Below are 72089 nucleotides of genomic sequence, written 5' to 3'. Positions count from 1 at the left end.
TTGTTTCGAGCCGTATTGCTTGTGAGTGCAAGGCTTTCTCAAGGCTGTAGATTAAAAAAAGAAGAAAAGTGTAAGTAACGGGGCACATGGCTCCCAGAAGAAGAAAGGGGACACCAGCCAAGTGTTGGAGTGAGGAAAGGTGTTGAGCAGTGTTTTTATACCATTGTCATTGTTTGTACTAAATACAGAAAGTGTCATAGGTGAGAGATTAGAAGAGTGGAGAGACAGTTGTTTTTAAACCAACACTAAGAAAAGGGAGGAAAGGTGCCAAAAAAAGCTAATTTAGTCCCATGTCCATTCCAATAGTTTTCAGTTAGTTATAACTGGTTTAAAAATAAATAATTACAAACAGCAAGAATAGTAGTGCTGGCATGCGGCATATGATACATGAGTATAGTTGAAATAGCGAGAAGACAGGCTAAACGTGTTATGGTGTTAGCCAGAGAACGGTGACATGCAGTATTAGAGGGTTCATGCAGGGTCAAAGCATGCTTGGTGGTAACGGAGTTAAGGTAAACAAGTATATAATACCTATTTATATTGTTCCAGTAAGACAAGGTATCAGCATCAGTTTCATACATTTTCAAAAATGATAGCATGAGATTGTTAAAACATCGAAATCTGCAAGCACAAGCAAATGTTATAGACAAGTTATAGGCATCATTCATTATGGTTAAAAAAGTACTCACAGATTATTCAGCTTTATATGCAAAATACAACAGCCAAAAGGTTTTTACACCTGTTCAAACTGTTTGGTATGTAAGCTGGGAAAATCTAAGACAAAAAACATAACTATCAATGGTAACATGTACAAAATGAATGATTTCATCAATTGTGAAAGTACCTACACAATTTACCTTATTTCCTGCCCTTGTAACCAACATTACATTGGTAGTACCATCAGTCCATTGAAAATCTGCATATAAGAGCACTACCGCAATATCCATAAATCAGACACTCAACAACCCTTGGTGGAACATTTTCTGACACACCATTACCACCAACTACATTTTCTGTTTGCCAAATTAAGAAAACTGAAACAACACAAACGAGGTGGAAACTTGGAACTACGCCTTCGTAAAGAAGAGAGCTCACTAATCATAGGCCTTGAAACAGTGGAAAAGGGTCTCAACATAGAACATGAGTGGCATCACTGGCTTTAAGAAAACATACGAACCATTAATCTGACATAGAGACCACTGAACCATTAGACTCACGTATCATGTCTGATAAGGCCCGAATCAACTGTACATGTTTTTTTTTTTGTCTTCATTTGCCACTTTGGTTTTATTTCCATTGTGAAGTCCAGAGGTATACAAGCGGGAAGCTGTCTCAGTTAATTAATAACTGGAAGGGCACAACTTGAGACTCGATACTCGTCCCTCAGCTCCTCCAGCCTCAACCATCTACAATCACCAGACAAAAACCAAAAAAAAGTGGAGAATATTTCCACTATGATGTCTCGCCCTGGGTTAGGTCTTGGTGGCTTAATCATTGGACCCTGGGAAAAAAACAATAACAAACCCCGGGCACTCAATGAGCCCACTTTTATAGTTCCCAGAATGCCCTTTTGTTTGAATTACCAGACCTACCCAGGTCTAATCTGGAGACCGTCAATGCGGAAGTGTACCAATCTTCGATTGTAGGGGGCAAAGAGTACTTCCACCTTCTACATATCTCCCTTATGGCAAGCAAAATAGAGTAGAAGACTAGCTCCTTCTCTAAACTTTGGAGACCGTCCAAAATACCGAAGATGACCAGAGGAAGATCAAGGACTATATTCAAGTTCAAGGATGATGACAAAGGTCTTCTTACAGCCTCCCAAAACGTTGACAAAATGGGGCATTCAAAGAACATGTGACAGTCTGAAGCAGCCACCAAACCACACTTAGGGCATGCCACAACACTTATGGAAGAAAGGGATGGTGTTTTTTTCACTACCGGATGAGCTTTGGTCGTCCTCTATAATGGATTGTAATCTGCAAGAGCTTTGGAGCCTATCCTGTGGAATGTTGTGGGATGTAGTGAAACCATCTTTGCTCCGTAGAAATCATATCTTTACTATCCATAGACCCTATTATTCCCCACTAAGGCTTTCGAAGTTTAATCAACTGTACATGTTAAGAAAATCTGTGCACTATTGCACAAGATGTTAAGTAAAATATGCAGTAAATATAACAAATATGTCACTTTAAAGTAGGAGTGGGCGGAAATTGCGAAGTTGCCTTTTGCAAAATTCAGCGAAACGGCAAGAAATCTCTGCGAGCATGTTGAAATTTCAAATTTCACAGAGATTTTGCTGTGCCCGCTGTGTCTTGCTCTATTTATTTATTTATTTGCCGCTTTGCGGCCAACGTGCCGTGCTTTATTTACTGGCCGGTGTAACACTTCGCACCAGCAGCATCTGGGGATTCCTCGTGCCCAGCACCGGAGCAGTACAGTGTGGAGCTTAAGAGCTGGAAGGGACCGGGTTCATTTCAGGCACAGACAGCGGGCCAGTATAAGTAGTCAGTGCTAAGAGCTGTGCGGGCGATCAGGAGCTGTGCAGTGTTCAAAAACATGGACATATGTGCAAAGACTGGCACCGGGTCCATGTAAGCATCCAGTGCTAGGATCTGTGCAGGGTACAGAGACGTCGAGACCTGATCAACGTTCAGCAACATCCAGGCATGCACAGCGCCCAGTGTCCAATGTACAGGTGCCTAGTGTGATAAAGGCGCTGGCTGCGGAATAGTGAAAGGGTCAGTACTAGGAGTTGTGTAGTGTACAGAGGTATGGGCCTGTGGAGTATTCTGCAACATGGGGCAGACTCAGCTCTCAGTACCAGCAGCTGGCCAGAGACCTTCTTTAGCGATGAAAGGTGCCTAGTGTAATAGAGGCGCTGGGTGCTGATGAACCGGGGTTTAACCCAGCGGCTTCAGGGGCACGACTAAGATCTTCGAGTTCACCTGTCTTGGTATACAGAGACACGGAATATTTCTGGATTGCATCAGAGACCAAGGTTATTAGCTGCAGCTAGTAACAGTGATCCTAGAAATACATCACAGTGTAAATTCTCAGGAGACTGCTCATTTTATTAAGGCGAGACGTCTCCTTTTATACCCAATATTCACATTATAAATGTACACCAACTGCACAAAATTCTATCCAATAACGTACATTTTCAAACAAAGTATCACATAACAAAAACTCAATTTACAGTATCCCAACCCAAAAGTTAATTATTAGGAATGTCCCAAATTCAATCTCCACAAGCCGGACAAACCTATAATTGAAAGCATAACCCATGTAATGAAGAAACATAAAAAAGAAACAGTAACAGATGCTGAACAAGATAAGGCATGTGCAAGGAAACTAAAAGTTAACGATGTCCTGATCATTAAATGGCAATCTCAGACAAAGATCGATCAGGGAAATTGGCTTTGCAAGGTCAGTTTCAGGTGAAGAGGTCAGTTTCTTACAGTTCATTTCAGAGTCAAAAAGAAACCTAGTTAATGTATACATGAACTAAGAAGGCCAGGCCACTTTGTTCGCCAGGCTACCTTCACAGGCCTACGTGAGGGCAACACAAAATGGTGGCACAGAACAAAATGGAGTCAGACTCGAGAATTACAAAACCTCAGACCCTCCATTTGCCATTACGTTGGCAATAACCTAAGACTCATGTTAATATGAACCTAGGTCTATGTTGATATTCATTAGGTCATCAAGGTGTTGCTGTAGCATAATCTTATTATTCCCTACTTCTCTCGGGACAGGTCTCCAAAACACACATAGTAGCACTAAGACTACAAATGGCGGGACCACACTGGATGCAAAGACAACAAGAGAAAAGGATGGTTAAAACAATACCAAGGAATGTCAGAATCTTCCATCCCCATTTGGACAGCGGTCCCCAAAACTATCCCGTCAATGACCAGATTTTATACAACCTAGAGATGGCTTGGTACACTGTAGGGGCATTATATGGTATGTAAACACAGCAACTGGATCCAATCAATTTACATACTCCTCCTCGATCTGCAAGTATGATGTCTGCAAAGTCATAAGGCAGTCCGCTTGAAGCTCAGCTGTAACATTACTAAGAGCACCTGCTGTCTAATTAATAGTAGCTTCAACAACGCGGACAAACTGTCAAAAATGCCTACTATTGATCATAGGACCCCAAAAGGGAAGGAAGCCCTTGAAGAAATCTCCTACTTCGTGTGCTGCAGTATCTTCCTGATTGAAGACACCTCTACCATATCTTGTTCTATGATAGTCTGAAGCAGTAGTGTATATAGGGGGAAGCAGAAACGACACATAACACGTTCCTGAAAAATCAGGTGGCAACCATGTGTAGGCTCTGTCATGACAAACAAAATATGTGCCTTTAGCAGGCACAAACGATGTAGAAGTCAGAGATGAATAGACATAGGTTTGAGCACACACACTCTTACCTAGCTGAGCTTTTGGATTCCGACCATTACCTTGCAAACAAAAATGGCCTCGGTGGGGTACAATCCAAATAGGGAGAGACCTTTTTCATCTCTCCTTCTCTGTCAAGCTGGTACTATATCCAGTCACGTTCCAACCAATCCAAGCCTGCACCTCATCCTTAGGGATAGCATTATATGCATCAATATCTCGGATCATAGCTACTATTCCCCTTATCAAGGCACTATTTCTTGAGTTATCTTTAAGGGAATGCAAGGGGCGTACCTCATTTGCATAGATGAAAAGCCCACACAGACCCATTAAAAGAAAAATGCAAAACCAAATATGGCATACCTTTATCTGTCGTATGAGGCATAAGACCACAAACCAAAACAATTAGTGGTATTTACTACTAACTGATGCAACAACTGTATGAACGAGTTGTTGACAAATTCTGATCTCCTAGTCTGTTCATGCAAAGCATAAAACTGGTGCAAAGAAACAGTAGTGAAAGAAGGCATAGGTTGGGAGGTGGGTGCAGATGTCTGTTGTGTAGCATAGACAGTCCAACCAACACAAGCTAACGTAATACTTAAAAACGTCAAAAAGAACAATATTATAAAACATTTTCTATGTATCAATGTACAAAATCTTGTCTTAAGATCTATTCTCTCAACATCTCTTTCAGTTACAACAGACTCCATCCTCGAACGTGCTGCTGTCGGCAATTTTCCTTCTTCACTCAAGTGTGCGTCCAGGCATCCTAGACGTCCCTAGAACCGCAGACCTTTCGTCAATACGCGGGCCACCCCTTAAGTCTTATACCGCGACCCTGCAGCTGAACCCGGATGGTGGTTCGAAAAAGGAAAAGAAAAATAGTCTCTTGTCTGAAAGAGTGTAATTCACAAAAAAAATCAGATTTTATTTGTCCTTTTTAGACCTTAAGTTGTAGCGTTCTTTACCAGGCACAGTTTGATCCTGAAAGAGTGTCTCTGGGTGCGTAGTATCAAGTCTCAAACACGGCGGCACAGCTTTTTGCAAGACTTCATCATCTGCACGTTCTGACTGAGTCCATTCCAGATGTGCATCGCTAAAAAGGAACACAAATCTCGGAACCCTTTCACTCTCAGAATCGGCAACACCTTCCCGGACCCACTTATCGTACGGTAAGGGCAAAAGTATCTTCTTGCAATGGGTACCATGTACCCAGTTTTTCTTGCCGAACACCTTAATAGCAGTCCGAGTTGATAACAGGACTTGGTATGGACCGGTCCATCTTGGTTTCCAAGTTCTTTGACCTCTGGAAATTCCTGATTAGAATCCAGTCGCCAGGTTGAATCGTGTGGCCTGCGTCAACAGAAACTGAAGGCAAAGTGTCATGGAGCTGTTGGTGAAGAACACACAATTTAGCAGTCAAATTTTGTAAGTAGTCAACCAACATAGGGTACTCGATATCACTGTACTTCTTAGGCCTCGGCACACCCCAGACATTCACCGGACGTCCAAAAAAAATCTCGAATGGGCTAAGTCCCATGCGAGAATGTACTGTCGTTCTCGTGGACAAAAGTGCCAATGGTAAGGCATCGGGCCATGTAAGACCAGAGCTTGCTTGCACCTTGGCCAACTTCAGCTTCAGCATGCCATTATAGCACTCAACCAGGACTGCTGACTGGGGGTGATTCGCAGCGTGAAATTTCTGTTTAATACCCAGACCCGCACATACTTTCTTCATAATCTGACCCACAAATTCACTTCCTTTATCACTCCATACCATCCTTGGCAAGCCGTACCTGGGAAAGAATTCTTTGAGCAAAACCTTGGCTGTAGACAAGGCAGTATTATCCTTTAGGGGGTAGGCCTCTATCCATCTGGAAAAGGCACAAACAACCACAAGGACATACTTCAAGTTATTGCATCTTTCCATATGAATGTAGTCTATCTGCAGCACCTCGAACGGATACGTTGGAGTAGCAAAATGACCCGCTGGAGTTGGGGTTCCCTTTCCCGGATTATGCATCAAGTAAATCATGCAGTGTTTAACCAAATTCTCAGCACACCTAGGAATTCCACCATTCTGCCATACCGGAGCCAACAACTTACATATCCCTTTTGAACTAATGTGAGCCAACCCATGAGCCATAGTAACAACCGGAAGCACATATGCATCCGGCAACAACAATCGCTGGTGCTCTGACAACTCATCCCAACAGCCTGTTGAATCCAACATTCCCGTACTCTCTCTCCACATACTCAATTCTTTCTCAGTAGCTTCTGCCTGAATCATCTTCACACTTTCTGTTAAATCTTCACACATTCCTCCTTCCACAACCCATCTGGCAGGACCTGCAACATACATCCGACTTGTCACATCTTTTGCCGTTTCTCTCTCTACTTCATCTGCAAACGCATTCCCTCGACCCACATCATCCGTAACCTTCTTATGCGCACTACACTTCACTATCGCAATTTGGGTCCGCAAAGTAAGTGATTCAAGAAGTTCACTCACTAATTGACCATGCTGAATTTTCTTACCATGGGAAGTAAGAAATCCTCTCTCTTTCCACGAGCGACCAAAACTGTGAGCCACGCCAAATGCGTATTGGCTATCAGTATAAACATTCACTCTCTTTCCTTTTGACAACACACACGCTCTAGTCAATGCTATCAACTCCGCTGCTTGCCCTGAATTCTGTGCAAGACGTGCTGTTTCAACAATCGTGTGCAAAGTTGTGACAGCATATGCTGCAATCGTCTCTCCATTCGGAAGCTTAAAGCACAAACCATCTACCCATAGGGATTCGGAAGAGGAGTATCTTTCAGATCAACTCTACCCTTTGTTTCCTCCTCTGTCCGGAGAAAACAGTGATGCTGTTCCTGAGCATCTATCTCTACAAAAATCGGCAACAATGTAGCTGGATTCAATATGTTGCAACGCTTGATGTGCACATGGCTAGCCAAAAGCGTCAACTCATAACCTGACAAACGTGCACTGGTAAGATGTTGAGTCTTCGTTCTATTCAATAGGGTACCCACTGCATGTGGGACCATCAAAATCAATGCATTATCCAATACCAAATCAGCAGACTGTCGGATAAAAAACAGCAAATGCCGCTGTAGCTCTTAGACAACTAGGCAACGCCGTAGCTACCGGATCTAAAGTAGCTGAAAAATACGCACATGGGCGCTGCATGTTTCCAAATTGTTGCGTCAACACCGACAATGCACAACCTTCTCTCTCGTGTACATAAAGTGTAAACGGGGGTACCCAACACCGGAGCAGAACACAATGCATCACGCAATTCAGAAAAACTCTTCTGACATTCGTCAGACCAAGGAAGAGGGTGTGGTGTGTCCTTAAGCGTAAGTGCCAACAAAGGTTTCGCTAGCAAAGAAGAATTCGGAATTCACTGTCTACAATACGAGGTGATACCTAAGAAGGCACGCACCTCTCTCTGTGTGCATGGCACACAGTCATTTGGGCAATCGCTTGAATACGCTCTGGGGTCAATCGTCTTCCCTCCTTCGACAAGAGATGACCCAAGTAGGTCACTTCTTGGTGGCAATACTGCAACTTCAAAGGTGACACTTTATTATGAAGGTCAGACAGGTGTCGCAACAAAGAAAGAGTAACTTCTTTACAAATCTCTTCATCATCAGCAGCAACCAACAGATCATCAACATACTGGATAAGAGTAGCACCAGAAGGCTATGCAAGAGTATCTTTTTTTAATTTATTTATTTTTTTATTATTGCAGGAAGAACATCTTCATGAAATTTCAATACAAAAAGAAAGAAAATACAATTTCTCCTTTAACAGCTAAAGCAGAGAATAGACATATATAATTCCCCCCAAAAAAATATATATACTTTTTAGCAAGACGTAATTATAACAACAGATTTACCACTTTAAACATATTTAAAATTCAAAAAAAGTTCCACAAATTTTTGTTTTCTTTTTCAAAGCATTAGGATCTCTGAGTCTTGCTAAAGAGAGTTCCATAACATTAGTTTCATTTATCAAACTCCACCATTCCATTATACTAGGAGGATCTTTTGAGATCCAAGATCTAGCTATGACTAACCTAGCACATGCATATACTATAGTTAATAGATCCCTATGCTGACTAAGGTTATCATGAGAATCAAGTAAAATTAACTGTGGCTATATTGGCGGAGTATTAATTTGTTTCCTTGACAGAACGTCAGTTATCCCATTCCAAAATATAGGTAACTTTGGGCATAGAACCAACATATGCTTGATACCTGCTGCTTCCATATCGCATTTCGGACACTTGGTATGATCATTAGTCTGGTTGCCACTTGTCCAACTAGATATTCTTTGTGGAGTGTAGTATAGCTGAGTAACTGTTCGATATAGCTGGAGCCTCAAGTTGGAAGATTGGACTACCCGGTTTATTTAGCATAATGAGGCCGAAATCTGTTTAGGGTCGATGTTAATACCTAGTCTGGTTGACCATTTAGCCGCTAGTTTCCCACTATCGTCCCTTTTATTTGCAATCAAATGGCCATAGCTTAAACTTATAAGTGATTTAATTTTGTCTGAGTAGAGACACGTTAGAAAGTCCGAGTGCGATACTTCTACAATCTTCATCTTGCGGAGTAGAAAATCCCTAATTTGGATATATTTAAAATACATATCATCATTTAATTCAAAAATATGTTTAAGTGAGCCAAAATCTAGCAAACCATTTGGGCCATAAAGGTCTCCCAAAGTGGTAATTCCATGCCTAGCCCATATCGTTGCCAAACCATCTGAAAAAATGCAAGGCAGCCCAGGATTATACCACAGTCTAAGCTCAGCATTATAATAAAGAATTTTTCCTATAGTCATGATTTGGTCCCAGATTTTTTTAATATGCCTAGCGGTCTTAAATTTAACTCTTTTGAAGTAATTAGGATCGTGTACACAAAATAAGAATTGATTGCAATCAGGTCCCAGCATGTAATGGTGATAAAATAAAGAATTCTCATTTTTCAGCAAGCTTTGTATACGTTGAAAAAAAGTAGCAAAATAATATATTCTAAAATCAGGAAACATCAAGCCTCCCTTTTCGATTGGTAACTCCAATAATTTATTAGATATTCGTGCTTTTTTATAGCCCCACACAAAGCTACTACAAATGCCTTCTAGTTTCGTGAAGAAAAAATTGTTAATTTGCAAGGGGATTGATCTAAATAAATATAATAGTTTGGGTAGGATCTTCATTTTGATTAAGTTGATACTCTCCACTAGGCTGAGAGGTATCTTGTGCCATTTTTTTAAGAGTAACATAATTTCCTTTAACATAGAGTCATAGTTCATAGTTATGACCTTATCTATATCAGCTGCCAACTTAATTCCAAGATAGGTCGCGCTTTGACATAAACCCAGAATTGGTACCAATGGTTTGTAATTAGCGACAGCTTGTGTCTTACTTACATTAAGTTTATAGCAGGACACATCTCCCAAATTTCTAGCCTCTTGTATTATTGCCGGAATTGCTGTAACCAAGTCAGTAGTATATATCGCTATATCATCTGCAAAAGCAGTTATCTTCAGATTTTTACCACCATGTTTTGCAGGTATAATGCAAGAGTATCAAGCTGAGTTTTCAAAGCCTGACTATAAATGGAGGGACTCTCACAATAACCTTGAGGAGCGCGCTTAAACCGGAAACTGCGGCCTCCTAAAGAGAAACCAAAAATATCCCTACTTTGCTCAGCAATCGGAATACTGAAGAAAGCGTTCTTCAGATCAATAACAGAAAACCAAGCAGCTGAGGCAGGGATCAAAGTCAATAAAGCAGTAATGTCCAGGACAACAGGAAATTGTGGCACAATGATCTTATTGACCTCTCGAAAGTCGATCACAAACCGATACACAGGTGGCTGAGAAGAGTCAGTACTCTTAAGGACAGGCAGAACAGGACTGTTACACACATTACCTCTCGTTTCTTCAACCACACCTTTCTCAACCAAATCATAGATAATCGCTAAAAGAGCTCTTTCGCCATCACTGGAAATTTTGTTCTGAGGAATGCGAGGTAATTTAGCATTCGACTTAAGGGTAACAACGTAGGGTGGAATCTACAAGAGACCAACATCATTGGGACCTGTAGCCCAAAGTGTATCAGGGAGAGAACGCAGTTCTAGTGGAAGGCGATCCTTAGACAGATACATTGGGGAAATCACTTTCTTACCCATCGTAAGATGTACTCCCGAAGGAGAACAATGTAATGTTGCATGCAATCTTTTCAACAAGTCCAAACCCAACAGATTCTAGCCACAGCCAGTCATTAGAATAAGGGGAGCCTCCAACTCACAGGGTCAATAGAAAGGGGCAAAGGACAAGAAACCGGGTTACAAACTGGGGCGCCGGAAAATCCTACTGAAATATTGGTCAAGCCAGACAAAGGTGCGCCAGGGAGTTTAGAGTGCATGATAGAACTCTTTGCTGCACCAGTATCCAAAAGAAAAGGTTCTGCCACACCTGATGTAATCACTTCAACATAAGGTCCACTCTGGTCTACTGTAACTGACACTACTCACTCCCTTTGTCCAGGGCTGTCCTAACTATCATTAAAACCAACACTCTCACTTCCAACATAATATTCATCAGTGTAGTACTGAGCGGACTGGACGGTCGGAACATTCTGTTGGTCAAAATAATTCATAGAATTCTGAGGGGAAAATGAATGTTCATTCTGGGGAAACGTACCACGTCCCCTACCCCTAGGTACTTGTTGGAAACCACCACGACCTCTCAGACCAGACATACCATTTGCACGCTGTAGCAAGATCAGACAACTATTCTTGAAGTGACCTTCTTCTTTACAATAACCACACTGATTAGGGCCTAGCGGGAGTCGCAAAGCAAAAAACTCAGACTTCTGCGACAGTTTCTGAAACTGTGGGGGTTGCTGAAACTGGGAAGGTTGCTGAAGCTGATGCTGATTAGGGCGAGGCGGATAAGCCTGCTGCAGAAGAACTTTCATTTTTAATTCTCTAGTCTTCTTCTCTACTTTATCCTTCTCATCTTTATCTCTATTCTCATAGTATTGTGTAGTAGCCAGTATCTGGGCCAAAGAAGAAACAGCCCATGAACTCTCAGAGTCCTTTAACTTATTAGAAAGTTCAGGAAGTAATTTAAAACAAACTTATCTACAAACAACCTCTGACCACCTTCTGTACTCATGTCCTGACCACTATGATCAATGAATGTTTCCTCAAATCTAGTGAAGAAATCAGACACACTCTCGTCTTTCTTTTGTTTGCATGCTGCTAACTTGTCCCAATTCACCCGCAGAGGAGGCATCATAGTTTTCATTAAATTAATAATCCTACCAGGTAGTTCTGCAACTAAGGGTTCAGGTTTGGCACCTCCTACCTGCCGACCATCTGCAGCAGTAATATTAACCCTTGTATCTCCTAACTCTGGCACGTGATACTTGTGACAGATCTTCGCCCACAAGGGTTGAGGAACTACATTACACATCAACATATCTATGTCAGCTAAATTCATAACACACGCATCAACTGTCTGCAACAACTCCTTGTAATAACTATAAGGATTTTTATGGGGGTCAGGCAAGGTCTGCTTAAGAGCCAGGACCTCAGCTCTCTTCCAATAGACATGCACCCACACTCGCTGAAAATGAGCCGGTGCAGCCTCAATACCATGAGCGGCATCAGCCACAACTGCCTCTCTCCATACAGGGGGAACATCTCGCACAGGATACTGCTTCATTTTTCTCCTAACAGAAGGGTCAGGTTCGAACAATGACTGAGGTGGAAGTCTAGACCTAAAAGTGAGTAGTGTCTCTACCGCTTCCTCAACATCGGAACCCCCTATCGTCCCTTTAGCAAATTCAGACTGAGCATTAAGCAATTCCAGTGGAATTTAACCCAACTCAATATCTTCCCACTCCTGACGAAGGAAGGTACACATGACATCAAAAACATACCTTTGTTTTGGTGCCTCCCATTGTAGGAAGATATCCATAACCTCTTGTGGACTGTTCTTGGAGGTATTCGAAACCCATCTACGAGCAAGGAGATCTAACACTGCCTACTCTTCGGGACCAGGGAGCTGACTACGTCTCTGCTTACGTTCAGAAACAGGGGTCATATTCAGTGACCCAAAGAAAGGAGATAAAAGACTAGTGACACTCTCAGTCATTCGTTGACGAGCAGAAGGAGAAGATGTTGACATGAGGACAGGAGACAAAGTAGGGACAGAAATAAGAGAAGTCGAAGATAAAGGAGTGTAAGGCAAAGGAGTTTGAGGCATGGCTGGTGGCAAAGCTGGCGGCCCTGGAGGGGGCTGCGCCGGTGGAAGAAGAACCACCTGTGAAGCAACGGGTGGCTGAACAACAACAGGGGGTTGAATGACAACAAGGGGTGCAACAACTGGAGGTAACGGAGGTGCAGAAGCACCCTGCACAAAAGGGGGTGGTAATCTCAGTTAATGTGACATCAAAGGATCCTTTTTAGGGTCTTCAGTCACATTTGAAAGGGGGGGTGACAAAGCCGGATAACATTTGTCAATGACCATGCAATGTTGTCTATCTAACACTTCAATCGCACGATCTTCTTCATCTTCCTTAAACTGCCTAGCAGCTTGCATTACTGATATGTTCCTTTCCTTACTATCTCTCTTAGCTTGATTAATTTCTCGCTGTTTGGCTTCCTTACACCTAAGGCGGAATGAGTCAAACATTGCCGGCCGGGCTTTCTTCTTAAATAGCGCAACTTGTAGGTTATCTAAAACATCTGATTCAAAACTACCATGTTGGGGCCATCTTAAAACACCATGTTTCCTTGTATAACGGACCCATACTTCATTAAAGGTAATGGGACCTACACCATGCTTTGAATAGAGCTCATAAGTTGGAGTTCCAACCGGAGGTATTGACACGAGTCCTCCAATCGGGAATCCCTATTACAACTACAACAAAACCATTTCCTAAATTAGCTAAAACCAGGCATCTTTTTGCTCACTAGTCTTGCTTCAAACTCCAAGGGGTTATCAAAAATGATACACTCGCAAATATACAAACCCCTCGGCTTCGACTATTGCAATGGCCGAATCAAAACCAAGAAACAAAACAAAGTTGTGGGAGCGACCCACTTATACTTAACCAAAATGTCTGTCACGCCACCAGAAGACCGTCTAACGGCTCGCCTTACAAATCATCACAAGAGGGTCCAAGACAGGGCGACAGTCAGGGCAGCAGTCCTTCGCAGCCGTCGGAAAGGGGAAGCCTCGCAGAAAAAAAACCTTCGGTCCACGTCGACATGCAGGGGTCGATGAAGTGGCGGCCATCCTCCAGAATTTCCCCACAAGGCTCCTCACAATCTTCGGGCTTGGACCAGTACCGCTGAAGTCGCCCCACGTTGGGCGCCAGTTGAAGAACCGGGGTTTAACCCAGCGGCGCCAGGAGCACTCCTAAGATCTTCGAGTTCACCTGTCTTGGTATACAGAGCAACGGAATACTTCTGGATGGCATCAGAGACCAAGTTTATTAGCTGCAGCTAGTAACAGTGATCCTAGAAATACATCACGGTGTAAATTCTCAGGAGACTGCTCATTTTACTAAGGCGAGACGTCTCCTTTTATACCCAATATTCACATCATAAATGTACACCCACTGCACAAAATTCTAGCCAATAAGGCACATTTTCAAACAAAGTATCACATAACAAAAACTCAATTTACTGTATCCCAACCCAAAAGTTAATTATTAGGAATGTCCCAAATTCAATCTCCACAAGCCGGACAAACCTATGATTGAAAGCATAACCCATGTAATGAAGAAACTTAAAAAAGAAACAGTAACAGATGCTGAACAAGATAAGGCACGTGCAAGGAAACTAAAAGTTAGCGATGTCCTGAACATTGATTGGCAATCTCAGACAAAGATCGATCAGGGAAATTGGCTTTGCAAGGTCAGTTTCAGGTGAACAGGTCAGTTTCTTACAGTTCCTTTCAGAGTCAAAAAGAAACCTAGTTAATGTTACATGAACTAAGAAGGCCAGGCCACTTTGTTCGCCAGACTACATTCACAGGCCTACGTGAGGGCAACACAAAATGATGGCACAGAACAAAATGGAGTCAGACTCCAGAATTACAAAACCTCAGTGCGGACCAGTGTAAATGGTCTGTGCACGCAGCTGTGCAGTGTTCAGAGGCATCGGGCTGTGGGTGTTGTGCAGCATGGATGATAGACACTGTTCATTATTACTATATGCTGAACAGTGCTGAGTTTCAGCACTGGAAAGTGTCTGCTCTGTTACAGATTCTAGCAGAGGACCAGTGTGAAGGTTCAGTACTAGTACTGTGCAGATGCATTGGACGCTGTGCAGTGCTCAGCAGCACTGGCCTATGTAGCTCGTTCAGCAGCAAGGGCAGCTTAGTAACTCATTGTTTCCTCTGGCACAAGGCCTGCATCCAGTCAGGCAGAGGAGGGCCACTTGCTAGTGCAGAACATCATGCCAGATGTTGACTAGGGTACACCCAGTGACTGCACAGATGTGACTAGGAGCTGACATCCGGCGATTAGGGTATCACAGTCAGCATTCTTTGTCTCTTGAGGGTCAGCTGGAAAACACATTTTAACCACTACCAGATAGAGATGATTATGTTTTTGTTTGAAAAGTTTTTAGTTTTTATTAAGTTTCTGACTTGAGATGAATGTATCCTTAGCATGCCAATGATTAAGCAAGCTTGCCCTCTTAAATATGAAAATTGCAAATGAAACAGGATTAGCAAAAAAAGCAACATATGTGATATATTGCATTTATTGCACTTTTAAGATTGTGTGCTTCCGGAATAAGCCACAATGGTTACATGTGAAGCATAGATCGGATCGGCCAAAAAATAGAGTCAAAGTCAAAATCATCGTGAACTTGGTCAAGAACCGCACGTCTTTTTTCTTATTTTGCAATACTGCAAATGTTAGTTTTCTGAAAGACAGCACTTGTCTTCTACTTTGCAGCACCCAACCACTGTCATAAGTGTCGAGCTTTTGCACTGACCGGTCTATGGTGAATTACAAACACTGGCAGCGGGCTAGTGAAAAAGGTCATTACTATGAGCAGAGGAGTGGAAAGTCGGGCTCCTGCAAGTGCTTCCTGGTAAGGTTTAAAAATACCTCATGCTCCCCAAATTCCGTTCCGCTGCGGATCACAGAAGTTTCGACATTTTTGTGTTCTGCGCGGAACACAAAAATGCCCAAATTTCGCAAGTTCTGCGGAATTTGCCGCCCACCCCTACTTTAAAGAAGGGAACCACATTGGTTGTTAAATATTTATGTCATGTATCTTGCTTTGACTGTACAACAAAAAAACGAAACTGGTGTATACAATACAACCAGTCTATGAGACTGTGTCAACTTTACCTACGGATTTTAAAATTAATGTTATCAAGTCCTTCAAAATATGAATTGGACACATGAGATTGACTTGGTCCATGACCCTGAGTTAGGAACTTTTTATCAATGTTGATCTTCCACACTTTTATGTGAATGTAGATCCATCTCAACAACAAAAATACTTTTTCCGTTAACAAAACGATATCGCTTTGTCTTAACTTCCTTCTGCCCGTATCGCGTGAAAGACTCTGCCACTAATATCATATTTATTTTCTGAAAACGGATCACGTAATATTGAAAAAATGTTGACATTTAAACTATTGAGCATTTAGACTGAAGTGATGAACCTTCAAGAGCCACTATGACAGAGGTAGCCTTCAAACATGATTTCTTATTTCTGAAATTTGCCTCTTACGAATATGCCCGGCTGAGATTTAAAGTTGGATGGCCTTGATCCTCTCTGCCCATTCCAACATGTCGGCCATATTCACATCCTTCACAATACTCCTTATTTTCAACCCGGGGATGCGATCGTGGGCCTTCGCACAACACTATTCATTTACAACTTTGGCAACGCTTTACTCTCATAGACCGCGAGTGCGGGGGCTACTGGTCTGCTTGAGGAAAGATGTTGCTCTCGTAATATGGCCCCCAAAACCCGTTAGTGGTTGAGGAGCATTTTGGCTAGATGGGAACTTCATCTCATATCATTGAAGACCCGAATTCCCAGGTAGTCAAAAGACTCGGCAGTGTCTAAAATGGAATCATTTACAGCGATGTTATTTCTAATGCGTTTGGATGAGTCGATTGTCATGAGCTTTGTTTTGTTTGTGTTTATTGTCAGCCCGCGGGATTCACAGAAGGAGCTAAACCTATTTAAGAGTTTTTGGAGGCCGCCAGGTGTTTTGGAAATCAGAAGGGTGTCGTCAGCAAAGAGTAGCGTTTGTGTTTTTTCCACTACCAAAATGGGAGCATATGCCGGGTCCTCTCTAAGGGGGCTTAGCACCCCGTTCATATACAAAGAGAACAGGGTGGGAGCCAACACGTACCCTTGGCGCATGCCCCTGTTCACTTCTACCCTCTATGTCAGCTGGTCCTGTGAACCCCACCTGTCTCTGGCATAGTTGCCCTTGTGCAGACGTATGTCAAAATCCAGGATCTGTGGAGGGATACCCATTTCTTGTAAGACCAGCCAATGCTTGCTCCGTGGCACTAAATCAATAGGGGTTTTAGATTGATGAATGCCAGGTGCAAACTGCCCTTCCCAATTGTCACAACTTTCCAACTGATCAGAAAAAATCTAAAGATCTGGTCCATTTTGCCAACTTTTTGCCTAAAACCTGCTTGGAAATGGGAGAGAACTTTTTTGTCCTCAATCCAGGGCCTTATCCTCATAAGGAGAACGCTGCCCACCACCTTCTGGATCATGTTGATTAAGCTAATCGACCTGTAATTGGCCGGGTCATCCCTATCTCCTTTATTATAAATTGGGACGACCTCAGCTCCTCTCCATTATTCGGGGACTGCAGCCCCCATGGTGATTGCATTCATTAAGAATAAAATAAACTGTGCCCAAGGCTCCGGGTAATGCAAGAGAAGATTGCCAGATAGACCGTCAGGGCCCGCGGCTTTTCCAGGAGAGATGCCATTTACTGCTAGTTGTAGCTCGTGGAGTTCAAAAGAATCTGGTGGAAAGGGAGGTAGGGGAAAAATAATGTCATACTCGGTATGGGCTATGGGGAGACCTTCATTGCCAGAATATAGTTTAGTGAAATGTGCTGCCCATATCTGCCCAGTAATGTGATTCGGAATAGGATCTGACCCTTTTCTCTCTCCCCTTTTAAGTATATTCCAGAATAGAGTTGAATTCCTCGATTTGGAAGCATGTTTAAGTTCCTGCCAGTGGTTCTCGTTCCAGCTACGTTTGGCTTCAGCAAGTGTCTTGTTGTATGCTTTCCTTGCTGATCGAATCGCCGAGGGGGCTTTCATTTTAAGCGCTTCAGTCAAAGCCTGCCTCTTCGCCCTGCACATAGGTGTATACCATACGTTCGTGGACCGCACCGGACCTCTATTTGGGCCTTGTTTCCATTTGACAATAAAAAAAGATCCTATCTTATCTGTTGTTTCTCGATAGAACGCAGGGAATTGCAGTAAGCTCTCTGCTTCTCTAGGCAGCCCTTCAAGCTCCATGATCTTTTGGTCCAGAATTTCCCTGATGCTTGCTATTTTAGATTCTTGCTGTGAGACTCTAAGCCACTTGAGCCGTGTTTTGCAGTGTGAGGAAATTACTTCTCTTGTGGACATTTAAGTGGTTGTGTGAACGACTAGAGTAGAGGGTGACCAGACATTGTTAATTTGGAGACAGAGCGGTTTATGGTCGCTTACATCAGTTGGTTTGACAGCCATATTCAAAAAGTCCCTCCATAAACTGACATCTATTAAAATATAATCAATCCGAGATTGGGAACTTATCTTATTAAAGGTTTAGAACCCATGAGATCGGATCGTGCCCTCCCATTTACAGCTCTTAGATTAAATTCCTGGGGAGTGCATTGATCTGAACTGCCACATGCGTCCATTTTTTAATTGTGGCTAAATTTAGAATCGGGATGTCCCATTTACTATCCTCCTCGGCAGATCCCAAAAGGTAATCTGCACTCAAGGTTTCATAGGTGCAGTTCAGATCGCCAGCTACTATAATATTGGAGCTCGGGAGAGTGTTAGTCAGCTCTTGTTTCAGTGCTGATATGGTCGGGGATATTTGACCTCCTTCAGTTCTCCTAGCATATACATTAAAAACCTCTAAAATTCGTCCATTTGGTGGTCCTCTAATAGTCAGGTGAAGAATCTCTGGAGACTGGCAGGTGTGTGATGTGACTGACCAGTTCAATGCAATGCTAATCCAAATTAATAATCCCCCAGACAGGTGACCCTTGCCTGTGCTGGGACGAAATAGGAGGTATAGCCAGATTTATATATGGGAACTAAGCTCTAGGTCTCCTGGAATAAACAAACATCAAAGCTCTCAACGAACTCATTCCAATCAGGCAGCAATACATTCTTCTGGAGCCCAGCTATATTCCAGGAAAGAAATTTCAGCACGTGTATATCTGGCATATCAATTGGACCTATAACCCTGAGAGCATAACTGTGTGTCAGACCATGCCTCTCCCATGCTTCTTTCCATTGGAGAAAAATTCAAACTTTAAATGATTATCATTCTACTGGCTAGGTTAGATTCGATAGCATTGGTCTGATTAGAGCCCCTGTTTAGTCAATTGACCACGTTCAAACCAGACTCGCTTCCCAACATCCCTAAATCTTCCTGGTCTTTTAGGCTAGATGGTAGCAGGAGAGGAAAGCGTCTTATTTGAATTATTTGAATGGCAGAAGGCTCTGGGGCGGAGGTGCGGAACTCTAAGGCCAGCAAATTCTCAGATAAATTGGCATCTGTCAGGGTCAACTCTATAGAATCCCAATGAAAATTGTGCAATATAAGTCTCCTTTCTATGACAATATCATCCCGGATTATGGACCTGCAACCCCGCATATGACGTATCCAGTGTACTGCTTTGTTACATAGGGACTCGTTGTTCTCAATCTCATGCAAAGCGGAACATTTTGGAACTTTGACCATATACACCTTGGGAGGATTATACCCTTGAGTGGTAGGGAAGCGGTTTATATAGACCTCAACCTGGATGTTCGTGGCGAAAGAAGGATGTTGGTGCTGGAAGGTTGTGTCGATGTTGGGGGATCAGGGAGAGCCCCCTGATGATTTAAACGCCTCACCATAAGATTTTTTGTTGTTGTGATTTATAATAGCGCTCTGGGGGTTGTGGCCTTTTACCCGATTTGTGGGCTCTGAGAAACTAACACCTCCCACCAGGGGTAGAGAACTATTCTTCTGCCCATTTAGGAAGGTAGGATGTACTAGGTCAGGACGGTGCATCTGGGGACCGGAGGCTGGGGGAGGGGGCTCAACCCTATGGTTTAGCTCCATCACCAGTTTCCTTAATAACTCCTCCTCCCTTTGCAATAAACCAACAATCTGGGTCAGGTCCTTGTTTAGACCTGCACAATTACACTTGTGACGTGAACCAGTAGTAGCGCTAGGCGTTGATTCGCATAGTGCAGGAAGTGAGCTTTCCTCATCTAGTATTTTCAGGGGAGCAAACTTATTGGTACAGATTATCGAAGTAATCGGGTTATCTCTATCTTGTCCTCCTGATACAACTGGGACACATATATCTACAGATGGAGAAGGGGAAGCCTCTAGAGTCGGTTTCTTGTGCTCGTCACGCAGTAGGTCCGACTGGATGGAACTAGTTGCTTCTCGTGATTTTTTATTAAATATTGAAGGAATTATTCTCTTAGTTTTACTAGCAGATAGCCCTTGTATATTGTTGCTGGGCAGGTCTACGGCTGCGCTTTTTGCCCCCAAGATCTCTTCGCATTCGCTGACTATCGACTCTATTCTATCAAATACACAATTACTAGCTGCATGCCTTATGTTCTTAGCCTTCTTCCCCTTCTTACCCCCAGAGGAACCACCTAAACTGTCCACTCCCGCACCCTCCATTGATTTCCTCTTGCCCATAACAGTAACTAAGTTCCTCAATGTAAAGGAAAAATGTACATAAATCATTAACATACAAATAAGACACCACCCGTCACAATAAATACCTCTTTGCAAAAAATGATGGAACAGAAAATGAGGAAAAAATAAAGAAGTGGGAAAAAGCAAGAATGAATAAAAAGTCCGTAAAATTGAGTACAATTTAGGGCAAAATACCTTAAGTCCCTCAAGGGAAATGTCAGGGGGGTGGCCCTGCCCTGCCTCTTCCGGGCAAAGACGGGCAAGAATGGACCCGCCCTTGGCCCGGGCTTTGCCTGGTGCACGCACGTCCGCGTCCTGTGGAGCGGGTGGCGTGAGCAGCTAAATGGCTGGTGTTGGTGTGAGGGGCTGGAGGAGGCACCTGTGTTGCCCTGCTGGATACTGGGCAGCAGAGTCCACAAAGAAGAAAGCCCACAGCTGAGCTGCTAATGAAGCGTCACCCGCGGAGCTGGTGGCGTGAGCAGCTAAATGGCCGGTGTTGGTGGGAGGGGCTGGAGGAGGCACCTGTGTTGCCCTGCTGGATCCTGGGCACCGGAGTCCTCAAAGAAGAAAGCCCCCAGCTGAGCTGCTAACGAAGCGTCACCCCCTGCTGAGATCTCATCAGAGGCCCGTCCTCTTTCTTAGTCATTCTGCAAACGCACCTCCTGGCACAATACTTGTTGGGGATGACATCCCTTCGCCTGCTATGGGTCCCTGAGGGCCAAGAACCCCTATTGTTGCCAACAGTAAGTCCCTGCAGTAGGATTGCTGAGACCTGTTGGAGGCCTCACCCCCTTGCTCATCTACTCTGCATAGGGGTCTCCTGGTGCACCACTGGTTGAGGGATGAAGACCCCTTGACTGATAAGGGTTCTTGGGATTTAAGAACCCGTATTTTTGCCACCAGTAAGTCCCCCACATTGGGATTGCTGAGACCTCGTTGGAAGCCCCGCCCCCTTTCTCAACCACTCTGCAAATGTGCCTCTGATTGGGGGATGAAGTCCTCTTGGCTGCTGAGAGTCGTGGGGGCCTCTATTTGCTAGTTTCTGGCCTCTATTTTATGTCTTTCTGCTCAATTCTGATCTCTATTTTGCCTCGATCTGCTAATTTCTGAGCTTTATTTAGCCTATTTCTGATCTTTTCTGATCTCTAATTTGCTTCTTCCTGCTTGATTCTGAGCTTTATTTTGCCTCTATATACTTATTTCTGACCATTATTTTGGCTCATTCTTCTCGTTTCTGATCTCTATTTCCCCTCTTTCTGCTTGTTGATGACCTTTATTTTGCCTCTTTCTGATCGTTTCTGATCTCAATTTTGTCTTTGTGCATATTTTTGACCTTCATTTTGCCTTTTTCTGCTCGTTTCTAAACTCTATTTTGTCTCTTTATGCTTGTTGGTGAGATTTAGTTTACCTCTTTCTGCTCACTATTTTGCCTCTTTATGTTTGTTTCTGATCTTTATGTTGCCTCTTTCTGCTCGATTCTGATCTTTATTTTGCCTTTTGGTGCTTGTTCCTCACCTTTATTTTGCATCTTACTGCTCATTTCTCACATTTATTTCGCCTTTTGCTGCTGGTTTCTGAGCTCTATTTGCCCCTTTATGCTTGTTTGTCACCTTTATTTTGCCTCGTGCTGCTCGTTTCTGACATCTATTCTGCTTCCATTTCTTGTTTCTTACCTTTATTTTGCCTCTTTTTGCTAATTGCTGACCCTTATTTTACCTCTTTCTGCTTGTTTCTCACCTTTAGTCTGCCTCTTTCTGCTCATTTCTGATCTCTATTTTGCCTTCTTACTAATTTCTGTCCTTTATTTTGCCTTTTCTGCTCATTTCTGATCTCTATTTTGCTTCCTCCTGCTCATTGCTGACCTTTAGTTTGCTTTGATCTGCTAATTTCTGACTTTTATTTTGCCTCTTTCTGCTCATTTCTGATCCTCATTTTGCCCCTTTCTGCTTGTTTCTGATCCTTATTTTGCCTCTTTCTGCTCATACCTGATTTCTATTGTGCCTCTTTCTTTTCATTCCTCACCTTTATTTGTACTCTTACTGCTGATTGCTGACCTTTATTTAGCCTCTTTCTACTCCTTTCTCACCTTTATTTTGCCCCTTGCTGCTGGTTTCTGGCCTCTATTTTGCCTCATTTTGCTTGCTTCTCATCTTGATTCTGCCTCTCTCTGCTCATTTCTCACCTTTATTTTGCCTCCAGCTGATTTCTGATCTTTATTCTGCCTCTTTCTTCTTATTTCCCACCTTTATTTTGCCTCCTTCTGCTTGTTTCTGACCCTTATTTTCCCTCTTTCTGCTAGTTTCTCACCTTTATTCTGTCTCTTTCTACTCGTTTCGCAACTTTATTTTGCCTCTTTCTGCTCATTGTTGACCTTTAGTCTGCCTCTTTCGGCTCATTTCACCCCTTTATTCTGCCCCTTTCTGCTTATTTCTGAACTTTATTCCGCCTCTTTCTGCTCTTCCCCAGGACTGCATGGGGAGACTCCTGATCCCAGCCGTCCCAGCCGGCACCCCACCTCCTGCAGGAGCTAGCATTACTGCTGCATGGAAGGAGCTACTGGAAAGGCAGCTCCCATTGTGTAGTAGCAATCTGTTTCATCTTTTTCCCTGCCTGCACGTCTGTCTGCAGAGAAAGAGATCAAACCTCCGCTTCCAACGGATGGGACCACTAACAGCTCCCGCACACTGGAAGCGGAGTGTTTGCTTTAGCTTAGCGGGAGCTGTCAAAGCTTCTGCCAAGCTGAAGAAGCAGTTATGTCCTGAGATTGGGCACACTGGGACACAGCAGGAGATGGCCCTAGGGGGTGGTAGAATACAGGGCCATGTATGGTTCCAGGAGAGGACCCGCAGTATCGCCATATTTGCTTTTCAGGACCAGCCCAGTGGAGGTGGTCATACTGGGGGACCTGGGGGGTCTGTGGGCCTCCCATTAGGGTTTTTTTTATCCCCTCTTGACTAGGGGGGTCATTGCGGCTCCCATCAATATTTCATTAGCCCTGGGGAGGTGGTGGTCCCTGGGGCTTAGACATCCCACCAGTGAGGGGGACCCTATGCTCTCCATCCCTTTTAAGCAATAAAACCCCAGGGAGGGGGTGGCCTCTGTGGCCCAACAAGCTTCAGGAGGGGGCCCTGTATGCACCCGCTCCTTTTTTAGAACAAATAACATTGGGACCTGGCCCACCTGGGGGTTGTATTCCAAACATGCACCTCTTTTTTTTTTTAAACTGCTTTTTTTGCTCTGTCAGGGTCCCTCTGGTACTCCATAATGAGAGCTAAGAGGTAAGGATATTGCTACCCTGTCCCCTTTACTTTTTATGAAGCCAAGGCTCACAATGGTTGCCAACACTTTCTGGTTGATAGCAGCCATTCAGATTTCAACACAAGATCGGGAGGTTTTGCAGAGCCTCCACGTCCCTATATACACAAATTTGGATTTATTTCAATAACTCTAAAACCACTAAACGGATTTACACCAAATAACCAGAAGCACTCTTCCTGGACCAGGAGCTAGCCTTCTGCTAAATTTGGTGTAATTTTGTCCAGTGGTTTGGGCTGTAGTCTTCTTCAAAATCCCATGGAAATTAACATTGGAAAATCTGTTTTTTTTACACCCTCCCTTTTCTCGGCCCCGCTTGACAGACCGCCCTGAAACTTTCCATGTGAAACTGGAGTAACCCACACAATTTTTAAGGAAGATTCGTCAAGATATAGCAAAGTCAAAAAATGCTTTCTAGGCCCTAACTAGATCTACCTGCTGGCGACCACCAGTAGGTAATATGTTTTATAAATGGGGTTTTTGGGTCATTTTGGTAGTAGGTATCGAATGGGGATTTTAAGGTATTTGCAGAACAGAAATGTATACTCCTCTCCCTCCATTCAACCAATATATCACTATACATTTTATTAGAATTACTGATGGTCTTGTAATCAGTAATCTCATGACAGTTTTTGTCACCCACTGGACGGTATCACTCCTTCAGGTACTTATCTTAAGTGAGGACAACATCGGTGCCTCTTTTTTCTGATTGTCATATTACAATTGATTGATCAATATGCAGTTTTTTAGAGCTTTTCTTTCTATTTAGAGTAAATTGTCCAAATACCAAAATTTCTTTCTGGCTACTTTTTAAGAATTTTGTAGACCTTAAATTCAAACGTATCAATTGCGTAATGGTTTAGATTGGGATTAAAGTGGATTTCACTTTGAATATATTGGGGCAGCTCATTTTCAGATCAATTTCCACATCATTTATGTTAAGAAATTCATCACCAGTGTAGGCGGATACCGTATCACATTTTGCCAATGTAGCATGATATACCACTGGGAACCTGCTTGCCTGTTTTTCATGATGTTTTCTCATAAGTTACATACATACAAAGTATTCCAGCTGTCCACCCATTAGCAAGCCGTTAAAAACGCCGAAACACGTTGGATGTTTTTCCATCCATTTGCTGGAGTTGTACCTCATAAAATAAAAAGCCTTTACTGCAAACTGGTGTGAGTGTGCGATATTTGTCTCTGCTGAATAACTGGGATGATAGGAGGGTATTAACATATACGGGGTTCTTCACCTGACTGCGCATCAATGCTGCCAGGACTCATGGGGGCAACGAGGCACTGTGGATCTCAAAATCAGCTCATCTCAAATGTCTGTTTTTCCTAGCAGAGCTTTGACGATGTTTAACTCGGTATGCTTTATTGCACATTGATAATGAAGCCCATATTTGGGATATGAAAGGAATGATTTTTTTTTTTTTTTGTAGACCTTTATTGCACATAGTACATATACACAGCGGTGTGCCTACAACCCACTGGCAGGGCCTGCCGCAATCAGTGTAATATCTAATGTAGCTGAATTCGCAAATAACCATCATTAGCAAAAGTGTACAGCATGGAACATCACACCAAGTCATCAAGAGTCAGCGTTCAGTGTTCATTGTAATACTACAGCCGTAACGCCCTTATGGAATCTCGGTCTCATTTTACAGTTTTTTGACACAAACTCAAGTAACAGTAATCCCCAACTCCCACCTGGTCATTCCTGGTTCCCGGTCATAGTGAGTATTCCGAGTCTTTGAGGTAGAATGGCAAAGATGCACTCGACCCATGAGTGGCAAGAAATCTATCAGACAGGGCATACAGTCCTTGGTAATTACTCCCATCATTCGATAAGAAGCATCAGTTACACAATTGGTATTTCGACTGTGACAAAACGCTCAAGGCCCATGCGAACCTCCAAGGCAGACACGTGGATCGCTCGGACTAAGTATGACACACGGCAGTTACTTTTGCGGAAAACACTCACTCAGGGTCACCCCCTCCTTCCAATGATCCGCCACTCCCACTCCTGGCGCTATCATCATCAGCTAGGGAAAGCATATATTGTGTATACGAAGCCCATATATCTCGTGGTCGTGCTTTTGCCGGCAGTCCCTCATAGTAACAATTCAATTGATCTCTGCAGTAAGCCATGTCAGTCAGCCACATTTGAACATCAGGCGCTCTCCTTCCCCCCCACTCCATAGCAACCCTCAGTTTAGCCAATTGTAGCGCCAACACAATGAAACGTCTCGATTTTGCAGGTATACCAGAGGCTATTCCCAGGAGGCACAGGCGCACATCCAACACAACCTCAGTCGACGTCATGGCAGTTAGCGCCTCAGAGACAGCCTTCCAGAAGGCATACACACGTGAACATCCCCAGGCCAGGTGTACAAAGTCAACGTCGTCCTCACCACACCGGACACACTGAGCAGTCGCTCGAAGGCCATACCGAACCAGCTGGACCGGCGTGTAGTACCACTGATGCACAAACTTATAATGAAGAAGACAAAAGTTGCCATTGACCACATATCCCCCAGTCATAGAGCAGCACTCGGTCCACTCATCATCACTCAGTGGTTCTGGGAGACTCCTATCCCATCGAGCCCTGGCCAGAACCACGCCACCCCCCTCATCCTCCTGCGCAGCTCGGTACAGTTTAGAAAGCAACTTAGCCCTGTCTGCAGTAGTGTAGAGCAATTGCAAGGCTCCGAGTGTCAACGGTTCCTCCGGATATGTAGGATACAGAGCATGAACAGCAGCCCGAAGTCTGACGTATGTAAAAGTAGACATAACTGCATTAGCCGAGTGGTCTGTCATAGTCTGTAAGGAGAGGAACGAGGCCCCTGGGAAAAGGTCCCCCATAGTATCTAGCCCAGCTCCCTGCAGGATCTGTAAACCTCCAATCTCACTCGAGACCGAGATTTCTGAGTGATAGAGAAGTGGCATAGCAGACGCATATATCGTCAACCTGGCTGCTCATCTGCCCAGATCCCGCCAGGCGGTCGCCGTGGATTTTACCGTGTCAACCTCTCCTTTATCAAACACTGAGTGATCATTGACTATCATGGCCCTCAGCGGATTCGGCAGAACAGCACTGGCTTCAAGTGCCACGTGTGGGGTATATGGAGGAGCAGACAGCCAGTAGGTTGCAAAATGTGCTTGTGCACATAAATAGTATAATTTCATATCTGGTACAGCAAAGCCCCCCAACTCGTATGGCTTGGTCAATACCTCCCATGTTACACGCGGCTTCTTACCAGCCCAGGTTAGAGTAACCAGTAGGGATCTTAGCCTGGCAAAAAAGTGTGATTTCAGCGGGACCGGAATGTTGACAAAGAGGTAGAGGAATTTCGGCAGTACCACCATTTTAATTAAAGACACTCGATCCGCCAGAGTTAGAGGGAGTTGTGTCCAACGCGCCACCTGATCCTCCAACTTAGAGATGGCCACTCCATAATTAGCCCTTATAATTTCTTGGCTGTCCCGGTGCACCCAGATGCCCAGATACCGAACTGAATCTGTCGCCCATTCCAACGGAAATTCTAAGGGAATCTGGTGGGTAGCATCCGTGAGGGGCAACACAACAGATTTGTCCCAGTTGATGGTCAGACCGGAGTGACGACCAAACTTGATAAATTCTCGGAGTATGGCTTCTAGGTGTAGAGCAGGTTCACGTACATAAAGGACCATGTCATCAGCATACATGGACACTGCCAAAGACCTGAGAGGGAACTTCAACGCCGCCTCTGCATACCTCTCCCTCAAGATACAGGCCAGCGGTTCCATTACAATAGCAAAAAGCAAGGGCGAGAGAGGGCAGCCCTGCCTCGTCCCCCTTTGGACCGGAAAAGGGCTGGAGACATGACCATTGACCCTCACTCTCGCTATGGGCTCAGTATATAGGAGAGTTATCAGTGATGTAAAAAAGAAAGGCACCCCCATTCGGTGTAGTATGGCTATCATATATCGCCATGCCACTGAGTCAAAGGCCTTGGCAGCGTCAAGCATAACAGCTACCGCAGCTAGCTCCGGCTTAAGCAGATGTAACACAGCAAACAGAGCCCTCAGATTGTGGGTAGTGGACCGGAGAGGTATGAATCCCGATTGATCCGGAAGCACCATGAATGGGAGGAGTAAGCGCAGTCTCGTGGCCAAAACCTTAGCTATTATTTTTACATCTGTATTCATGAGGGAGAGAGGGCGATATGAGTCACATTTATTCGGGGGCTTTCCCGGCTTAGGCAGCGCTACCAGTAGCGCCTCTCTCATTGTGGTTGGTAACTGACCGCAGTGTACCGCTTCTTCCAGGACCATCGCCAAGTGTGGCAGCAGCTGATCTGCATATTCTTTATAGAATTCAGAGGGCAAACCGTCTGTGCCAGCCGCTTTGCCATTTGGGAGAGCAGCTATTGCCTCTCTAAACTCCTCCTCCTTGAAATGATGCATAAGGAATTCCTGCTGTCCCCTCGATAGCCACACCAAAGCAATGTCCTCGAAGTACCTATTTATTTCCTCATCTGCTGTGTCCCTGTGCTCGTACATCTGCGCGTAGTATTTCGTGAAGCAAGCCAGAATACCATCCGTGCTAGTCACAACGTCCTCTCTGTCTTCTATTTCCTGCACAGTGCAGTGACGTGCCCAGGGGTCCCTCACTCGGTCCGCCAATCCCTTCCCCGGCCTCCCCCTTCACCATAATATCTTGCTCTAGTGTGTTTGGACAGGAATTTCACCTCATGCTCCGCCAGCTCGTTATATTCAGTGACCTTCGATCTAATTTCGGCTAATAACGTTTCCCCCGAACATTCCTCCAGCTGTCGTTCCAGGACCAACAATTCCCTTTCCAACCTGGCCATGGAGTCTCTCAGTGACGTAAGCACCCCTGATCGGAGGCCAATACACGCCCCTCTCACAGTCACCTTAAAGGCCTCCCACACTGTACCCATATTGTCAACAGATCCCACATTGTTGCTAAAAAACTCCTCGATAATCTGACGCAGTCGTTCACGCAGTACCTGATCAGACAACACACCAGGGGATAGGCGCCAAGTGAAAGGAGCTGGTGCATGTGTCGGCAATTGCATCACCAGACGAACCGGAGCATGATCAGAGATCGTGCGAGGTAGATGTTCCACATCCAGTACCCATCCACTCACATCACGAGTCACCAGCCAATAATCCAATCTCGACCATGTATCATGTGCCGACGTGTAGCATGTTCCCTCCCGTCTGCCCGGGTGCCTCACTCGCCAAGCATCCAACAACCCTAGTCCATGCATACCCTCACAGACCGCATCAGCAGCTTTCTTTCGCACGCAAGGTCTATCCTGTTTTTTGTCCAGTTCAATATCCAACGTGACATTCAAATCCCCTCCGCAGAGTACAGCCGATGGGGGGAGCATATATATTTTGTTCCAAAGTGTAACATAGAAGTCAGGATCATCCACATTCGGCCCGTATACATTAAGATGGATGACCAGCGTCCCGCACAATTTACCATGTACAATGATATATCGACCATCCTGGTCAATCTCCTCATGAATCACTTCAAATGGTACATTTCTCTTAATCAAGATCATCACCCCACGTGCATAAGAAGAATAGGCCGTTGCCAGCCATACCCCCGCTTACTGCTTACCCACAATTTCAGCCGCCTTTCCCCGAAGGTGCGTTTCCTGAAGAAAAACTACCTGTGCACCATGTCTTTTTAGGAACGCTAGCATCTGTCTAGTCTTTTGCGGCCGATTCAAATCCCGAACATTCCAAGTAACACAAGAGAGTTTACCCCCCCTATCCATACTTCCAGACCTTCAAGCTACCCAGCAGCCAGTAGACACCTTCCAGCCCCCTCCCAATGTTCCAGTATCCGCCACCCAACAATCCAGTAATGCCACGAACCTCCCTGCAAGTTAAACAGTACATATACCAACAATGGTCCAAATGCCTTTTAGACCTCACAGATCCCCCACCACTGACCAGGAAATACAGCAACCCTGCCCCAAACGTCAACCCCCCCCCATCCCACCACCCACTTCAGCATCCCCAACCTGCCAAAGCCGTCCCTCCCCCCCCCCTTACAAACCCCAACATTGCAATCAACTGTGTGTGGGGAACTCCCATATTCGGGGGCGCAGTGGCACACAACTCCCGTCAGTGAACTAACAAGAGCGCAGACCACACTCACTATTGAACAACCCCAACCCACCCACCCCATCTGCATGCTCATAGGAACAACATTCAGCATTCAAATATCGATACACCGCCATAGGGCTCCCATCTATACGCTTGTGTTTCAGCAGATGTACAAACATCTGTGGACAATGTCTCAAGCAGACAACACAGTATGCGTATACATCCCTCTTCGGCCACAGCCACCATGCTAGGTCCCAATAAATCCTGTAGGATACATGGCTCAGACAATAGCACTCACTGCTCAGCAAATGCCGATAGTACGGGCCAGCACGTATAGCACGTGTCTGCATGCACGGGCATGCCAATCCAGAATCCAGGTGTCAGTTCGCTTGAGGTATGGGCAGTATTTACAAGTAGGAAAGCAGTCAGTGTGTATCAGATCAGGACACCACGGCTGCGCACCGTGCTCGGCGGTCTGTTTGCGACAAGTTATGCAACCTCGTCCTGCCTATCATCCTCCCCATCCCGATGCCCATTTGTGTCCCTTTTACATTTTTTCTGCTTTTTTGCGTAGTCCATGGCCACCTTAGGGGAGGAAAAGATTTTGTTGTCTGACGGGGGCCCTATCCGAAGCTGTGCAGGATACAACATGGCGTACTGGATGTCTTCGGCGCGTAAGAGCTGTTTCACTGTGGCAAATTCCATGCGCGCCGTTTGCCCCGCCATGGAAAAGTCAGGATAAAACTCCAGTTTGTTACCTTGGTACTCAATAGTGCCCTTTTCCCTTGCAAGGTGCAGTATAGTATCCTGGTCTCTATAGTTCAGGATACGAGCTATAATAGGGCGTGGCTGCACCCCAGGCACTGGACGCTTCGCCAGGGAGCGGTGGGCGCGTTCCACTATGAAGACGCGAGATAACTGGTCCGCCCCAAAAACATCCACCAGCATGCGCTCCATGAAGTCCTCCATCCGGCCAACATTTGTGGACTCCGGCAGGCCCGTGACGCGTATATTGTTCCTTCTGGACCTCCCTTCTAACTCCTCATTCTTCGCCTGTATGACCGCCAACACCCTCTCCATATTAAACACCTTAGTCGTGACCGTGGCGAGTCCATCCTCCGTGGCAGACACTCTCTGCTCCACTTCCCCCATCCGCTCGTTTTGGCGGTCGAATTGAGTTGCCATTTGGTCAAGGCAATGGTTAACCGACTCCATGGTGCCTTCTATGGACTGTAGAGTTTTTTGCATGGCCACCAATGTAGACTCTAAATTCGGGGTGCTCCCAACTGCCCCCCCTTGCTCAAAGTCAGGCGGCGTCTGCGAAGATGTGAGCGCCGTTTTTTTAGTTTCAAATGTTACCTTCGGTTGGTTTCTTTCCGGCCTGCCCATGGTGGCAAACAGAGCAGTACCCTAGCCCCGGCACCGCAATTATGCAGGAGGGATACCGTGAAAAGCGTCCCAGTAAGCCTCGGAGCACGTACCAGTGGTCACGCGCCAAAATATATGTCGGTGGTCCCTCAACTACCCCTAGCCCGGGACAGAAACAGCAATGGCGCCTGGTGGTGATATGGCGCCAAAAAAGTCAATGCACCCAACCGCCAAGTGTATGGCAATAAAGCTCACCCGGCGGCCTCTCCGCCGACTGGGGATCACAGCGCCGCCACTCCGCCGTTGGTTAGGCCCCCCGTGTCCCTGCCGGCCACAGCTCGCGCGGCGTGGCCCAGAGCGGCCCAGCGCCGCCTCTGCAGCCCCGGGCTCGCTTAGTTCCCCGCCCCACTCACCGCAACCAGCAGGGCCGGGCCAGGCCGCTCGATTCCCAGGTGCTGCACGGCTCGTTCCTCACAAGCGCCGCCACCCCAGGCGCTGGGCACCGCTCTCTCCGGACTCCCTCCGTAGGCAGTGGAGGAAGCCCTCCGTCCGTTCAACTGCAGGGCGGGCTCAGGATGGAAGGCCGGTTCTCTCTAGGCGCGATCACAGCACAGGACAGCTCGACTTCAGAGTAGGTCGCACCAACTTTCCGGCAGTCAAAAATCACCGCATCTGATTCCCAGATACATCGGGTGCTGTTCGGCTCACAGATGGGGTTCAGGTTAGGCGGGATATATAGGATAAATTAGCGAATGTTGGATGGTCTCGGCGGAGCCTCACGTACGTGCGGCCATCTTGCTCGGCACCCTCTAGCGCCCCCCTTATGAAAGGAATGATTACGAAAACAAAACACTTATGAACAGAAGACAATGTTTAATTTGACTCAACTATATATGAGCCGGGCAATTGTTCACAGGTAGTCAAAGTTCATTAACTCTATGCTGTGAAACTTGATCCTTTTTTTTGACTCCTTCATTTCTTTGTTTTGAGCAATAGCGTAATCTCGCTTGATTCGAGGTGAATGAGTATGCTTGTGAACCTGCTGTGCTGTGTAAGATATGATCGTTAGCTGATTTCTGCATTTATTCTACTTGTATAGGAGGTGGAATTGTCATTCCTTACATTGTATTTGTAAATTGTAAATCGAGTACTGCTTTTTCATATTGTACTCCAGTTTGTCAGCCAACTAGAACCTTTTTGTTTAGTCCCCCCCAAAAAATCAATATAAAATACATATTTTTTTACTACTGTATGCTATCTATGCTAACCTGAATGTACCATTCGTTCTCATTGACAAGGCCAACAGCTACAAAATTGTGTTTATTATAGTAAACAGCACCCACATTTGTTGCAAATAGACAAAGGATTTGCAGCACTCGTTTCAGTTGAAGCATTCACAAAAAACAATAGGTGAATAAACAAAATAGCTAGAAAATTCTACATTGTTGAAATTAGTTATGTTCACAGACGTTTCCAAAACAAAAGCATTTATGGTTGAAGAACATATGATCAGAGCTGACATTTTAATGATAAAACCGTGTACCGCGATGGAAAATCAAAAATATTTGATACAGTCGATCAAATTAAATTATATCCCACGGTGGATACTAACATTTCCTAACAGCTGTGAATGTTAAGGGAGGTCCTCATGAAATCCAGCTCCCGCAGAGGACATTGAAAGCAATTATAAATGCTAAAAACTTTTTTTTAATGATTTTCTGTGTTACAAGCAGATGCAAATTATTGAAATGGTATTTAATTTTTTCAGACATGGAGTAAGTCTAAAGTGCTCAGTTTCACAACTGCTAAAGGAAACTGACACATTGTGTGGCCACTGGTATCAGAGAAATGTTAGTAGATTGTCCTGCATCTGTGGTTTAATTTTAAAGGCGTGAATGTATTATTTTCATTCACATGAATTACTGTGAACATTGCAATAATGATGATATGAAATTTCAACATTCAGAAGTTTTGCCAATTTTGATACTCTATCATTTTAAAACATTTAATACATTTTGTGACCTATTATAGTGCCCATGTTTAATCTTATTATCAAACAATCCAATAATCCAAGTCAAATTATGGCAAATTCTTAAATCTTAGGGAATGTAAGCCAGCGCATTTAAATTCGGCAAACTAATTTTTGTGTTTTGTAAACTAATATGTGGTTACGAATCGACAGCTGAGGAAACCAAGGGGGGGAAATATTTCCACAAATGGCAAAGCTCATATATTTGATCTATGTGGGCTTGATTATGCGAACCCCATCTGATGAGATAACTTTAGCATGGCTAGAGATAAAAGATATGGGGCCTGATATATGAAATCTTCATTTTCAAAAAGTGGTCACAAATTGGGGCACCAAATGTTTGCAAATTTACTGAGATTTTATTACCAACCTATGTATTCATAGATGGCTCACACATTCTGAATTGTAGTGGGTCACAATCTGACCTAGCTCATCAATATTCATGAGGCAGATCCGGTGGACCACTGCCTCCTCCCCACAAGACATTCCGAAGGGGAAAGTGTCCCAGGAGAACACCTTCCCATTTGCGGATGAATTAACACCTACTTGGAGGTATTGTTAACATTTCAAGGTTTTGTGGCCAGATTTCGGTCAGAAATCATTGATAGAATACTTAACTAGTCATTGTTTGGAAGAGATGCCCCAAGCAAGCTATTTCCAAATTGTGATTCATTAGGGATTTCTAAACCCATTTTGCAATTTGGTACCTTGCTACAGAATTTAGTCCATAACAACATGCTATTTTGGGTCACACACCCTGTGAGTTTGTGAGAAACAGGCCTTGCAAACTGAAAAATGGCTTGATACACCAGTCCACTAGATTCTTACCCTTAAACTATTCCACTGGTTTTGTAATCTGTTGCCAAGTTACCAATGGAGAAATAAGGGATCTTCAAAGCCATTTGTACATCTCACCGTCTCTTTTATGAGATTGGTCTTCCTTTTCTTCAGCAGAGACTTTCCTCCTTTGAGCCATCACATCATTTGAGATCTGTGATACTTAAAAGGGTGAAGTTTGCATTTAACACAGTCAAATTAGGGTGAATTGTGTCTCTCCAGGCAGCACATTAGTGCCATCAGTAGTGGCTCGATCAATATTTTTCTGAAGAATAAACTAAAAACCTGTCTCTTATTATTTTGAAATGAACTGTGACATATTATAGGGTAATCTAACACAGTATACGATGCAAATATATTTCCCAACTCAATGCTCATTATAACTCTCAAAGTATATTCACAAATTGTAGCTTTAAACCGCAAAGAGGCGTGCATGTTGCAGTACTTCCCGTTCTGAAATGAGGGCATGCCTCTTCTCTCTTGGTGCAGTGTCAGATAACACCTATCTCATGGAGGTCCTTAAGTAGCAAAACTCTCAACCATTACCACAAGTCCAGATGAGAAGATGACCCTTTGCAATAGATAAGTGATCTGTCTGACCTATTCCCCATTGATGCTTTCTGACTGCATAGCAAGGAAGAAGTCGGGGGTCTATCTGGGACCACTTCTGTCATCTGCTGCCCTATCTTTGCATAACATGTGAGTTCAAAATTCTGAGCCGTGTCTTGCAGTGCACTCCTAAATCCTCATAATTGCAACTGTGCACAAGAGGTTACATGATTAGTGACGCCTCTCTACGCAAATCTGTAGGACTGCAAGCCTGCTTTTTCCCACAATTGAACTTTGTTTCCTGGTCCAGCTGGGATGGGACTATGCCCCCAGTACACTACGGAGGAAGAGGGGCCGGCTGACAATGATCTCAAAAGCGCCCAACACCTCCTGCAGTGCCAGACGCCTCTCTAGGCAGATCTGCAAGCCTGCTTTTGTCCACATTTGAACTTTCTTTCCTGGCCCAGCTGGTTTGGGATACCGTCCCCCAGCACACCATGGAGAAGGAGCGGCCAGTTGACAACAGGCTCAAAATCGCCCGACTCCTCCAGCGGCATGGGCCCGGGAAAAGATTTTCCAGTCATAGGCCGGCTGGGCCACCTCCTTTTGTCTCCTGACTCCGCACATTGTTCCATTTGGAGATTCATTCTTACTCAAGGTACTGTGTATTTGAATTAGTCTCTTCCCTTGGTAGGTTGGTGTTCTTTTTCTGATGCTTTACTGTTTGCATCAAAGTGGGCAAGAGGATGGTTGTTTCTGGGGTTCCTGCTGCCCCTCCTATGCACTCATGCACAACCATTGACAGTTTTCTCATGTGGACATTGGACTTAGCATCTAACTAAATAAACTGGCTGAGCGGGGGCGTGGCCGCGGCGGCGATCGGAATGGCCGCCTTTCCGTGAAGCTCCTCCATGCGGGCTCCTGACGGCGGCGACTGAGATGTAATCTGCCACTCCTGTTCCCCACATCCTTGCGGATCCGAGCACTGATGTGGCCCCGACCATCTGGGTGACTTGAGAGAGAGAACAGGAGAGCCCTGCGGAGTGTGCATGGTGGAGGAGAAGCGGGGCCTTCGGACCTCGGCGCCATCTTCTCTAACTGCGCCGGATCGCTGGTGAGTGCAGCGCAGTGCCTGGCTGCCAGCCTTCGCCCTTTCGAACGTCTCCTGCGGGGTTTCTAGCGTGCTGCCCATCCGCTTCGGGCTCCCGGGTGGGGGCTGCCGGTTCCCGGTGCGATCTCGGCCCATTGGCCTGGGGGGTGCCTGGACCACGGCCTCGATTTGCGGGCCTGGGCCGGGTGCTAGGCGGCGGGCGGGGACTCTCGCGGAGGGATGACGGGGGTAGGGGAGTGCGGCGGCTGGGTGGCCGGGGGGCGCTGCTAAGTGATATTCGGCAGCCCCGCCTCGGACGCACTTGTGGAGATCTTCAAGTCCCTCCATTCCTCCTGCTCTAAGCAACAGGAGAGGGCCACTCCCCGCTCCGCTGAATACTGCGGGTGCACTTCGTATTTGGAACTAGGCCCATGCTGCAACTTGGAAATGAGCCCCTGCTGCGGCCCGACGCCATAACTCTCCGCGCGAGAGGCTGACTTGGTTCTCATTTACCTCGATTGAGCGCAGTAAGTTTACAGTCGGACGCTGAGGCTTACCTGTTTGTGGAACTGTCTGGAGCTTGGTGTTACTCTGCCGCACACCCCATTAACGAGCTACCCGCACTGTCTTTTCCAACTCAATTACACCCTCGGTACTGCCGTGGAGATGGGGAAGAGAGACCCTAACCAGAGGAAGCTTAGCTTCAATAAGACCCCCCTTCTTGCTACGGATCCTCCACCTGGTTCGGCAGCCGGAGCTTCCTACTCGACGGACTTGGGGGACGCCGCGGCTCTGGTCGCCACCATGATGGGTGAAATGCGCGCCAGCTTCAAGGTGCTTGACACCCACTTCGACAGCCTAGAGCAAAAACTAGGGGACATGGGCTCCAAGGTGCAGGCCCATGACAGAAGGCTCGATGTGGCTGAATCAAGGATATCGGACATAGAAGATGGCGCATCGAAGTCGCTTAAGAGACTGGAGCGGGTCGAGAAAATACTTAAAGACGTGGCCTTCAAAAATGAAGACTTGGAAGCGCATAGTAGGCACAATAACATTCGCATTCTTGGCGTGGCGGAGACCACGGCCACGGGCCGGTTCGACACCTTTGTCAAAACTCTTCTAATCGAACTATTTGGCAGAGACACCTTCACTGCGGGCTTTGTTGTTGAGCGTGCACACAGGTCTCTGGGGCCTAAACCTTGCCCTGGCCAACTACCATGACCCATTATCGCCATAATCATGAACTTCCGCGACTGCGACGCCGTGGTACGTGCGGCACGTGAGGCTGGGGAAATACAGTGGCAAGGCAGCAAGCTGTCCTTTTTCTCCGATTTCACACTGATGGTCCAGGAGGCACGTCGCAAGTATAACGGAGTTAAATCCACCCTCCGGAACTTAGGACTGAAATACGGTATGTTGTACCCAGCTAGGTTGAAGGAGGATGTGAACGGCAGATTCCGCATTTTTGACTCTCCTGCGGAAGCACAAGATTTCTGCCAGGGCTACAAGAAGCAGGGCTCATCGGCAGCTTCTGGTTCAAGGCCGAATACTCCACCTCGTAACGACACACAATCCAGTGCTGACCTTTTTGTTGAAACTGGCCGGGGCTGACCGCTCAGCGTTAACTAACTTTTGCACCCTTCTCATTATACTGTTTATTGGATGTGGTCCTTCCAACGTTTATTGACTGGTCTCCTGTTCGGAAACCGCCTGTTGCGACGCCCGCCTGGAGTGGCGTTGCTACCCCCGATGGCACAGGCCTTGTTGTTTATCTTTTCTGGGGCTTTAACATATTTTTTTTTGCAGCAATATTGTTTCTTTGAACGGTCACTAATTTTTGTAAATTGCTCTATTGTTCAGCAATTGTCTGGGGATTGCCTCTTGGGGGATTCTGGGAGGCTGGGTGGTGGGTGGGGGTTGGGAAATGTTTTGTTTCAGTGGTCATACATGTTAGTGAGTAGTTGCAAGTATCATTGGAGTAGACTGTCATATGCACACTTGCTGAAGAATATCTTTACTGTGGAGTTATGGCCAGGATAGGTTTACAGTCTGGTCCTTCCAGACTGACTTTGATGTCTTGGAATGTTCGTGGTTTAAACACCACAAGGAAACGCAAACAGGTGCTGGCCTATGCGGTGCGACATGGGGTGGATATCCTCTTTTTGCAAGAGACTCATTTGGTGCAGTCAGACGTGGTCTCAGTGGTCAGGGGTTGGGGGTCGCACAGAGTGTTTTCCTGTTATAGTAGATACGCTAGGGGTGTAGTAATTATTGTAAACAAACGTGTCCCATTTGTAATGACCGGCAGCAAAACTGATGAGGAGGGCAGATATGTGCTTATAATGGGAGTGCTGTTTGGATATAAGATCGCACTGGTGGGAGTCTACGGCCCCAATGTGGATTCCCCGGCCTTTTTCCAGGACCTGCAGATGACGCTGCTTCACTCCGACATTGATTTGTTGGTTCTGGGGGGAGACTTTAACATATTAATGAATCCTGACAGGGACAGTACTTCTCCCGCTCCTGACAGCAAACCCAGGTCCGGCGCAGTGCTGGCGGAAATTTGCTCCCACTTTTCCCTAGTGGACATAGAGGCTAGACTGCACCACCACACACCTGATTACACGCATCACTCTGGCTTCCACAATACAAGCACTAGAATCGATTATTGGCTCCTCTCCCCGAGAATTGCGCGCTGGGTGGATGGCCTTTCCACGTTGCCTCACACCCTGTCCGACCACTCTCCCATTGTTTTGACTTTAGCGGTCCCCAGATTGGGGGGCTACGAAAGGTAGTGGCGATTTCCTGGTAGGGCTCTGCTAGACCCGACTTTTAAGAAGGACATCCGCACTGCCATTGATGACTACTTCGACATAAACACAGGCTCTGTTACCTCCTGTGCCACGTTATGGGAAGGTTTCAAGGCCACATTACGTGGGGTTTTCATCACCAAACAATTAGGGTCCCTGCGTGAGATTTCTCCACCTTGTCACGCATTGAAACAGATATCACTATAATAGAGAAGGAGATCCTTGAGGATCCCTCGGCGGATCGTAAAGCTAAATGCCTTGGGCTACTTTTAGAGTTTCGGGATGCTGCAGATAGGGAAGTGAGGTTCATGGGTAAACACTACACTGCGCGGCAGTACGGTGAGGGTGACAGGCCAGGCAAACTGTTAGCACAAATGCTTCGTCCACCACACCAAGCAGCTTACATTACTGAAGTGATTGATGCACAGGGTTCACAACAACATTCCACTCCCGATATATCCAACACCTTTCTGTCATACTACAAAACCCTTTACACTTCCACACTCACGGGGGAATATCGCAACCCAGGACCGTATTTGAATGAAATAACCATGGTGTACCTAGAGAAAAACATGCAGGAGTTTTTGGCCATGCCCATTACACCGGATTTTATAATTGAGGCAATCGATTCCTTGAGGAGCTCTTCTGCTCCCGGCCTTGATGGTTACTCAGCTGACTTTTATAAGGAATACAAGGAGGAACTGGTCCCTAAGCTTGTCGAGGTATACGCGGAGGCACTGGAGGCAGGCGTGCTTCCTCCTATGCTCTGGGAAGCGGTTATTGTTTTATTACCCAAGCAAGGCCGTGACCCCTCTTTGTGCAGCTCCTACAGACCCTATCCCTCTTAAACTTGGACTACAAAATTTTGGCCGAAGTCCTTGCAATACGTTTAGCGCTGCTCGTAGAAACTATCATTTCGCCAGTTCAGTCTGGATTTGTCCCACATCGATCCACTTCCCTCAATCTCCGGACACTGTTTTCTGTTTTACACAGAATATAGCCCTCCACACCAGCTGCAGCGGTGTTTCTGGACACGAAGAAAGCATTTGGCACCCTAGAGTAGCCTTTTTTTTGTCAATTATGAGAAGAATGGGGATGCCTGCTATGTTTGTGGCGACGGTGGAGTTACTGTACTCGGCTGCCACCGCCCAGATACGATTGAACGGCACCATTACTGAAAACTTCAAACTTTCACGAGGCACCCGTCAGGGGTGTCCACTATCCCCGCTCCTGTTCATCATTGCAATGCATTCCCTGGTGCGACATTTTCAAGAGAAACATCTCCACCGGGGGCTCCAGTTCCGCATCGGGCCACTGCTAGTCTCGCTGTATGCCGATGACACTGTTTTGTATGTTCAGACTCCTCAGTCCAACCTGGAGCCACTGTTGATGGAGATTTTCCACTTTGGCGACTACTCGGGCCTTAAAATAAATTGGCACAAGTCAGTCATTTTCCCGCTCACCCCCTCCACTGTGCAGTGGACCTTCTCATTCCCTCTAGAATGGAGCACCAACTCCGTGAAATATTTGGATATCCACATCCACCTTGACACGTGTCCATTGTCCGATTGAATTACGGCCGCGCCCTTGATTTTTTGGAAGATCACCTGGAACGCTGGATTCGCCTCCCACTGTCCATGGCTGGTCGGATTGCCATCATCAAAATGATTGTCCTCCCCCGGTTCTTGTATTTATTTAACAATATTCCGATCCCCATCACAAAGATTTTTTTTTCACAACTTCGCTCCTCACTTCTGCGTTTGATATAGGGCGGTAAAAACCCACGTGTGGCCTGGCGCACATTGACACTCCCTTACGAACGTGGTAGATTCGGAGTACCAGATGTTTTTCTTTATTACCTAGTGGCACAGAGCTCGTACGCATACCCTTGGTTTCACCCGGATGCCAGGATTCCTTATCTGAGACTTGAGGCTGACTTGGCACTCCCTGTGGCCCTCTCTTCCATCCTTCCTAGGGGACTCCCTCGGGACCCACAAGACATACAGCCTTTGTCCACTACATGTTGGGCTTGGGATAAAATACGATGCCTCTTACACATTGAGAAACTATACTCGCCTACACTGCCGTTGCCCAACCCTCACTGGCTCCCCATTACAGGCGAATCGGTGGTACAGTGCACACTGTCCAAATATCAATTACACACGGTCGGGACCTTTTCCCGGACGGCCATGCCTTTTCCTTTACGGAAGATCACCGCTTCACGGACAGGACGTTCATGCACTCATTCACGCTGACTAGACTTCGCTCAATGCTCAGGGCTGAATTCCCCACATTTCCGCTCCCTCCTGATGACACTCCAGCGCTCACATTCATAATACAGCACCAGACGGGGGCACATGTTGTATCTAAGTTGTATAAGCTATGCCTTGCCTCAGTTCCTTCACCCGACGGTAAGATACATGCTGATTGGAAGGGCGACCTGGGTATCCAGATCACAGATGTTCAATGGGCGGCGTGCTGTGCTACCACGAGAGAAGTGTCCATTAACACCAGACATAAACTTATACATTTTAAGTTCTTGAGGAGGACGTACCACACTCCTGCACTTGCCCATAGGATTGACCCTAGCAGACCGCACAATTGCCCTAAATGCAAAGCCCCACAGGCGGATTTTGCCCATCTTTCCAGGACTTGCCCACAATTGCATACCTACTGGCTGCAAATACACCGGGTTCTGGGGGACATACTAGGCATGGACCTGCAACCCACCCCTGAAATTGCGCTGCTTGGTTATGTTGCCAACTTCCCACGTCCGCTTCGTAAACTGGCATCCATTGGCTTCCTTTTAGCTAAACGTGAAGTGGCGCTGCTCTGGTGTGCTAGGCGCGCTCCAACAGTCCACGCTTGGCTCCGTAGTATGGCCTACTGTAATATTAAGAGTGCTGAATTTTCCGATATGATTCCAATCGCTTCCAGACCGATTGACATATGGTGGCCATACCGGAAATATGTTGCGAAGCTCGCTCAGGAGGCACAATCCCAATCGATTAACTCCTTTGTTCCTTCGGGGGTGGGATAGGAAAGTCCACACTGCCACATAGGGACTATCTCCATCGCTATTTTCCATTCGGTTCATACATGACTAACATTGCTAAATCTCAGAGCTAGCCACTCCGGCGACTTGCTGAGTGGCATCAGGGGCTGCCTTGGGTGTTGCCTTTTTCATTGTGGGACCCCGATGTCATCTCTGTGGGGTTTGACAGGGGACTGGTCTGTACCTGAACGTCTTGATGTTTCATTTCTAATGTGCCATATTGAGATAGAAGCTGCTTCTTGTGCTGATTGATCTGCTCGACTGTGCTCGCAGTTTTACTGACTTGACTCATTCTTTGTACGTTGATGACTACTTTTTCTTTGGTTATTGTATGATTTTCCTTTTTCTTTCCCGTTTTGTAAAAAAGCAAAAATGTACCATCGTATTGTGTCATTCAGTTAGTTTGCAATCCCACTGTGATACATCTCATTGTCGATTGTTGACTCGGCTCATGCCTCTCGCTATTTACCATGTTGCATATGTATGTAATAATTGGATTGCTTTCTTGTGCAATAAACAGATTTACAAAAAAAAAAAAAAACTGGCAGAGCGTCACCTATCGCTCATGTCCGAGGAATTTGATTCACTCCCACCCCTGTCCCGCGACACTCGTCCTACTTCTCCTTGCAGTCCTGAGCCTCCCTTTTTGGGGGCACTTCCAGCATCTGGTTTAAACCATCTGTGGGGTTGATTGTCAATGCGTTTGCTCCTGTTAAGGGGCCTACTTGCAGTGGCTTGTTCGGTAGTAAGGGCAGAGAAGTTTTAAAGAATGAATCATTCCATATTGTTTGTTCTCCTGACCCAGAACTAGATCGAGCCAACTGCCAAACACAGGAAAAAAGCCCTTAATTCTGAATCCGCTGATCCCAAGGTCAAACCTGCGACCCGTAGGAGAGCTGGCACAGAGACTGTGCCTGCGACTGTGCCTGCTCCATCTGCCGACCTTTTGTATAGTATGAGCAAACACTTAAGTGAATTGATGAATGCCAAATTAAGCCCAGGCTATGACCATCTTGCCTCCAACAAAGCCAAACTGGTAAAGCTGGCTGATAGCAGGGCCCCTGTCTGCCTGCCGAAATCCAAGTGCACTGTAGTTGCTCAGTCTGAATTTTCATCCAATTCTGAACCACCAACCATGTCATGCCAGGCCTTTAACCCCAGGGATGGAGTTGAGGTCAACAGCCATCCCCCAGTAACCATTACTGGAACAGCTTTGAGCAGGGTGCCACAGAGTATCAAGTCCCTTTAGTCAATCAGGTTGGAAGCAGATATCCCAGATTGGACCCTCTTCCTGTGATCGACCTTCCCCCAGCGTCATAGCCTTACGTATTTGTGCTGGCAAATTCACCTAGTCCACCAGCTGACAGTCCGGAATCCACCAAGGGACTTAAGAACAAAGTCATACATTGGCTGACTATAAATGTGTGTGGCCATTGTGATTTCTCTAAAGAGATTCTTCTGGCTAGACAGGTGGGGGCATTTGTGGCATGGCCAAGCAATACAAAGGAGATGTCACGTTTATACATTTCAGAAATCCCTGGGTTGTAAACAAAATTCTGAGATGAGCCAGGGCTAAAATTGTCAAACTAAGTCAGGTGAAGATTCTGCCACTGCATTTGGAATCCTCACCATTTGGCTTGATGGGCCATTGGTGCTTAATCATGTATCAGCCATGACCCCTCTTGCATTTGTCACTACTTCCGCATAATAGATTTGCAACCTTTGCAGGGATGTAAGATAATGATTGACAGTACGGAAGGGAGAGTGGTTGTGTCATAGTTGTAGGGGACTGTGGAGCCCCCAGTGAATATACCTCCATGGCACTTTCAGCTACTCACCCACTGCCTAGAAGTCCTAGTATTTTGGCTGTGGTACCTGCCCCAGATTGCTCATTAAAGTTCAATGAAGGGTTAGAGGTTGGTGCTTCCCAAGCTGATGCAGTCCAGTGTTGCTTAGTTGCCCATATACTAACTTCCTCAGCTGATATGTGACTGGTTTAGCCTCAAATATCCCAAATTGAATGTTGCATTCTTTCATTTTAGACTATGACATAGTATTTATGCAGGAATCGTTGGAGGTGAACGAGGTGGTATTTGAAGGGTACACTTTTTTTTGCCACCCTGCCTTACCCTCACCTTGCTAAAGGAGGACTGGCTGCCTGGTTCAAAGTCAAAAATGGCTGTTTAATCTCACCCATTGCCTCAGACCAGGGCAAGGTCCAGGCATTTAACCTTTCCTGGGGAGGGAAATATAGGGTTTACATGGTGGATTTCTCTAATAATGACATCACAATCAAGGGTAGTCCTAATTTCCAGGGTCTAATTTCTCTGTTTGAATCTTTAGAGGAAAAGGAGACACAGGGCGAAATTCTGTTTAGCCTGCTTTTGTCAGGAGATTTTAATGCCGAGTTAGGTCTTCTGACTCCTTTATCAAGAAATTTTTTTATATCCTCTCTCTTGACATTGATTTCAACACAATGGATGGTAGGGGCCGTGCTTTGTATCCCCAGTGGGTAATTTGTGACTTAGTAAATGTGGCCCCAAACCCTTCCATTCCAGTTATCCCAACATTTACTGAGAGGGGCTCTGGGTCAACAAAAGATTCTGTTTTCACTTCCTGAAGTCTGTCTCCCTTGATTAAGGGAAATAGGTCCTCGCTCTGGTATTTAGGGACCACAACTCCAATGCTGTGCAGATTTGGCTCCCAAAATTGTCAACATGTAAAGCCCAGGTCTATTCAAATATTAATTACCAAGGAGGCGGTCCGAAGGGTGGCATGACATTTTGCCGATATGAAGCTTGTCAGGAGCCCGGATGCCAGATTTGGCACTGGTGAACTCTTGCAAATCGATCAATCAATCAATCAGGAGTTTGCATAGTGTGGCTATATCACCCGTGAGTATCTCAAGGCAACAGGAAATAGGCATGGACTGTGTACAAGATACTATTAGTGCAGCACCCTTAGCCCTCTGGTTAAAAGTAGATGTCCAATACCCTAGTTCTATACAAAATGACTTTGCTGCTCTTTTAACATGGATTTAAGACCTACTGTCTAGACCTATAGCCTGGGACCCTACTCGTGCCAAATCCTGGTTTGGTAAAGATTGTAGAGTTGCAAATGATCTGCACCAGACGTTAAGACAGTCTCCTAGAGACCAGTGTGCAGACTGTGAGAAGTTGGCCCGATATGCAACGTTCGCTATTCTAGCGACCGCTATGTATCGTTCCAACGACCCTTATGGTGTTTGGTTGTAAGTCAACCTATAGACCAGCTATCCTAGTAGCGTGGATACGAGCAGTCTAAGGCTAAAGACTCGAGAGGGCGCGTTAAGCCAGCTGTTTACCACACATGTACCCCTTGAACACCCAGTGAAAGGACACCACACAAGTGTTATGAAAATAAACAGTATATTTATTAAGAATCACAACAGCCCTGTACTCTTTATGAGGACAGGGTACTTAGCACAAACCAAATCTCTTTAGCAAATACTTTAAGTGCACAGTTAAAACAAGTGTCCGAGGACACGGAAAGGTTTAAGGCAAGTCGGAAGCGAGGGACTCGGGACCCTAGAGTAAGGAGGCTATGCAGGCACTGAAATGCCGAGTTACCTAGCCACGAGGGCTGCGGCTGCACAAGTCTTACAGGCGTCGGGGTCTTCGCTGACGAGCCAGGAGCCGGAAGAAAAGGAGTTGCTGGCCGGCGACCAGTGCTGAATAGTTCGTAGAGATCCAAGCCTGGATCGGAGATTGAAGAAACCTGAAAGCAGAGGGGACCAAGTTCGTACTACTAGCCAGTAGTCAGAGGGTACCAGGAAGGCACCAGTTGGCCGTCACCTCGACCAGGTGAGTGGGCGACGCTAGGCTCTGCAGTCTCACGGACCAGGAGGCGTTGTCGGCGACCACGGTGGAGGTGCGAGCTGTCCCACGACGGATGTCGCTGTCGGCGTCTTGAGTGGACCAGGAGGGTCCGGGGTGCTTCTCGAAAAGATGGAAGCAAGGGCCAGTCTGGAGCAACCAGACCGGCAGTGATGATTCTCGGATGTCGTCACAGAAGGACACAAGCCAGCGGCTAGTGACCAGACAACGTGCTGAGCAGCGAGCAGAAGGGCCCCACGCAGATCGTGGAGATGCTGGGGGACTGCACTTCGGAGCTGGAGCGGCTCAGGGTCGGGGCTTCTCGGACCCCAGAGCACTCACCAGAGAGTTACCTCGATGGTCGTGCTGGTTTTTAAGAGCGTGCAGGTTCTGATGATGGCCGGTCCCTCAAGGTCTCGTCGCACCCACAGGTCACAGCTGAGCTGATGACGGGGGTAGAGGTCAGAGGTGCCAGGGAAGCCGGTTCTCGTCGAGCTGGGCCGTCGGTTTCCTTGAGGAAGGACTTACAGCAAACCGCAGAGTTCTTAGATGGTGCCCGCTGATGCAGGGTGACTACTCCTTAGCCACAAGGGAGAAATCTTGAGAAGAGTCTTGAAGTCCTTTCGTAGAAAGTATTCTTGATTCAAAGATGATCTAATTTGGAAGGGTTCCCGCTCCGGCCTTTATCCTAAAGAAAGGGGTGGGTACATGACTAGGTCCTGCCCTAAGGGTGGGACCAGGAAGGGGGGTAGTTACACCCCTCTCCCCTGCCGGACTTTCCCCAGGCCAGGGCTGTCGCCCCTGGAACTGGTTCTAACCGGCAGATGCGTAGTGAGCACCGGGGTGCCACTCCGCAGTCACCTTCTCGCAAAAGCCCTACCTACCCAGAATACACAAACCCTGTCTGGGACGGTGCGAACACCGCCCTCGACCGGAAACCCTTTGTCCAAGCGCTCCTCGCTGGAAGGACTCCCAGCAGCAGGAGGTCAGACTCGTGTCTGTGGTGGCAGCATCCATTTTGTGGAGCTGAGGCTTTCGTTAACTTTAACCGGGGTTCACAGTTACGTACATGTCGTGTCCCTCTAGAAGGGCGGAATGCTAACCTCGTCGCCAGAGTTGGTGAGAGGACAGCATCCCGATTCGTATGACACCTTACTCGACATGTCTTGATAACGCGACACCGAAGTTACCGATGTGGCAAGCGTTACCATGGAACAGCCATTGGGTCTTTTCTCCGCAAGCTGCAACCGGCTCGGCTCGGGCCAGAACACAGTTCACGCGAGCCCATGCACTCTGCCTTCAGGATTGTCAAGGCCTGCCATAGGAGTGACTGATAGGGACTCGGGTGTCCATCGTATGGTTAGATATAGAGCTACTATATCTAAAGCAAAGGGTGATTACACGACTTCGCCCCAGCTGTCATGCAGCCAGTTGTGTCAAATTTAGGAGGCCAGCCAGGGGTGGCATAATACATGCTGCAGCCCCTGGCGGCCCTGGGTACACCTATGCCCTGAGTTACAGGGTCTGATAAGGTGGCCCAGTACCAATTGGTAAATGCACCTAGGGTACATATCGTAATTTAGAAAGAGAACAGCCAGGCTGTGGGTCTGATTGGCAGGCCCACAGCCAGAGAAAGTCGTAAACCAGTGAAACAAAAGCAAAAAATCTGGGTGATCATAGGATTGCAGACCCTACTCTCCTACATGACCCCCCCCCAAACGTCGGAACAACTAGCTAACCTTGACCAGGTGAGTCTTCTTGTTCTAAGTGGAAATATCTGGAGAGCCCATCGGCATTGCCATGATCAGTACCAGGTCTATGTTCCACTGTGAAGTCCATCCCCTGTAGGGAAATGGACCACCTAAGCAGTTTGGGGTTTTCACCCTTCATCTGATTTAGCCACAAGAGGGGCTTATGGTCGGTCTGAATCTTGAAGTGAGTGCCAAACAAGTATGGCCTCAGCTTCTTCAGGGCCCAAACCACAGCAAAGGCCTCCCTCTCGATAGCTGACCAATTCTTCTCTCTAGGGGTCAGCCTTCTGCTTATGAAAGCAATGGGCTGGTCTTGACCATCAAAATTCAGTTGAGAAAGAACAGCTCCCACACCCAACTCAGAAGCATCTGTTTGGACAATGAATTGTTTGGAGTAGTCCGGACTCTTGAGGATAGGCGCCGTGCACATGGCCTGCTTTAGGTCATCGAATGCTTTTTGACAGCTCGCTGTCCACTGAACCTTTTTTGGCATTTTCTTACTTGTCAGTTCATTTAATGGTGTCACGATGGAACCATAGTTCCTGACAAACTTCCTATAGTAACCAGTCAGGCCCAAGAAAGCTCGAACCTGAGTCTGGGTGGTTGGAGGAGCCCAGTCCCTGATTGACTGTATCTTGCTCTCCAGTGGCTGAACCTGACCTCCACCTACAAGGTGGCCCAGGTATACAACCTGTGTCTGCCCTATCTGGCACTTGGTGGCCTTGATAGTGAGGCCTGCTGCTTGCAGCGCCTCCAATGTCTTCCGCAGGTGGACCAGGTGATCCTCCCAGGTGGAGCTAAAGACAGCAATATCGTCAAGATACGCCGCGCAGAAGTCATCCAGCCCAGTAAGGACGTGATTCACCAACCGTTGGAAGGTGGCAGGTGCATTTTTCAGACCAAAGGGCATCACCACAAACTGATAATGCCCACCAGGGGTTGAAAATGCCGTTTTAGGCTTGGCGTCCTCAGCTAACCTGATTTGCCAATACCCAGCTGTCAGGTCAAACGTACTTAAGTAGTTGGCCGAAGCCAGCCTATCAATAAGCTCGTCTGCCCTTGGTATTGGGTGGGCGTCAGTCTTAGTGACTGCATTGAGACCCCTGTAGTCTACGCAGAACCTCATCTCTCTCTTACCACCCTGGGTGTGAGGTTTCGGCACTAGAACTACGGGACTAGCCCAAGGGCTATCCGAGGGTTCAATGACTCCCAGCTCCAACATTTTCTGCACTTCACTTTTGATGCAGTCTCTAACGTGATCAGGCTGCCTGTAGATCTTACTCTTTACGGGCAAGCTGTCACCAGTGTCGACCTCATGGGTGCACCAATCGGTCTGACTGGGTGTCAGAGAAAACAGATGTCGGAACGACTGAAGAACCTGTTTACAGTCGCTCTGTTGATGTTCAGAGAGGCTGCCACAAAAGACAACACCATCTACCGAGCCATCGTCAGGATTCTGAGTGAGCAGGTCGGGGAGAGGGTCACTCTCCTCTTCCTGTCCCTCATCTAGGGCCATGAGCAAACTCATGTCCTTCCTGTCGACATATGCTTTTAGCCTGTTGACATGAAGCACCCTGTGGGGGCTCCGGGGAGTTCCCAGGTCGACCAGGTAGGTGACCTCTCCCTTCTTCTCCAGGATGGTGTGGGGCCCGGACCATTTGTCCTTGAGTGCTGCTGGGGCCACTGGCTCCAACACCCACACCTTCTGTCCGGGCTGGTAAACAGTCAAGACAGCCTTTTGGTCATGCCAAGCTTTTTGGAGTTCTTGGCTGGCCTTAAGGTTTTCGGATGCCTTTTCCATGTATTCAGCCATCCGCGAGCGGAGGCCAAGCACATAGTCCACTATGTTGGTTGCCGGCTTTTTGAGAGGTCTCTCCCATCCTTCCTTCACCAAACACAGGGGTCCCCTTACAGGATGCCCGTACAAAAGTTTAAAAGGGCTGTAGCCAACCCCCTTCTGTGGGACTTCTCTGTAGGCGAACAAGAGGCAGGGGATCAGGACGTCCCATCTACGCCGAAGCTTTTCCGGTAGTCCATGAATCATCCCTTTTAGGGTCCTGTTGAATCTCTCAACAAGCCCATTGCATTGTGGATGATAGGGTGTAGTGAACTTGTAGTTGACACCACATTCCTTCCACATAGCAGTTAAGTAGCTCGACATAAAGTTTGCACCTCTGTCGGAGACGACCTCCTTAGGGAAGCCCACTCTGGAGAATACTCTAACCAGGGCTCTTGCCACAACAGGTGCTGTAGTGGTCCTAAGGGGAATAGCTTCAGGGTACCTGGTGGCATGATCCACTACCACCAGTATAAACTTGTGCCCTGATGCTGTTGGTGGTTCCATGGGACCGACGATGTCGATCCCCACCCGTTCAAAGGGCACCCCCACCACAGGCATTGGTATAAGGGGGGCCTTTGTCGTTGGCTTGGCAAGTGACACAGGAGCGGCAAAACTCCTTGGTATCCTCATTCATGTGAGGCCAGTGAAAGTGCGAGACAAGCCTGTCCCACGTTTTCGTCTGGCCTAAGTGACCTGCTAAGGGAATCTCGTGGGCCAAGGTAAGTAGGAAACCACGCTGAGACAAGGGGACGACCAGCCTCCTGGTCATGCCAGGCTTGGGGTCTCTTGACTCAGTGTACAGGAGTCCATCTTCCCAGTATACCTTGTGGGTACCTGTGGCGTTCCCAGCAGCCTCAGCAGCAGCCTGCTGTCTGAGGGGTTCAAGAGAAGGGCAGTCTAACTGGTCCTTCCCCAGGTCTTCCCTTGAGGGTCCCCCTGAGCCCAAGAATTCAACTTGATCAAGTTCGAACTCCCTAGGCTCAGTTTCCCTCAATTCCTGTAGGTCAGCCTCCTCTGAGACTTGATCCTCGACCTGGGGCAAGGGGGAAGGCGCAGCCTTAACCCTACTGCTCTTTTTCTTGGGAGGTGTCTGGTCCGTTGTTCCAGGATCCAGCACCTGTTCAGTGGGGCATTTCCTGACCTGTGACCTAGTCACAGCGAACACATGTGCTGGCAAACCTAACATTTCCATGTGAGTCCGGTGCTCCACTTCTGACCATTGTGACGACTCCAAATCATTGCCCAACAAACAATCCACTGGGAGGTCTGGACTAACTACAACCTTCTTTTGGCCAGTTACCCCTCCCCAGGAGAAAGCTACAATTGTCATACTGTGATTGGTAGTGACATTGCTTGCATTGGTCACCAGGAATTCTGTACCTGGCATGATCTGTCCAGGGTCCACAAAGTTAGGCGTCACCATGGTGACGCTGGCACAAGTGTCCCTATAGGCCTGAGCCATCTTTCCATTTATGAAAGGCGTCTGTCGGTATTTGCCCAGGGTATTGGGACTTATGTCAGGGGACACGTCCGCGTCCCCTGTACTGACAAGGACAGCCTGAGTGAGTGTGCCAACTAAGTTGTCACGCCCCTCAGAACCCAGGGTTAACCCTACTAAACCCTTGGGAGGCGCACTACCACTGCTGACTGTACTAGGGGGCACAGGTGCCTTAGGGGCTGCAGTGGCAGGAGTCTGCCCTCCTCCTTTCTTGGTGCACTCACTAAACCAGTGAGATTTACTTTTACAGTACTGGCACCATCTTTTGGATTGGCCTTCTTTCTTCTTTTGGGGAGCCTGACCCCCACCCTCTTTGGGTTGTTGGGGACCTGTCGAAGACTTCTGGTCATTTTGTTCCCCCTTAGAATCTTTACCCTTCTGGTCTGCTTTCTTCTGACCACCTTGATTCTGGCCCTGGTTCTGTTTAACTCTCGTACGAACCCATCTGTCTGCCTTCTTTCCCAATTCTTGGGGAGAGGTCAGATCCGAGTCGACAAGATGCTGATGCAACAACTGGTTCTGACAATTGTTTAAAATTTGTTCTCTCATCATCAAATTATACAATCCTGCGTAATCAGTAACCTTACTGCCCAGCAACCAGCCCTCAAAAGCCTTAGTGGCACAATCGACAAAATCAGACCAGTCTTGAGCCTGCGTTTTCTGGGTATCCCTGAACAGCACCCTGTACTGCTCAGTGGTTAGGCCGAACCCTTCAACGAGTGTATTCTTCAAGACGTGGTAATTATTAGCGTCCTCTACCCTTGTGGTGAGGAGCTTGTCTCTTCCTTTTCCTTCAAAGGAGAGCCACAAGATAGCTGCCCACTGACTCTGGGGAACGCCTTGCACAGTGCAGGCCCTCTCCAAAGCAGTAATCCATTTGTGGATGTCGTCCCCTTGTTTAAAGGGGGGCACTATCTTCCCAAGGTGTTTCGTATCGAAACTCTTTTCCCTATTACTAGGTACATTGCTGCCACCAGTGGGGATTGCCCCACTTAACTGTTGCTCTCTAGCGAAAGCAAGCTTTTCCTTGGCCAGGGCAAGTTCTTCCCTTTCGATCCTTAGATTAGCTGCCCTTTCCTTCGCTTCGTACACTCTCCTCTGAGGGGACGTCATCCCTCTTTGAGAAGAGTTGTGAGAGCCGTTGGTATGAAGGGATCTGCCAGAGTCTCTTGACAGAGATCGGGCTCGTCCATTCCCCAGGTTAAGCGGAACCGACAGCAGCGCCGGGGTTCCCCCAGTACCACTATCGTGTCTGCTTAAGTTGGACCGTGTTAGTCTGACGACTTCTACCTGTCCCTTATCTGCCTCGTCCCCAGAGAGATCCTCATCCTCGTCCTCCTCTCCCTCTTCGTTCTCAGTTACGAGGTGGATGAGGTCAGGATCATCTCGGGTTCCCTCGAGGGGAGGCATGTCTCCTTCTGGATTAGAAGAGCTACGAAGTTTCTCAGCTCTCCTGGCATCATAAGTCTCCAAGAGACCAATCAGAAAGGACGTTGTGGGGTTAGACCCCTGCTGAATCTTCCGGGAGTGACACAGTCGTCTTAACTCCTTGAAGCTCAGCACAGTATATCCTGAAGGGATGACCTGTGGAGGGTCAACTGACACAAGGGGAGACTCAGAGTTTCCTCCTTGGCCCGACATACTGTTTCTAGTGTGGTGTAAGTGATGCACCTACCTACACTATGTGTTTTCCTACTGATCCCTTGCTAAGAGTTGTAGCCAAGGTGTGCTAAGCCTTGAGGAGCTACAACAGCTGGTTCAGTAGAACTCAGAGTATTCTAAGCTTTAGTTATATGTACTAACAGTACTTGCGCGATCTTTCAACAAGATATTCTTAGGATACGTGTGGTAAAACAACAGCAAGCTCAAATCCCAACCGCTGCTCACCAATGTGAGAAGTTGGCCCGATATGCAACGTTCGCTATTCTAGCGACCGCTATGTATCGTTCCAACGACCCTTATGGTGTTTGGTTGTAAGTCAACCTATAGACCAGCTATCCTAGTAGCGTGGATACGAGCAGTCTAAGGCTAAAGACTCAAGAGGGCGCGTTAAGCCAGCTGTTTACCACACATGTACCCCTTGAACACCCAGTGAAAGGACACCACACAAGTGTTATGAAAATAAACAGTATATTTATTAAGAATCACAACAGCCCTGTACTCTTTATGAGGACAGGGTACTTAGCACAAACCAAATCTCTTTAGCAAATACTTTAAGTGCACAGTTAAAACAAGTGTCCGAGGACACGGAAAGGTTTAAGGCAAGTCGGAAGCGAGGGACTCGGGACCCTAGAGTAAGGAGGCTATGCAGGCACTGAAATGCCGAGTTACCTAGCCACGAGGGCTGCGGCTGCACAAGTCTTACAGGCGTCGGGGTCTTCGCTGACGAGCCAGGAGCCGGAAGAAAAGGAGTTGCTGGCCGGCGACCAGTGCTGAATAGTTCGTAGAGATCCAAGCCTGGATCGGAGATTGAAGAAACCTGAAAGCAGAGGGGACCAAGTTCGTACTACTAGCCAGTAGTCAGAGGGTACCAGGAAGGCACCAGTTGGCCGTCACCTCGACCAGGTGAGTGGGCGACGCTAGGCTCTGCAGTCTCACGGACCAGGAGGCGTTGTCGGCGACCACGGTGGAGGTGTGAGCTGTCCCACGACGGATGTCGCTGTCGGCGTCTTGAGTGGACCAGGAGGGTCCGGGGTGCTTCTCGAAAAGATGGAAGCAAGGGCCAGTCTGGAGCAACCAGACCGGCAGTGATGATTCTCGGATGTCGTCACAGAAGGACACAAGCCAGCGGCTAGTGACCAGACAACGTGCTGAGCAGCGAGCAGAAGGGCCCCACGCAGATCGTGGAGATGCTGGGGGACTGCACTTCGGAGCTGGAGCGGCTCAGGGTCGGGGCTTCTCGGACCCCAGAGCACTCACCAGAGAGTTACCTCGATGGTCGTGCTGGTTTTTAAGAGCGTGCAGGTTCTGATGATGGCCGGTCCCTCGAGGTCTCGTCGCACCCACAGGTCACAGCTGAGCTGATGACGGGGGTAGAGGTCAGAGGTGCCAGGGAAGCCGGTTCTCGTCGAGCTGGGCCGTCGGTTTCCTTGAGGAAGGACTTACAGCAAACCGCAGAGTTCTTAGATGGTGCCCGCTGATGCAGGGTGACTACTCCTTAGCCACAAGGGAGAAATCTTGAGAAGAGTCTTGAAGTCCTTTCGTAGAAAGTATTCTTGATTCAAAGATGATCTAATTTGGAAGGGTCCCCGCTCCGGCCTTTATCCTAAAGAAAGGGGTGGGTACATGACTAGGTCCTGCCCTAAGGGTGGGACCAGGAAGGGGGGTAGTTACACCCCTCTCCCCTGCCGGACTTTCCCCAGGCCAGGGCTGTCGCCCCTGGAACTGGTTCTAACCGGCAGATGCGTAGTGAGCACCGGGGTGCCACTCCGCAGTCACCTTCTCGCAAAAGCCCTACCTACCCAGAATACACAAACCCTGTCTGGGACGGTGCGAACACCGCCCTCGACCGGAAACCCTTTGTCCAAGCGCTCCTCGCTGGAAGGACTCCCAGCAGCAGGAGGTCAGACTCGTGTCTGTGGTGGCAGCATCCATTTTGTGGAGCTGAGGCTTTCGTTAACTTTAACCGGGGTTCACAGTTACGTACATGTCGTGTCCCTCTAGAAGGGCGGAATGCTAACCTCGTCGCCAGAGTTGGTGAGAGGGCAGCATCCCGATTCGTATGACACCTTACTCGACATGTCTTGATAACGCGACACCGAAGTTACCGATGTGGCACGCGTTACCATGGAACAGCCATTGGGTCTTTTCTCCGCAAGCTGCAACCGGCTCGGCTCGCGCCAGAACACAGTTCACGCGAGCCCATGCACTCTGCCTTCAGGATTGTCAAGGCCTGCCATAGGAGTGACTGATAGGGACTCGGGTGTCCATCGTATGGTTAGATATAGAGCTACTATATCTAAAGCAAAGGGTGATTACACGACTTCGCCCCAGCTGTCATGCAGCCAGTTGTGTCAAATTTAGGAGGCCAGCCAGGGGTGGCATAATACATGCTGCAGCCCCTGGCGGCCCTGGGTACACCTATGCCCTGAGTTACAGGGTCTGATAAGGTGGCCCAGTACCAATTGGTAAATGCACCTAGGGTACATATCGTAATTTAGAAAGAGAACAGCCAGGCTGTGGGTCTGATTGGCAGGCCCACAGCCAGAGAAAGTCGTAAACCAGTGAAACAAAAGCAAAAAATCTGGGTGATCATAGGATTGCAGACCCTACTCTCCTACACAGACCAGTGCGCAATTGCAGCCAGTGGAAAGGTTTGCGCCCTGGCTTTAAAGAAAAGGAAGCTGGCCATAAAGGAGGAGAAACGGAAGGGTATAGTTGGCGCTTGTCAGGGCATGTTGAGCAGCATCTACCAGCCACTGCAAGTATGTGTTTTGTGTAAATGAATGAATAAGAGCAATTTGTCTCATCTCTACAGTGATACTTTCTTGAATCTAATGCAATCACCGTGAGGAAAATGCAGCTGAACAACTTTCTACAAGGTTTATTTTAGATATATAAAATAATTAGCTCTTCACAGGTGAAAGAAGAAAACGCTGTCAATGGATTAGCTATGCCAGCTTTTCGACAAGAAGAGCAGGCTAGATAAGACACATGAAACTGAGAAAGGGCTGAGAAAGCAGAACATATGAGTTGAAGTATGCTTCTGGCATCACTCAATCAAAATTGAACATCTGCCCGTAGCATATCAGCTGTTTTGAACGTAAGAAAATAATTCAAAGATCTTTAGGAAGAGAGACTGAATGTGTACTAGTGGAGGAGCAGTGCCTCCCTCTCTTATGACAGTTTGCCTTGTATCCAGTTCTGGATTTTCATTGTAAAAGGATCATAAAAGTGATTGAAAGATATGATGAGATTCCTTGTGAACCAAGAAACCATCAACTTTGAGATGGGTAAACTAGAAAAAAAAACTAATTGAAAAAATAATGTTATGTGTTTTTTTTTCTCTTTATCAACTCACATGTCCACTTTCTGTCTAAGTGAAATAGCTCCAGTATTCTAAGTAAACACACTACGAATTGCAATAATCATGGATATTGAAAAAGTAAAAGCTGCTAGGGAAAAGACTCTGGACTAGAAAGTGGTACACTGGGCAGATTTTTGTCAGCCATTTAACAGCAGTAAATGCTCATTGACATAGATAATATGGTCTGAACATAATGTTTGTCAAAGAAGTTGGAAGCAATATTTGGCAATCCCAAAGTTTGTAATTATGCTTGATCTTGAAGTTTGCTAAGCATTTGAGTTAAACCCAGTTAGAGTATTAGATGTAATGCTACATATAAAGGCCAACATACGCTATTGAAAGTGGCTTCTTTTGTATGTACAAAGAGGGAACAATGTGACTTTTTTAATAGTACCTCATACAGTCTAGATTGGGCAGATACTCTATGGCATCTATGTGTGGTATAGCATTAGCATGTACCATCATTCGTCAAGGAATTTACGTCTAACTTCGAATTTCCAAATCTCTCCAAAATATATAATGGGAAATGATATTCAAAGAGCTATCATGTGGGGGGAGGAGCTTCGCGGACAACCAAGATGGCCGCGTGAGCTCGGAGCTCCGAAGACCCTCCGATCCTCCGAATTAATCCTGTTGTCTATCCTGTCCCACGGTAGTGGGAACATGTTGTTGAACTGCTGCTGATGCGAGACTCGTTTTCCGATTGAAGATCCGAGACCCCCAGGGGGAGTTACACCGTGTTGAAGATTGGGGACGACGACGCCATCAGTGCCCAGGCTTACATGGGCGACTGCGGCGCTGCTGCACGGTGGTGGTCCTAGGAGTGAACGACTGCCCCACCTCAAGGTGTCACCCGGGTTACTGTGGAGACTGATGTACTGACCGAGCGGTGGACGCGGCTGCTACCGCCTGCCGACTTGGGGCCCCGACGAGGACCAGGGGGTCTTCCCAATTGAGTGGGCTTCTTGCCCAACATGGCTGGCAGAGGCGATTCAGACAGAGGGAAACCCCGGGTCAGAAGAAAAACATCTCTTTCTCAGTCCACCAACTCCGATCGCTACGCCCACCCAAAGGGATCGCCCGGAGTCACCGTGAGGCCTAAGGACATGCAGCGGGATGTGTCGCCGGACGACTCGGCTCCAACCCTCCGGGACGTCATGGGCGCCATTGCGGGCATCAAGGCAGAGATGCACAAGCAACATGAGGTGCTGACGCACAAGGTCGACACGCTGGCCATCGAGATCAATTTGATCAGAGCCGATCTCGGCAAGACTAATGACCGGGTCAAGTCACTCGACATAAAATCGTCGAGCCTGACCTCGGACGTAACGGACCTGCAATCGGAGATCCGCGACCTAAAAGCTGCGAACTCGCTGTTTGCCCGCAGGCTTGATGATTTTGAAGGACGGGCCAGGCGCCAGAACGTCCGCATTGTTGGTGTCCCGGAGGGGGCCGAGGAGGACGCCACCGATCTCTTTGTTGAGGACTTGGTCCAGAACCATCTGACCCCCGGTGGCCTCAGCAAGTTCTTCTCGGTGGAGCGAGCTCATAGACTGCCCGGAGGCCGCCCGAAGCTGGGGGCCCCTCCGCGCCCTATCATCGCCAGGGTGTTCAACTTTAGGTATAGGGACGCTATCCTACAGGCATTGAGGAGAGGTGGGCCTCTGAAGTTCCAAAATGCTGACATTAACTTTTTCCCTGACTTCACCCAAGCGGTGCAGAAGCGAAGGCAAAGTTTCACGGGCGTGAAATGTAGACTGCGTGAGCTGGGGATGAAGTACTCCATGCTGTTCCAGGCGAAACTACGCATCGAACATGATGGCCGTGCATTGTTCTTCGACATGCCAGAAGCGGCCGGGGACTGGCTGGACACTTTGCCCCAGCGTCGGGGCGCACCCGAAGAACAGTCGGAGGGGGCGGCTGGTGGCCCCGATCTTCAGGAGTAAAAGGACCCTTTGGGCCATTTTCGGATGATGAGTCTGCTCAGGCAGTCAGTCACAGAATACTGCACTTTTGCTGCTATCCTTTATCTATGTACGGGGGAAACGGAGGGGGATAGGTTGGCCTCCTTTCTCCTCTAGGGGCTTTTCGTAGAGTAGTTTTTGGGGCAACAGGCACACTGCTAGTTGGGGGGGCTCTATAGTCTAATGCAGGGGTGCAGGGTGGGGGGTGGACGGGTTGTTTGTTTTTTGTGTGTTCTCTCTTTCTTTCCTTTACCTATTTCATGGCAAGGTAACTATTCTGCTGTTGATTATGCTGTAGCGACTCCTCCCTGCAGGGCCGGCATGGGCCTCTACATTGACGATTGGGGGTAAGAAGTTAAATTTACTGAGTTGGAATGTTAATGGGCTGGGTGATCGCATTAAGTGAGGGGTGGTGCTGCAAATGTTTAAAAGATGCATGCCTGATGTCATCCTGTTAAAGAAACACATCTGATTGGGAATACGTGCCACGCACTCAATAGAAAAGGCTTCAAAGTGGTGGCACACTCGGGATTCTCTTCGGGGTCCCGTGGGGCGGGGATCATGGTGCGCATGTCTCTCCCGTTTGAGGTGGAATCTAGCGTGATCGATGAGAGGGGACGCTACGTCGCCGTCACGGGTAGGTGGGAGGGGCAGACCTTGGTCTTGGTTTCTGTTTACGTCCCCCCTGGTTTGCAAACGACTACGTTCCAAGATCTTGGGGGCGCCATTTTGGGCTTGCCCGAAGGTTTGCTTATAGTTGGTGGGGACTTCAATGCAGTTGGATCCGGGACTTTAGACCGTCATCCATCCAAAGATCTTCGAAATGCGCAGTCCTGGCTTCCTGATTTCCTGGATACCATGGGGCTTATTGATTGCTGGAGACTACTTTACCCCGTTCAGCGACAGTACTCCTTCCACTCGGGAGCGCACGGTAGCTTCTCCAGGATTGACTATGTTCTGGCATTGGCTGCCCACGCGTCGGCCATCTCTGAGGCCCGTTTGATGGCCAGAGGCATCTCGGACCATTCCCCGGTCTGGGTGTCTTTTGACTTTGACATAGTGGTGGCCTCGAGAGTAGCGCCAGTCAATCCGTGGTACTTCCGTAATCCTAAAACTCGTGACCTCTTGGCTAAAGCCATTGAACTTTATTTTTCTGAAAATACGGGCTCGGTAGCGTCGGCCATGTCCCTATGGGAGGCCTTTAAAACTGTCCTGAGAGGAGAAGCCTTCTCCTTAATAGCCGAGGTGCGCAGACGTAGAGACGAGGAAGTGGTGCGGCTGGAATCAGAGATTGGGGACCTTGATTCTCAATTGGAGACTGATCCGACGCCTGCCCTGCTCCACTCTCTCTCACTTAAGCAATCGGAGTACCGGGCCACTGCTACTGACGCTGCCAAGGCAATGGGCAGAGAACAGTAAGGGAGGATCTACGATGTCGGGGACAAGGCAGGCAAGCTTATTGCGTGGCTTGACAAGAAGGAGATGGCCTCCCGTGTGGTTCCCGAGGTACTCGGGGAGGACGGACTGGCTGTCACCGACCCCAGCGCTATAGTCACGGTCTTCGCCGATTATTTTGAGTCCGTATATACCTCGGCTTCTGACATGACCGAGGCGGACTCTGCCGCCCTCCTTGAAGAGGTTGACCTTCCGTGTCTGTCAGACACCGAACGCGACGACATGGATAGAGGTATAACGGTGGACGAGGTCGCGCTTGCGATACGCTCTTTAAGGTCTGGCAAGGCTCCCGGCCCTAATGGCCTCCGGGTGGAGCTTTATAAAATAAAGGCTGACACCATTGCTTCGCCTCTGCGGAACATGTTCCTTGAGGCGCGCGAGAGGGGTGAGCTCCCCCCGGACCAAAGATTGGCCACCATAGTGGTCATCCACAAGGACGGAAAACCCAGATACCTCTGCCGGTCGTATCGCCCAATCTCCTTGTTGAACGTCGAGCCTAAGATCCTGGCTAAACTATTGGCCAATCGGTTGGTGGGTGCGATTAGCGATTTGGTCCATCCGGACCAATCAGGCTTTATTCCTCATCGCAACACTGCCCTCAACCTTAGGAGACTCCATGCGGTCATGGCAAGGGTCAGTAAGCTCCGGGAGCCGTCCATCTTGGCGTCTCTGGACGCGATGATGGCTTTTGATTCCTTTGAATGGAATTACCTGTGGGCGGTGCTGGCGAAGTTTGGGTTTGGCCCTGAATTTATCAGATGTGTCAGGCTCCTATACGCTAACCCATTGGCCAACGTCACCGTCAATGGCCGAGTGTCTGCATCGTTTGCCCTTCGAAGAGGTACCAGGCAGGGTTGCCACCTGTCACCTCTGCTATTTGCATTGGCGCTTGAACCCCTTGCCGCTTGGTTACGGGCCCACCCTGATATCAATGGGATAAGGTGGTCGTCTGGCTTAGAAGACCGCGTGTCTTTATACGCGGACGACATTTTGCTCTACCTCACCTCTCCTTGTAGATCCCTGATTGTGGCTTGTGACGTGCTGCATACCTTCGGCAGATACTCGGGCCTGGTTATTAACTGGTCAAAATCTCACCTTTATGTATTGAATGGTGAGACTCCGCGTCTTCCCAGGGGCTGCGCCATACAGATCGCGAGGCAGGGGTTTAAATATCTGGGCATTTATATTTCAACCGATGCCCGGACGCGATATGCAAATAACTTGCTTCCCCCTCTTGAACGCCTTCGGCGCGACGTGGAGGGGTGGCGCAAGCTACCGCTTTCCCTGCTCGGACGTGCGGCATTGTTCAAAATGATGTCTCTGCCCAGATTCTTGTATGCGCTCCAGAACACTCAGGACCCAGTCCCCTCTGGGTATTTTAGAGAGGTCGAAGGCTTGCAGCGGACCCTCCTCTTGGAGGGTAGACCACGGATTGCTATAACCAAGCTGACGCTTCCGTGGTACGATGGCGGCATCGCTCTGCCGGACATCCGACGGTACTACTGGGCCTCCCATTTGGCCGCTCTTAACCATGGTTTCTATGGACCGGCTGATAGTCCGGGGTACGCCATGGATCGGTGGCTCCTCGACGGCGGGAAATACTACAGAGCGCTGTATTCGAGATATCTGGATGGAGGAATGACAGGCCCCACTAGGACAGCTGTGCACATATGGAGGGCTATCACAAAGGCACAGGGGTGGCAGGGGAGGCTTACGTTGGCCACCCCGCTTTACGACTCAGACCTATTGGGCAAACTGTGGCACACAAAGGGGTTTGATCGGTGGGACCTTATTGGCATTTCTAGGGTAGACGACATGATGGCTAAAGGCGAGATAAAGTCTTTCGCCGCTTTACAAGCGGAGTTTCAGCTGGGAGCGACGGAATTCTTTAGGTATGCCCAACTACGACACGCCCTTATGGCGGTGCTGCCGGAAGGTGAGAAAGTCCCTGAGTCGTCCCCGTTGGAAGACAGGGTCTTGGATGGTCATATGCCGGACAGTGCCATTTCATTGGTCTATAAAAAATTGATCAATGTCCGAACGGATCTTCTGCTGAGTGTGAGGGACCAGTGGGTGCGTGATGGAGTCGAATTGGATGATGAGGATTGGCAGTATGCGGTGTCTTCTCCCAAGGAAGTGGCAATCCCAGCTAGATTATGCCTGGTCCAATTGAAAATTCTTCATAGAGTATATGTAACCGGCCCCCGGTTGATTCATATGGGACTCTCGGTGGATGGTCTTTGTAGGCGCGGATGTGGTGAACTGGCCACATTCATGCACATTATCTGGGAGTGCCACGCCATAGCCTCTTACTGAAGGCGTGTCCATGCGGTGATGCATAAGGTGACTGGTTTGGATTTGCCGGCGGAGGCCCGGCGTTGTTTGCTGAATGTGTGGGGCCCCACGGATTACAACAACGCACAAACCCAATGGGTCACCCTGGGTAACATGGTGGCGAAACATGACATCGCTCAGAAGTGGGGCGCTCCGTCGCCCCCCTCTGTGGAACTGTGGAAGACCAACATGGATTGGTGTATGGTTCGCGAGAAAACGGTGTACGTGGCCGGGGGAAGCCCAAGAAGTGGAGTACGATCTGGGGGGCCTGGAATAAATATAGGGGTGATATCTGTCTACCTCCCGACACTGCCCCATCGGACATACGACTTTCCCCCTAGCCCTTATTTCCAACCTACTCGTCATTTCCTTGCCATCCTGGTTCTCTTTCCCCCCGTTGTCGTTCAATTTGTACTGCTTAGTTACACCCTGTGGGCATACGGCCCTGCCCTCTCCTGCGTTGGGTATTGTCGCATTTATGTACTTCTTCCTTGCCTTTTCACACTGGTTTTGGTGTTCCTTTAGATTTGCTACCTCATAGGTTTGTCGTTGTTATAACATAAAACTAAACCTGATACGATTTTATAACATGTACTGTGTACACTAAACATCCTTCTTCCAACCATGCTGCCTAGCCTCCGGGATGTAAGGCTAAATAGCTGTGAGCCTTGATTTTTCAATAAAGGTTTTCCCCAAAAAAATAAAATAAAATAAAAAAGAGCTATCATGTGAATTTTTTGGGGTTATTAATCTCCTTTCACCTGTCAGCAGTTTAGCTAGACGTAACCCCTCCATAATCTAAGATCCACAGAGAGAATTTAGTAAAAGCCTTTCAGATGGTTAGTAATGAGTTGTTCTAAAACCTAGGGCTTGATTTAGATTTTGGTAGACAGGCTACTAAGTAAAAACGTTAATGATATCCCCTTCGCCTTATTACAAGTGGCATGGACTATAATGCACTTGTAATAAGGTGGAAGGGAGATTCGTAACCCATCCACCAACCTTTAAATAGGTCTGGTAATGTTTTATAATTTTCTGTTCTGTTTCTAAACACTTTTGTTTTTAAACATAAAGTAGTCCCTGCAATTCACACTGATTTTGTGTCAAATCTTTAATTCAGTTTTGTCATATTTGTAGATTGATTACACCAGCCAAAGGCAAGTGGTCCAGCACATTCATAAAATGTATTGACAAAGCTACCGGTGCATTTTGACTCCTAACTATCATTATTGGCGAATCACTGAGCAGCACAGCTTACAATTTACAAGTTACCTTGATGCATTGACTTTGACCAGAAGAATGAACTGCTCTTGGTCAGTAGTTAAGGCTGTAACAAATGGGAATTTGTGAAAGCAACCTTTTACTTACAGAAGATTTAAGCCCATAAAATGCAGTTTGGGAATAAAAATAATTCATTAGAATAACACATGAAAATTGTGCATGGATTATTCTTTTAATGGGTAAGCCTTTAATTAGTCCACAAAGCAAAAGACACACAATTGATGGACAGAATGCAGAACAAATCAAAACATTCACCCCCAGTCAAGAGATCTGGGTTAAATCCATCATTCTTTTGCTCACCATGCCACCTCAGTTTAGACCTGACCATATGCAAATCAGTCTTGACCCTGTGCCTCATGGGAACAGTCCAGCCCGATCTGCCAAGCCAAGTCCTCCCTGGACCGGAAACAAGCATCCTAGGACCAGTGGGATGGGTATGCCCAGACGTGGTTCAGTGAGCAAGGGAACCACGTCTGGGCATACCCATCCCACTGGAATCAAATTATCCTGACTGAAGAGGGGTGAAACCCCAAAACTGGTCCTAGGATGCTTGTTTCCGGTCCAGGGAGGACTTGGCTTGGCAGATCGGGCTGGACTGTTCCCATGAGGCACAGGGTCAAGACTGATTTGCATATGGTCAGGTCTAAACTGAGGTGGCATGGTGAGCAAAAGAATGATGGATTTAACCATCACTGGGGGTGAATGTTTTGATTTGTTCTGCATTCTGTCCATCAATTGTGTGTCTTTTGCTTTGTTGACTAATTAAAGGCTTACCCATTAAAAGAATAATCCATGCACAATTTTCATGTGTTATTCTAATGAATTATTTTTATTCTCAAACTGCATTTTATGGGCTTAAATCTTCTGTAAGTAAAAGGTTGCTTTCACAAATTCCCATTTGTTACAGCCTTAGCTACTGACCAAGAGCAGTTCATTCTTCTGGTCAAAGTCAATGCATCAAGGTAACTTGTAAATTGTAAGCTGTGCTGCTCAGTGATTCGCCAATAATGATAGTTAGGAGTCAAAATGCACCACTGAATTCGAGCTAGCCTGGCTGAAGAAGGGTGGCATTCCCTGAAACTGGTCCCAGGATGCTTGTTTACGGTCCAGGGATGGCTTGGCCTGGCAGTTCGGTCTGGACTGTTCCCAGGGGGCACAGGATCAAGACTGATTTGCATATGGCTGGGTCCAAACTGGGGTGGCGCAGTGGGCAAAAGAACTATGGATTTAACCCAGATCTTTTGACTGGGGGAGAATGTTTCCATCATTTGTTTGCTGTAACACTTTTCGCCCTAAGTGGGATGGGTATGCCTAGACGTGGGTCCCTTGCTCACTGTGCCACTGGATTCAAGCTAGCCTGGCTGAAGAAGGGTGACATACCCTGAAACCGGTGCCAGGATGCTTGTTTCCGGGCCAGGGAGGGCCTGGCCTGGCAGTTCGGTCCGGACTGTTACCATGGGGCACAGGGTTAAGAATGATTTGCATATGGCTGGGTCCAAACTGGGGTGGTGTAGTGGGAAAAAGAACAATGGATTTAACCCAGATCTTTTGACTGGGAGAGAATTTTTGCATTGTCAGCATTCCGTCCATCATTTGTTTGCTGTAACACTTTTATTAGTCAACAGCAATGACTAAGTAAGATTAGGAATTAATATTAAGTAATCCTTCTTTTTAATTTTTTTTACAAAAATGAATTTTAAAATGCGTCCATAAAAAGCATGAACAATCATTGTGAAAGGTGCAATCATTTCTGGAGATTGAACGGCGGCAGTACTGTAAATTTCCTGTTTATGTATTTTGTGATTTATTCTTCATTGACATTTTATATTGAGATATATCATAAAGACAGATATCCACATTCACAAATACAAAAACATGACGTGTACTTTTCAGTATTAGAAAGAAATTATGGGGCATATTCTCAAGGACTTATCGCAGAGTTAGTGGCACTTTATCGCAGCCAGAGTGGCGATAATTGTATCGCCCTATTCACAAGCTGGTGCTAACAACCGATATCACCAGTTTACCTGCAATAGCAGCCGCAAAAAACATCGCCACAGATGACACCGGCAACTAACGCTAATGATATGCAAAGTAGGCGTTCCCGTGCAAAAAGCTGCGACAACACCACTTCGCAACATTCTCCAACGACCAGTCAGATCGGAGATAAGATTCCAAAATATGCGATAAGGCGCGTTAGCAGCAGGGATTTAACATCTGCTCTTACCTGGTGTTAAGTTGGACGACAACCTATGCAATAAAAGGGAACCCAGCCCAGAGCCACATCTGAAGAACTACAGATGCCATGGAGCTACTGATAATGCAGCTCCGACACCCAAGAGGGCTACAACACCCACCGCCACAACCCCCAGGCCCCCCGCGGCCCTACTCAAAATAGCCTGATGTCGCACAATTACAACAATTAACATTCATGTGTGTTCAGAAAAAGGAGAATCATTCATTCACCTTTGAATTTCCAAACAAAATATTTCATTCAAATTTAACTGAAACAACTATTTGGAAGAGTCATGGCGGGTCTTCCCTGGACAATCTGTAAGTCACAGCCTGCAAGACAAAATCCAAGATAAGAAGGTGTGTCATGCGCTTATCAAAGGACTCCCACCTCCAGTCGCCATTGCTGCCTTCCTGTTGGCAGTGAGTTTCTGCTTGGTTTGGCTTTTCACATCATGCCAACGCCTCTTGACCTCCTCCATTGACCTCCTCAACACTCCAACTGCATTCACCTTGTTCGCAATGGACTGCCATATTTCCGTTTGTATTCCCAATGACACAGTGGAGGTGACGAACAGTTGTTGATAGTGTTCTATCACTTCCGTGACGATGATCCGGTTTTCCAGTGGACTGAATCCCGTCTTCCTCTTTCTCTTCTCTTTGCCCTTCCCCGACCACGGGGTTCTTGGCTGGTCCTCTGTGGGGTTTGTGGGGTTCGAGTTGTCCTCTGCACTCGGTCCGGGTGCATACATGGTGCTACGCAGTTTATTTTGGTTTTGGTGTGTTTTTTTAATGCTTTTATAGTACATTTTCCCGCATGACGCATGGGAATTTCTGGCCTGTCACTGGTTATTGCTGATTTTTGTATGGCAATTTGGGGCATTGCAACTTTTTTCGCGTTCGTGGTTTGCATTATTTGGCGCATTATCGTGAGACTATTGCATGGTGCCGCCGGCTTGAGAATACAATGTTAACACAGTGCAATATTCAAAGTTGAGTTAAGCTAATTTTGCGATAATTATCACACGTTCTTGAGAATATTCCCCTATGTTTAAAAGTCCATTGGCGCCAGAGAGTGGATACACGCCAATGATCTGCCCGTATAACTGTAATATCTTATCGAAGTATGCAAATCATTCTATTATGATATTGTAATATGTCACTTTTAAAGCATTACAATCTTTTACATCGATATTGTTTTTTATTGTTTCAATTCGTGATGTTTTATAGACTTCTTTTGCTTTTTCTTCACTGTTTTACACACGCATTTGCAGTGAAAATGAAACAGAGCCACATTTGGAAATAAACTTCGAATTGCAAATGATGGCACGAGCTGGCTCTGGGTCACCTTTCACAGCTGTTTATCCTGATATGTCCTCAATTTACTAAACACAGGGGGGTGAGCGCCGGCTGAATTTGGAAATTCATTCTCAGCAGAAATTGTCATGCTGTGTGATTAGTGTGTTGATGGTTGAAGTAAATTTTGTCCCTTGCTGTCTATTTCTCCCATCAGCGCGGAAGATTCACATCCCTCGCCTGCCTCCTAGCCCCTGAAGTGTTGTCGCTAGTTTGGAGAGCTCTTTCAGCCAACCCTCTCTCACCTTGTCACTGTATTTGAAATAGTCAATGAAAAGTTTTAAAAAGTAAAAAAAAAAAATAAGTTTATACTCAGATTAAAATCAATCTTCCCGCTTTCTATTATATATATTTTTACCTGCATTGTTCAAAAAGAAAACAAACATACTAAACCAGTTTGCTAAATAATCCCAAATTACATAAGAACCATAAAAGGCAATTATTAGTGTAAAATTTCATAACATTTTCCGAGACTCCCTTCTCTGCTCTCCTAAATTCATACATTTTAAATGAAAGAACAGATGGGCATTTTTCCAACGTTCCCTTGTATGCCCCACACATTAACAACGACTCATCAGAATTTCCGATTTCAACATTGCTTTAAACTAGCCTTCTTCCAGCTTTATGTATTGCTATATTTGTCACGAATCCCGATGTATTCATCAGGGATGTTTTATTTCTGCAGTTTTTCAGGGGGTATTTTAACTTTATTAAAAGCTTCTAAAAGTTATTGGATTTTGCTTACCTTTTTGGTTGATCCTGGAGTCTGGAGTTTGTTCTGTAGAGGGCAGAATTACTGAAGAAGTGGAAATGTATGCAAGATTTCCGGGTGGAGGAAAAAGTGAGAAGCAAATGAAGAAAAATGAAACTCTGAAGGATTCATTTAATTATTTGCGAATAAAGTGAAATTTCATTTTGTCGAGTAAATGACGAGATGAATGGAAAAAAAATTCTTAGCATCCACCTTGCTTACCATCCAGCAGCCTGTGTTACCGATAAAATGAATTCAAATAGACAATGTAAGCAAATTGCCATATTTCAATTTGCAGATTTTGCGAGTGTCTCCTTATATGAGTCACCCGTACAATTCCGACCCATGCACAAAGTCACGTTTCCACTGAGTTTGAAATTATAAGTTATTGGGGGCCTCATTTATGAAAAGTGATGCATCGCTGCATGAAAACAGCGATGCGTCACTTTTCATTGCGCCCTTCTTGCGACATGCTGGATGCGTCATATTTACTGTATGACGCATCATGTCGCAAGGAGTTACAGATACGTCAGTATTTCTGAAATATTTGTCGGCGCAAAAATGACGCATTGCTGGAGTGTTCCACAAAAGTGACGCAACTCCTGCAATGTGTCATTTCACATGGGCAAGTCCCATTTCAAATGTGCCTCCGTCCGTCTTACGCCTGCTGTGAGGCAGGCGTGAGATATTGACGCATTTACGTCCTAAAAGTGGCACATTAAAATCTCATAGATTTCACTGCGTCACTTCTACGTGGCTTACTTCTGTCGAAACACCCACCCTGCATACATTATACCTGGCACAGGGATAACATTGCGCAGGGGTTTACAAAGTGATGCATCTACCTAGATGCGTCACTTTGTAAATATGACGCAACATGGTGCATTTTAACACCGCTGGTGCGTCACAAAAAGTGACGCACCGGCGGCGCAAAAGTGACGCAAGGGCTCATAAATAAGCCCCTTGGACTTTATCATTCCTGCTAATGATCAGGTAAGATGAAAGCCGTCCACGAAAGTTGAATTTTTTCAGGTCATTCCAGTGTCATATCAGTGTGAAAAATGCTTGGTAATCACTGGGATATGTGTATGTTGGTGCCTTAGGCACCAGAATCCAGATTATTCATATTACTGGGGAAAAACCTGAAATATATGCTGTCTATTGCACCTGGAAAATAACAATCCCCAAATTAACTTTATATATCAGCTGAGTTAAACATCACATTAAATGCTGGGCCACTCATAGTGAGGGTCCGAAACTGTTGCTCCATAGGGGTTACTCACAAACCAATTTGTACACTAGTGGCATTATGTGTACGAAAACACTAATCTGTGGGATGAAGTACACTGCTCCTTAACACAGACACTTGATCAACTGATAGACTAACCCACACTGTCATCGTTTTTACTCCTGCAGGAATCCACTGGGTTGTGTACATTATGGTAAATTTCTGAGCATAGTCAAGGAAGGAGCCCATTCATGACTTGTTGCCTATCACAAAGTTATCCACATATCTGTATTAATTTTTCTTTTTTATTTCAAAGTTATATCTGTGAAAAACAAGAGTAAGGCTCTTTTAAGGGTGAGAAAAATGTCTACTTATGTCATTAGGAGAGTAAGGAGGGTTTTCTGATGTTTTTTTTTGTTTGTTTTTAGTATGTACTTTTGAACATTTTCACCATGCATACCATAGTGAACTGGATGTAATGCAGATAGTCGTCTAGAGTGCTCTAAATGAACCCAGGAATGCTACAATTCATACTAATTAGTGTCATATTGATTTATAAATCTGTTTGACTATAATGAACTCTAGAAGATTATCTACAAGGGTGAAATCTTTGCCTTACCTATGCTTAGTATATTGAAATCGTTAAGGTTTTCTTGTGTAATTTGGCAGATTTAATTAGGACATATTAATAATGTAAAACGTTCTTCACATTTTTCAGTGGTAGGCAAAAGATGTAATGATTTGCGCTTGAAAACAAAATGAAAGTGAGTAGGTTTTACTTAAAACCTTTAAATGGGTAGAGAAACTTTGAGGCACGAGGCAAACAAGAAAAGCCCAGGCTGCAACGTTTAACTAAACTACAGGCAGCTTGGAAGGCATGCTTCTTAGTAAGTACCTCTGGAAGCGACAATATTTTGAATTCTTTTGCACAGGACTTATAAAGAGGCCCACTTTTCACTTTGTCATGTACAGGAAAGAATAAATTGTATACCATAAATCACGGATATGCTTACGGTTTAAGGTGCTGTTTATCTATGTGATATTTAGGCTGACCTTTGGTGGGTTGCGTGGTTTGTCTGTCTGCAAGTCCTCAAATCTCAAACAAAGTGCAGCTCGGCCGCAAAACAGCTGACCCGGTGTGGATGAAATATTGTCGTGTTCAACGTGTTCAACATTTCCCCCCATGGAATCTCACTGCTGCAGTTTTGCTTTTTGCCTTTAGCAAGGTTATGCGATTACACCTCCAACTATTCCCCGATGAGCTTTTGCCAAGGGTGCCCAGGTCCTCTGTTAAAAAACACACGAAGTGGTGTCGTAAATTTACTTCGAATAAGCATCTAAAAATAAGCTGTAAATGTCGCTAAAACGACATTAAAAAATGTAACGTTCAAGCTAGTCCCACTATCTTAGCCCCTGTTTATTTTTTCATAAAGCATTTTCCTTTCACAATCATTATGGCCCACATGCATCAAGGGTTTTTGGAGTCGCAAACGGTGCGATTCCTTAAAATCAGCCGTTTGCGATTCCAAAATCCATTTTTGGAATGCATCATATATTTTCAGAAATCGCAACATTTTTGCGATTTCTAAAAATGCGATTGCATTCAAGAAATCGCAAATTTGCGATTTCTTAAAAGCAATGCATGATTAGTTTTAAAATTGCGAATTCGCAATTAGGGTGCCAAATTTACCGAGTGGTAAATTTGCAAAAAGTGTTAAAAACGCAGCAAATGCATTTTTTAAACATTCATGTTACGGACACACATGTCCTTAGGACATGTGTGTGCAACATGATGCGAAAACAACATTTCATGGGTGCAGGGGGGGTTCATTTGAACCCCCCTCACCACCCTTGAAATGCAATCAGGATTTGCGATTTTCAAAGTGCGAATTCGCAATTCCCATGGATCCCTATGGGCCTTTTGGCCCATAGGATCAATGTGAATTGCGAATTCGCACTTTGAAAATCGCATAATATTTGCGATTTGGTAGAAATTGCGATTTCTACCGAATCGCAAATAATTTGCGAAAAAATATTCATGCATCCCGTTTTGCAAATTCTAAAATGCGAATCGCTATTTTTCGCACTTTAGAACTCGCAAAATCCCGGGATGATGCATGTGGGCCAATGTACTCAGAAACATACAAACACCTGGTCCTGTATACAAGGAAAAAAGCCCAGAATGATTGTGCTGCTGATCAATCCATGCCACTTTTCCTTTGTCCCTGTAGAGGCTCTGCATTTTTACCTTTTTTAGGCTGAGTTTAAAAGTCTTGTATGCATTGTAGCATCTTCCCCAGCTCAGGAGCATTCAAGTGAACAGGACACACATGGAGCTCTGTAACAGATGGAGCTCTGCAACAAACGTCTATTATTCAATGTATGATTACACTATGCACGCATTGCATCATAACTTTTGTATAATCACACCTCAACACCTCCCACAGACTACGTAACTTCTGTTTAGAGTCCGCCTAGAGCTGCGATGGTCCTAGCGTGCATAATATCGAAAACACTACATCTCCTCTTTGTAAAATAAAATGTAAAGACAATATTAGCATTATATTTTCTCAATGAGTTGCTGATGCACATGCACTGGTCTGCCAAATCGAGAAGGATGAGGTAATTTAGATGTACCTTGTTTAAGCACCGATGTCATAGGTTCAGGTATTTGATCTGGACATTCAGGTGGGGTCTCCTCGCTAATGATCTCAGAAGCTGCCGAACTTTCAAATAGATGTTTAAAGTGTGACAAGTCCTGTGTGATGGATATTCATGGATGATGCGCTGCCATCATGTGTCCTTTACTCGTGATAGCCTTCAAAGGGTCAAAAGCAAATGCAGTGTCGGTTTTCCGCTTCCATTTTTGATTGACTAGTACCCAGTCCCCCTTAGTGAAGACTGTTTCTTGGGTGCATCAGCATGGATCAGCATATATTTTCATTTTGCACTTTCGAGAACTGTCTGTGACGCAAACCTTAGCGGCATTCATCGATCGGTTCAATGTCCATTTTGGTAGTTTGGTTCCAATGGCTCTCCCAAATAGCAAGGTGGCAGGACTTTCACTAGTTGTGGAGTGTAAAATGTTGATCAATAGCCACGAAGGGCTTGACACATAGATTGATTTAGATTGATTTCCTCCATCAATGTTCACAGAATTACCCTCTTGAGGGTGCCAATAAATCGTTCAACAACGCCTTTGGCTTGGGGCCAGAGAGGTGTACTCTTTTGGTGCTTGACATTGAGTCAAACAAGAAACTTTTAGAATTCCTTGCTATTGAAAGGCGGGCCATCATCAGATGTGAGAATAACAGGGATGCCCCACACTGCAAAGATGTCATCAAGCAGCTTGATGACTTTGTCATGGGTTGTCAATGATAAGTCTTCCACCAAAAGAAAATGCAAATAATTATCAATGACTACCACAAGATGATGTCCATTTCCTAGAGGCCCAAATAAATCAATTGAAACTCTCTACCAGGCATGCACAGGAAGGTCAGCCATTGTCAGTGGATGCTGCATCACCTTGGGGGATAAACCGTTGCAAACGTGGCACGCTTTAGGTGTCTTCTCAACTCGTTAATCTAGGCGTGAGAACCATACTCAGTCTCTTTGGGCTCTTTTGGTGGCTACAATGCCACAATGTCCTTCATGAGCTAGCCCAATGACTTGCTGTCTCAGATTCTCAGATATGACAATTCTCAAGCATCTTAATAAGACACTCTCTCGGATGATGGATAACTCATCCTGTACATTTTTGAAATTATACATCATCAGCAAAAGGTCAAATACTTTTCTTCCAAGATTGCACTGTAATGATATCTTTGTGGATGAGCATGTCATTATCTGCGTCGTTGGCAGCAATAATATTTTCAATGGATAGATCTGCTGGTGTGGCGTACATCACAATAAAGTTGAGATACTCTTTAGCTACTTTGGA

This window comes from Lissotriton vulgaris, chromosome 6 (assembly GCF_964263255.1).
Source record: "Lissotriton vulgaris chromosome 6, aLisVul1.2, whole genome shotgun sequence".
NCBI classification, from domain to species: domain Eukaryota; kingdom Metazoa; phylum Chordata; class Amphibia; order Caudata; family Salamandridae; genus Lissotriton; species Lissotriton vulgaris.
Note: the sequence above shows the minus strand (reverse complement) of the source record.